This window comes from Manis javanica, chromosome 10 (assembly GCF_040802235.1).
Source record: "Manis javanica isolate MJ-LG chromosome 10, MJ_LKY, whole genome shotgun sequence".
In the NCBI taxonomy this organism is placed as follows: domain Eukaryota; kingdom Metazoa; phylum Chordata; class Mammalia; order Pholidota; family Manidae; genus Manis; species Manis javanica.
The window spans coordinates 44,604,040-44,663,175 of record NC_133165.1 but is presented as its reverse complement, the minus strand read 5'-3'; the positions used below and the strand labels follow the sequence as shown (position 1 = coordinate 44,663,175).

Below are 59,136 nucleotides of genomic sequence, written 5' to 3'. Positions count from 1 at the left end.
CACACACTCCAACCCTCCAGGATTCTTGCTTCACAATTTACACACCCTCAGTCTTCCACGATGGTCTCTTCAAGAAAGCTGGAGCATTGGTACTAGATTCCACAACAGCAACAGGGGATAGCAATAAAATGCAGATAATAACAAAAATTATGATACAGGTAACAAAAATTATAATAATCTTCAAGCCTGAGGAGGTTATTCCAACTGTATTCAAACCAGTTCTACTCAGATGAGCTCATGATTCACACTTTCTACAGAAGAAATCAAACTTGTGCAGTGATCCTTGTGTGAGAAAGCTGGAATCTTTAACAACAAAAATTATAATAATAATAGTGATCCTCAAGCCCATCCCAGTCATCCCAGCTGTATTCAAACCAGTCTCAGTTCACAAGTCACACTTTCCATGTGTCTTGCCAATGGGTTTCAGCCCTGGACAAGTTCACTATGGATTCAATGAGACTGAAAAAATGACAGTGGAATGTTCTTGGGATAAAAGCATTTATACCCAACTTTATTCCCATGGTGGCAGGTCAATCACTAGAATCCCGCCCACTCAGAGCAAGTCTGCATGCAGCAAGTGGTCTCTGCCTTTGGGCCTCTCTGCCCCCGCAGCTATCTCAGTCTCTGTCCTCAGCGCTGCCACCACTCCAGGCTCTGCTGTCCTGCAGCCTTGTAGCCCTGCAGCCAGGCAGCAGCTGTGCAACCATGCCACCGTGTCACCCAGAACACTGGGTGGAGCTCTTTATATAGAGTCATGTGTAGTGAGCAATCCAACTAGGGCCAGATAAGAATCCTGACCATAGCAGACTTCACTTTCTCCATATCACATGAGGCTAGTAGTGGTACTGATAGGGAGTTCCATGAACCCCAGTGGGTAGTGTTTTTTTGCTAGGGTGTGTGCCCAATCCACAAAATGTTAGAGATTAACCCTGAAGGGTGATAAGACACATGTTTTAATGACTTCAACAGGCAAATCTTGTCCATTAGGTAGGATGCATGCAAGACAGTGGTCCTGTGATAGTACTGTGGCAGGAAGGGGTTCCTGTCCAGGTCTAGTATATCATACCTTTATCCCTCTCCCTACGTGGTTTACTGAGGGGTCTATATACAGTGCTAATGGAGGCACATGCACTGGTCATAATGATAAAACAAAACTTCCTGGGAAGATGCTCCTATCTTCTGGCCATTTGGGGTATACTACCATGATATTTGGGGGCCACTCTGTTGTTACCTCTGGAATACACAGAAGGCCAGCTTCCAGGCCTTGTCCCAAGAGGGCCAGCCATCACTGGTCCATGTGTTAAAATGTCTAAGGCCACATACACTGAACAGAATCTCCAGGGTTTGTTGCAGTTGGTGCAAGATATTATTCTGGTGGCCAAACCTCAACTTCAATGATTCTTTCTTAGTTTGTACTTGCAGTTGTATAGGGGAGGCAGCAATATGTATTAGTGTCTATGGGGCTCAATGCCCCCTTCTGAGGCTTCTCATTCAAACACTGTAGCACTGTCCATAAGTGGAATGACCATGCCTGTAGATTACTGGTGTTTGATGTTAGGTCAGATTTTAACAAACCATTGTACCCGTCTGTCATGCCTGCTGCAGTAGGATTATATGGTACATGAAACTTCCATTTGATTCCTAATTGTTGCACCCATTCTTGTAGTGGATGTCCAGTAAAGTGGGTGCCTTGATCACTCTCAATTACATGCAGTGGGCCATAGGCTGCAAAAAGATGCTCCAGGCCTCTTTTGGTTGTCCAGTGGTCTGCACAACAAACAGGAAAAACAATCAGAAGTACAGTAGCTGTGTCCACACAAGTTATGGCATATTGGTACCCTTCTGACATGGGCAGAGGCTCAATATAGTCTATCTGCCACCTGACAAGGGCTATTGGCCCCTTAGTTATTGTTCCATGTTGTTGTGGAACTCAGTGTAAGTCCCTTTTAGAGTATACATGCACTCCTGCTGAGTTCTGCTGACTTCTTCAAAGTTCGAAGGTAGGCCCCACTGACAGGCTACAGCCTACATTGTCTTTTGCCCTGCATGCAAGAAATGCTGATGTAACCACTGGGCTACTTCAGAGGCAGGCTTTCCTTCTAGCCAACATACCTGGGCCAATGTGTCTGCTTCATCATTTCCTGGGGAGGCCAGCAGCAAGTAGCCTGTCACATGAATACTGTAACTGTTTTAGTCTGACCACAGGCCCATACATCTTGCCACAACTCTTGCCCCCAAAGGGGTTGGTGACCAACCAACCAGTTGGCATGGTACCATGTCAGTAGCCACAGGGTCAAGCCCTGATAGATGGCCCAGCTGTCAGTGCACACAACTATAGGAGAGGACTTCTGGCTGATCACAAGCCACACTGCACACAGCTCTGCCCACTGACTGATCTTCCCCTCACCATCTTCCATCCATATTGTCTCAGTCTTGGGATCGAAAGCTACGGCTCTCCATTTCAGGGACTGCTCATGGGTCGAGCCATCTGTGTACTATGCATCTTCGGGTATAGGGGCTCTTCCTTCCTGATAAGGGCTCTCTGCTATTAATGGCTCTAAAGCAAATTCTTCCTGCCTTTCACTGGTTTATGTCGCTAGCCCCAATAAGCGTTGGAGTTCTTCATTCAAGGGGCTATTAGAGAGGGCACTATGCTGCTGTAGGTAAGCACCCCACTTGGCCAGTGTAGGTGTCTGTACAACATCACTCCGTGGCTTTTGGGTCCAGTCTCATACCCACCCTATGATGGAATAGGTGGTTATTACCTTTACTGGAGCCGTTTTGGTTATGGGTTCTGTAGCCAACAAGATGTGGTAGACAGCAGCCCATTGTTTCTCTGTTAAGTTGTACCATACCTCTGCTCTTTCCTGAGTTGTGACCAGAATCCAATAGGTTGGTGAGTTCGTTCAAGCCACTGCCAGAGACCGTAGCCATAACCGTCTTCAGTCACATGAACATCCAGCTCACAGGGTCTTGATGAGCCTATCACCTCGACTGCCTGTTTTGTGGCAGTAAAAGCAGATGCAGATGCACATGTCTCATACCAGTCCCACCTGATGCCCTTTCGTACCAAATGGTATAATGGGTTCAGAATTTGTGTCAAGTACATGATAAACCCTCTCCAGTAGCCTAAAAGACTCCAAAACTCCTGTAACAATGCCACAGTTGTAGGGGTAGGAAAAAGCCTTGACTTTATCTATTGCTGTTTCTGGGATAACTTTAGTCTTTCCCGACCAGACAACCACCAAGAATCTGACTGACAACCAGGTCCCTGAACCTTGGTACTGTTCACTGCCCATCCTTTCTCCTGTAGACATTGCAGCAATATAGATCTGATTATATGGTACATGAAAACCTTCTAGATCTGAAAGAGAATGAGACGTGAGCATGATATCATCAATATAATGGTACAGCTGCACCATTGGCAGTTTCTTCCTTGCTTCCAAGTCCCTGGGCTACAAGTCCATGACAGATGGTGGGGCTGTGGAGGTATCCCTGTGGGAGGATGGTGAAAGTCCATTGCCGTCCTTCCCACATGAAGGCAAACTGTTCCTGACTTTCCTGCTCTATGTCAATGGAAAGGAAGGCATTAGCAAGATCCACAACATAATGGTATGTTCCTAGTTTGTGACTGAGGGTATTCATCAGGTCTGCAATAGAGGGGATGGCAGCATGCGCAGTGGGAATGACGACTTTATTCGTTTTCTATAATCCATGGTCATATGCCAGGAGCCATCAGGAATTTTTACTGGCCATACTGGGGAATTGAAAGGAGTATGGGTGGGCTTTATAATACCCACCTTCTCCACTTGATGGAGGGTTTCTCCAATTTCTGTATGCCCTCCAGGCAATTTATATTGTTTGGTATTAGTCAACTGCTGAGGCACAGAGAAAGGTATGGACAGGTGCTTAGCATATCCCCTCAGAACTTCTGTCACCATATGTATCCTCACTCTGAATTCACCTGCAGTGCTCTGCAACAGTAGGGCCTGCAGGATATCTATCCACAAAATATATTTGGGGATGGGAAAGATATGCACAGTATACTCCTTTGCAGGTAGACACCCTATTCCCAGTGGGATTCGGGCTGCTTCACTCTGATAACCTTACCCCTATAACTATCTGTAACAGTGGGAATCCCAAGAAACTGCACAGGGTTACCATAAATCAGTGAACATTCAGCTCCTGTGTCTACCAGAGCCAGCACACATTGTACGTTCACTGGGACCAATGAATTGATATTTCAACATGTGATCTCCAATACTCCCTGGTCCCTCAGGGCGGGTACCTTGACCCTCCCCTCAGAAAAACCGTGTCCCCCTATTATCTTCCTGTGTGGGTTCAGGTGAGGTTGTCTCACTCTCCAGCAGGAAGTCTTGCAAACACACAGGCTGGACTTGTGGCTCTGTCTCCTGCCTCTGCTTCTTGGTCCTTAGTGTTTGTAACTGCTTTTCTGGTTTCAGTTGTTGCCATAGCTCCAGTAAGATTCTATTTGGCTTCCCACCAAATTTCTCTCTGTCTGCTCCTGCCTCTATTAAAGACATATCTGGGTCCTTATAATCTTCACAGGGACTTTTATATTCTCACTCTGAGTAGAAGACCTTATTTCCTTCCATGCTGTCATTGCTTCAGCCCCTTCCAAGTCTGCTCCATATGGGTAACCTCACTTATGGCCTTCCCTAAGTGAAGGGCAAGAATGGCCACTAAGGGCCCAAAGAGGGATGTGGGAGCTGTTTGAAACACCACATTTCTCATCCCTGCAGTAAAAGACTCCTCATCTGGGCCATAATTCTCTGGCCTATAAATGGTATTTTTCATGCCTCACTCCCATAACACCCATTGAAGCTCAGCATAGGTCTGCCATCTAGCAAGGGAGGATGGTAAATCACCCTGGCTGGGCCATACAGTGTGAAGCATGGCCGTAAACCAATCAAGAAGAGTGATTTTTCTGGGGTCTGACATGCATTTTGTAATTGCTGCCTCAAGGCAGGAAGAACTTTCAGGGAAGCCAACTTTCCCGTTTCTGATCCAGACAGAACGATTCCATCCCCCCCTACATCCCAAAGATGCAGGAGCCAAGCTATATTAACTCTGAGGGCTTCTGCCAAAACCAGGAGTCCAAATCTACCAGCTCAGCCTGTACAGGTGAAGCATAGAGTGCTACACAATCACACCCAAAGGCAGAGCCCTGGTACCTGACAGTGTAAAGAAGGAGCTTCTACAAAGAATAAGAACATTCCTTGCTCAGTATGCCAGCCTTCAAGATCAAATTAGATTGTGTTGTTTTGTGACTTTTTTTCTGAAAGTAAAACTTGCCATAAATTAGGATTCAATTTCCCAAAACAAAATCCTTTTTTGTATGATGGTATACAATTTTCAGTAATGATATATACATTGTACTGATTTTTTCCCCTGAATGTGTTATTTTAATAAATATCTCACGAACAAAAAAAAAAATGCACTAAAGCCATACTTCTTTCCACCTCTGAATGCTTGTTGATATACAGATGTACCAAAGCAAGGCAAGATATTCTGGAAATGTTAGAATTTTACCCGCAAGGTGAGACCCATTTTGTGGTACAATTCCTGCTCCAGAGCTCCCCCTGGGACTGGGCTGAAGCTAAATTCCAGTCTTATCATTTAGCTTCTCTCCCAGCCCTATTTTTCTTCCTTATCCCCTTCTTCTAAGAGCTTCCTTTAAGAAGTCACTAGCACCCAAATTCCCACCTCAGACTCTGCTTCTAGGAAACCAGACTGAAGGCAGTGTTCATTCTAAAGAACTCTCTGGCCCTTCATAACTCTTATCACTATCTGAAAAAAGTGTTAGACTTTGTTTCTTTGCCCTGGCTACAATACCTAGGACTGAGTGCTCAATAGATACTTGGCTAGTGAATGAATGACTGACACTACCTTGCAGTGGAGCAAGGAAACTTTTCCCCTGTGGGTAAAAAATTGTAACATTTCCAAAATATCTAGTCTGGCTTTAGTACATCTGCATATCAATAGGCTTTCAGAGGTGGAAAGAAGTAGGGCTTTAGTGCATTAGCATCATTCCTCGGGACTGGAGAGAAGTTCATCTCCTATCAATGGGTAATTACCTGGGCAAGGAGGGCTTATCTGTACCTGAGAGGTGAGGGGGAGGGCAGGTTTTGCTGCTTTTGGAGCAGGAGAGAGAGATGGGCCGGACTGCAGTTTTGTAAGCAATAAATGTATTTTAAACTTTATTTCTCCTTTTGACTGATTACAGTTTTTAGAGGTATTTTGCCCCAGGATTTCCTCTCCCTGGACTTACATCTGGTGCAGTGAGCAGGGTTCCTCTGAACCTGAAATCTGTTATAATCGGTGCAACTGTAAGACCTAACGGCCTTATTCCAGTCTGCGCTTCCCCCAGTGAGGAGATGAAGGCCACAGCAGATGGATGCAACAAGCAAGACGTTTATTATTATTCCAGCTAGCTGGGGTCCAAGTGTCTGCCCAGCACAGCGGGTTTCAACAAGGACCCTGAGCACTCAAAGCCAAGGGTTTATATAGCATTTTCAAAACACTTAACTCATAGTAATTTTCCACAGCTGCACATTATTCTTGCAAGACATACATCCTGGGGTTAGGCAAGAGCAAGATAAGACCACTCCTCAATTGTCAGGGAGGTTCTGCACGGTAAGCTTGGTATGTAAGATTAGCTGACCAAGGTTAGCTGACTAAAGGCCACAGCTGCCCACCACCTGGTGTTCATGATTAACTTGTTTTTCAAGGCCTTACCCAGTTTCAGTTTTTCTTTCTAAGTCACATACTCAGAAAATGGCTTCTAGGCCCTTAAGATGGCTATGCTTATGCTAACTTATTTCTATTCTTACATTCCCCTCTTCTTCTTGTATCTATTTCAATCATGAAACTAGGGGTCATCTGTTTGGTTAAACTCTGATAGTTCTGTCTCAACACTATGATTTGCACGGTGCTAATGCGTTCTTTGATAAAGGTAACACATGGAGTGACTCTGGTTTGGCAGGCCTACTACCCCTTAGAATAAGCTGGGGCGGTGCTGATTACTTCTGTCCGGTTGCAGAGGGAGGTGTAAGTTTTAGGAACTTTCTCAATGCAGGTTCTTTGCCTACTTACAGAGGATAAATTGAGTCTTGGTCTTTGTCTCATTCTCTCTTCTACAGATAGAGACTTTAGCTGCTGCTAGGGAAAAGGGGCGATGACCGCTCTGACTGCTTCGTGCTGAGAAGGGGGGGCAGTAAAGGGTGCAGCTAGGTCTCTATCACTGGTCAGTTGAGAGGGCCTCAGAAGGCTGGCACTTCTATTCTGGGTTTCATTTCTATTACTATTTGCAGTTTTGTGGCTTCTAGGCAAGATAAAACAAATTCTGTTATTAGGTTATGTAGCAACATCTGGAGTTGGATTTTCTATTCTGGAAGGAGGCTGCGTTATTGAAACAATACTTTTTTCTAAAATCACCTTCATTTTTATTAGAAGTAACTAGGTTAATTATTTTCTTAACAGCTGGCTTGATTATTTGCACAAGAGCAGCAAGAAGAGCAATTGATTACACAGGCTCTTTTAAATATGCTTTGCTGGAACTTTTTGTAAGGAATTTCAGATTGAACTTTTAAAGGCCTCTTGAGGCTAGACAGCCAAGCCAGACTTGCCATCAGGCTTTGCCTGCAGTACCTGTAGATTTGGATGAATTCTTCTCTTCTCAAGGTCTCTGTACCTGCCAGGAAGTAGCTTTCTTTACTCACCTGGTAAGGCTGCTGGGAACTCTGTAAGCAAGGTACTAGGCCAGTTCTTCTAAGGGGCTTTGTTGGCTTTATAAAGTCAATCTTAGTTCTTTAAAGTTGTTCACATCTGAGTCCATGCACATGTCTCTCAGGTATGACATTCCAGTCAAAGCCCTGGCAGTATAACCGGTGTTCTTAATTAGTCTTCTCACAAGGAAAGCAGATTCTTATTGAACTCGTGCAAATAAACATACTGCCATGGAATACAAAAATAGTCACTGAAAGTTTTTAAACTCTGGAGGGATCAGGTAGAGAGAAGGATGTTTCAATTCTGCTCATAAAGACAGTCATTTACTAAACTGTCAGCTTAAGAGAACAAGCTTTAAACACTTTATCAGCAACATTTGAAACAAAAAGACACAAAATTATTCTCTTTAGTTTATGTAAACTTATGTAACTAATACCTGTTCTGCTCAAATCTAGTTCTTTACTAGTTTAGGAATAATAAAAGTGACTATAAATGACAAAAGACTTACAAATGACAATGGTTAAAGATCTGATGAGAGCTTATTGTAAGATAGTCGACATAAGGAAATTCTGATATTTCTGTAATACAAAACATTCAGTAACAAAGTTTAGCATCATTCTCTTTGACAGTGCTTTCTTGGTAAATATAATATATATATATCAGATAAATAAGCCAAATTAGTCTAATACTTTCTCTAATCAGAAAAAATTCTTCTGACATGTTCTAGGGGCCTTCTGGAAAATACCAGAGTTAACTAGAGGTAAAAGCACTTTTTTGCATTTAATTCTTTTAGAACTGTCTATCATTACACATTTATTGTCTATATACCCAGCACAGTAAACGAGATACTTTAAAAAGGTGGGGCAGCAGGGGAGACTGGTGCTGTCAGTTTTTAAAGACAATATATAGAAAGTCAAAATAATTCTAGGTTGCTAAGCATTCTTGAGAGAATGGTAGCAAATGGTAGATTCCTCTGCTTTCATCTTCAGGAGGGAAAAAAAGCTACGATAAGAATTCACGTTTAGCTGAAAGAACTGTCTAAACTCAAGGCAGAGTATAATATCACTAGGGATACAAAAGACCTGTTAGAGATACATACAAAGAATGAATATGGCTATAGTCAAATTCAACTTAAAAGTTTAAGCAGAATCTCAAATTTAAATGTCTCTTTCCTTCACACAGATATTCAGATCTGACCAGAAATATGCTTTGAGATGACAGAGATCAGGCATTTTACTTCTTCATTTAGGGATTGAGAAATGATGACCTTTGGCTTTCTAACCAGCCATTTCATTCATGGAGTCAATAGTGGGTTGTGGTGACATGGAAATGTATGCTGGGTATTTGGATGGTTTAAAGATTATATACAATCAATAGCTTACAAACAGTGAAAATAATAAGAACATAACTCAGCATAAGTGTTTAAGACCAGATACAAAAAAGCAGAGAAAGTGCTTAAGTCTACAGGTCTTCCCTGAAAGCTTCAAGAATGTTTCACTCTTTAATAGTAGATAGAGCTTTTAATAGAATTTGCATAGCAGCTTATAAGATCATTTGCATTAAAAAATATGGAGAGTCCTCCATGAAAGGAAAGGAGCTACACACAGCAGCAATTCACTGGAGAATTCCGCTTTATTAGGGAAAGGTGCTGGGTTATATAGGAAGGGGCTTAGGGTGATTGTGGTGTTACTTCTGTGGGGCTGGTGGCTATTGGCTAGGTGCTGGGATTGAGAGGGGGGGGCGAGAGGTGATTGGGCTTCAGGTGGCGCCGGCAGGAAGCGAGGACCCCGAAGAGAAGCCGGAAGTTTGCCATCTTACTGGTGGGGGGCCCTTCATTCCCCCCTTTCTCCTCTATGGGGTTGTGGACGTTGCTTTCTCTCTGACTGCTTCCTGCTGAACAGGGGTGGAGAAGGGAGTGAGGGCTTGAGGATTGGGAGGAAAGGATTGATAGAACTCGGCACAGTAAGGATGAGTAGATGTGGACTTCTTCAGGTTGGAAATCAATGAAGGTTCCTGTAACTATAGGTCAAGGACTTGTTGATTCTAATGGTGGTGCCAGGAGGATACGGGTGCCAGAAGCCAGGTGTCTGTCGCCATTGTTTCTAGGAACAGTTTCCAGCGGAGAGAGGGGTCCATCTCAGCGTGTGGTGAGGAGGTCACATGAGGTTGAGGGATCTTCTGTGGCCAGAAGCTGGTAGTTCCTGAGTAAAAGCTGGTTGAAAGCTTGATTAGAGATTTTTCCGACTTGGGATTTGATGAACTTTATTATACTGGGTAAGAAGAGACAGGCGAGAAGAATGATTATTATGGGGCCTGCAATGGGCCAGAGCCATGTGAGGAGGGGGTTTGTTAGTATTGAAGAGAATGGGTTGGAATTGGAAGCAGAGTGGAGACTGGAGGCAAGGTCAGTGAGTTTGGTGAAGTCAGTTTCTACAATGCCGGATTCGTTGATGTAATAGCAGCACTCTTCCTGGCGGAAGACGCAGGTGCCGCCCTTCTTGGCTGTAAGCAGATCTAAGGCCCGCCAGTTTTGAGGGGTGACTTTAGCTAGCGAAGTGACCTGTCTTTGGAGAGAGGCTAGGGAATCGGCAGTGGATGTCAGGGCTCCCTCAAGTTTGGCGTCGAGATCCCTAACTGCCCATACAGAGTAATGACCCAAGGCTTCTCCCAAAAACCCTGCCCCAATGGCTGAGGTGGTCAAAGATATACCGACCATGATGGGAAGGAAAGCAGCCCTTTTTGTGCGCGAGGGCAAGGGAGGTTGGAGCTCAAGGAATTCTGCCATGCTGTAAAGTGTAAGCTGTGGGATTAAGGTGATGAGAATGCAGGGTGTGCTGGAGTTGGGAGGCAGTGAAGTGCGCTGGAAGGGGGTGGAGTCGGGCCTACACAGTGGTGGATGGTGAGATTATCTGCGTATTCTGGTTCCCATAGGGGTATGTCTGCAGGGGGCAGAGGGGTTGTCTTTCTGCATGGAAGGAGTAGTTGGAAATATTAAGGGGCATGGCGGCCAGCAGTGGGCACTGTAGTGATGCGCACAAGAAACAATTGGCTGTGTTAAGGGTGTGGTTGAGAAAGATGGTGGTGTCCTGAATGAGCTGTAATGAAGAGTAGGAGAAATGGGAAGAGGGGCGGGGATAAGAAGACGAAGAGGCGCCATCAAGAGTTTGGATAATGACTTTTTCGGAATGTCTGATATCTGATGCAACTTGAGAGATCTGAGAATGAGAGGAAACATACTTTCGAGAGATATGAAGGGTACCGTGGGGGGTCGAGGACCCCCCATGGTAAACTGAGGCTGTGACTCTGGCAGCCCATCGAGAGTCCCAGGGATCTGGGATTGATAAGGAGAATGAGCTGTTGGGATATTTCATGAAACGGTTGGAGGAGTAATACTGTGGGTACTGGAAGTTACCCATGTAGTGAATGGCACAAGACCAGTAGGGACATCTCCTGTAGGTGTCTGGCCATCGCCTGCAATAGGCTTGTTTTTGGTCATAGAGGAAGCAGAGGTAGGGAGAATAAGGGTAGCTGCTAGTGAACACTTCAGTGGAGGGAGGAAAGTGGAGGTATAAAGGCTCAGAGCAGCTTTTCAGAGGGCAGTCTGGTGTGGCAATGAGGGCAGTAACTTTTGTTTGATGCTGTGTGTAAGTCTCTCTGACTTTGAATCACCATACAAAGGAGGCTGGGGTGGTGGGGAAGACAATAGGAATGAGGAAAAAAAGCGAGAGAGCAGTAAAGGAGGAAAAAGTCATGATTCGGGTATGGATGGCAAAGGGGGTGAACGGGATTTTGGAGGAAAGAGGACAGTAAGAGATCTTTTAGGTGATGTGGGGACAGAATGGTAAGGGGCGCCCTGAATGTCAGTTTATGAGCTTCTTTCTGCAAGAGCTGTCTAGCAGCTAGTGCTCGTAGGCAGGGGGCCCATCCCTGAACTGTGGGGTCTAATTGCTTGGAGAGATAAGCTACTGGGGCAAAGGATGGGCCATAATATTGGCCTAGGACTCCTAGAGCTTTACTGGACCTCTCATGAATGTATAGTGAGAAGGATTTTGACAAATCAGGGAGATGGAGTGCTGGAGCTTCCACAAGGGCTTGACGGAGCTTCATGAAGGAGTGTCGGGGTGAGGATGATAATGGTTCTTCAGGGGGGTCCTTGCTGAGGTCATATAGGGGTCTTGCCAACAGGGAGAAGTTAGGGATCTATGCTCTAAAATACCCAGCCAGGCCTAGAAAGGAAAGGATTTCTGTCTTGGTTTTGGGAACGGGCAGGTCAGAGAGGAGTCATTTTCTGTCTAAGGTAATGGACTTTGTTGAGACAGAAGGAATCTAAGGTAAGTGACAGAAGGGAAAGAGATTTGAGCTTTGACGGGGAATATCCGGTAACCTCTGGAAGCTAGAAGGTTAAGTAGAGAGGCAGTGTCAAGTTGAGACTGTTCCCACAAGGGACTGCAGAGTAGAAGATCATCTACATATTGTAGTAAAGTGGACTCGGGGTGATCATGATGAAACTGTTTGAGGTCTTGAGCTAGGACTTGTCCAAAAATATGGGGACTATCTCGGAAGCCTTGTGGCAAAACTGTCTAAGTAAGTTGTTCAGAATGTCTGGTGCATGGGTCCGTCCAGGTGAAGGCAAAAAAATCTTGGGAGGAGGGGTCCAGAGGGATAGAAAAAAATGCGTCCTTGAGATCTAGGACTGAGAAGTGGGATGCTGAGGCAGGGATCTGTGATAAAAGGGTGTATGGATTTGGAACTAAGGGATGGATAGGGACAATGGCCATGTTGATAAGGCGAAGGTCTTGGACAAGGCGGAAAGATCCGTTGGTTTTTTTAACAGCTAATATGGGGGTATTAAATGGTGAGTGAGTGGGTCTGAGGTAATTTTTGTTCAAGAGATCTTGAATGATGGGTTGGAGGCCTATGAGGGCTGAAGTGGTTAGGGGGTATTGGGCCTGATAGATATACTGAGAGGGGTCACGTAATTTGATAGAGACAGGGGGACATAGGGCCACGGAGGGCTTGTAATGTCCCAAACTTTGGGATTTACAGGGTGTATGAGGGTGGAACTGGAGCTTTCATTGGGTAGAGGGGGTGTCGTTGGCTATGAGGGCTATCAGAAAGGGAGTACTGGGGGCTGTGGGAGTGGATATAGTTATGGAAACGTGGAGGAGGGAAAGGATGTCTCATCCTAGTAAAGGGATGGGACACTGGGGCATAACCAGGAAGGAGTGGGAGAAAGGTATGGGATTGTCTAGGATTGTGCATAAAAGGGGGGGGGGTGTTTAATGGGAAAATCTGTTTACCTCCTACCCCAACTATAGGAGTAATGGCTGGCGTGGTAGGGCCCCGGTATTCTCACAAGACTGAGAAGGTGGCTCCTGTATCTAGGAGGAAGGAGATGGGGCGACCATCTACTGTTAAAGTAACCCTGGGCTCCTGTTTGGTGATGGAAATGGTCGGGCGAGAAGCCCCCGGGCCCCGTCAATCTTCTTCTGTCAGCCCCACTACGGCGGGCTTAGGATGGGGGTTGTTCGTCCAGCCTCCCCTTCAGGTGCTTGGGCAATCAGACCCCCAGTGGCCCTTTTTGTGGCATCTGGAGCATGGGGTGGTAGGAGATCTGGGGGAGGGGCACGCCCTTGACCAATGTCCCTCTTTTCCGCACTTGAAACAAGCTCCTGGGGGGCTTGTTTGTAGAGGGGCGCCCAGGTTGTGGTTTTATCAGCTGGGCCAACATTTGAAAATTGGCCTAATCAGCCATTTGTTTATGACGTTCTTTCTCCTCTTCACGGTTATGGAAGACTTTAAAGGCCACTGTTAGGATCTCTGTCTGTGGGGTAGTGGGGCCCTGTTCTAACTTTTTGAGTTTAGCTTTAATGTCGGGGTAGCTTTGAGCTAGGAAGTATGTCAAAAGGACATGTTTTCCTTCAGGTGTTTCTGGGTCCAGGCTGGTATACTGTAATAGGGCTTGAGTGAGTCTGTCTAAGAACTCGGAGAGGGTTTCATCTCTCTTTTGAATTATGTCTTGGAGCTTTTGAAAATTGACTACTTTATGAGCTGCCTTTTTCAGACCTGCTATTAAGCAGGAGGCAAAAATATCTCGAGAGCAGAGACCCATGGCGGTGTTATAATCTCAGTGTGGGTCTTGTTCGGGGACAGCAGTGGGGCCAGGGGGATAGTTGGGGTCAGTCCTGCGGGTTGCGGTAGCGTGCGTTTGGGCAAAGTCCCAAACTCGTCTACGCTCTTCAGGGAGGAGAGTATTGGCCAGGAGCATGAAAATGTCATGATGTGTGAGGCAGTAAGACTGGAGCGTCCATTGAAACTCCCTGATGTATGTCGTGGGATCAGCGGAAAAGGAAGCTAGGCGTTTCTCTAGTTGGGCTAAATCTCCTAAGGAGAAAGGGATGTGATCGCGCACGATGCCTTTGGATCCTGCTACCTCCCAGAGGGGGGCGATAATTTTGGGAGGCTCTCAGGACTGAGTCTGAGGGGGACTGAGGGTTCTGGCTCAGTCTGTGGGGGAGTGACGTGGTCTAGCCGCGCCTAGTCGAGCAGGTCCTGAAGTGCGGAAGGGGGTCAAAGAAAATAAAGAAAGATAGAATTGGACCCACATGTCACAAGCTAGCAGCCCAGCTGCTTGCCTCTGCAGCTCTAGTTGGGCTTGAACTCATGACTCTGAGGTTAAGAGTCCCAGGCTCTACTAACTGAGCTACAGCAGGGCTCCAGTAATTGCTTATAGAATGTGTAAACAGAATGTTCTTTGTTCTCCATTCCTGCCACATCGGCAAGTGGGGGAAGGGCATAGCTATAAGCAGGGGCGGTGTTTCTACACATCTTCAAGGTCTCTCTACTTTCAGAGTGAGGAGTCTTGGCTCGTCTTCGAGGACAAGATATGTTTTTGTGGACAGATAACTTCCAAGGACTGCACAGGTTGTTCTATAGCTTGTGTTTTCCCATGCTGCATTCAGACATGGGGGAAGGTGCTTTCCCATTCTCCCTACAAACATGTGAGAAGACAAAGGCGGTCCCTAACAGGGGAGAAACAGGTGATGAGGGCAAAGATGGAGGAGGCCCCCGGGGCCTAGTTAAAGGGGGGCTGAAAGGCTCAGGCTTAATCTGCAGGGGACGAAGGTGGAGGAGGTGAGATGGGGGAGGAGATGGTGGGGGAGGAAGGGAGAAGGGCTGTTGTAGGAGAAGAAGGGGAAGGGAGTGAACGCGAGGCTTCTGCCGGGGGCGCCGGCTTGCAGGCTAGGAGAACTTGGGAGGGTGCGGGGGGAGGAGGAGGTGGAAAGCTTCGATAAAGGGAATCTCCTTCCGTTTATTCAGGTGCTGGCAGTAGTTAAAGAGATTGCCAGTGATGTTAGGATTAAGAGATCCCCCTGCGGGCCATTGGTTATTATTGTCTAGGGGGTATGTCGGCCAATCTTGGGAGCAATATTTACGGAGAAGTTTTGGTTTTATATCAGGCATCAGGGAGAGCGTAGCCAGATGCTTAAGCAGGTATTCAAGATGTGAATTTCCAGGGAGGGATGAGGAGGCTCTCATGGCTAAAGCACAGAGGAGGAGACAAACAGGGGAAGATGAATGGAGATCCTCGGACTGGAAGCAGACCGCAAGGAGACAAAGGGCATCCCCGATGATCCTTGGTGGTCTGCGGAAACTCGTATACAAGTTGGAATTTCTTAGGAAGTGTGGGTCGTCACCCAGACTTCCCTAAGAAGGCAGTTTGCCGTAGTCACGAGGTACCTAGTGCTGGGAATTTTCGGCAGACAGAACAGATTTCGGCGGATGGAACAGAAGGAGGACGGGGGGAAAAAGGGAGCGTTCTCATCCGCAAAGGAGTCACCTTGTTTATGGCTATTGGAGGGGGGCCTGAGGGTCTGCCACAGCCGTGAAGGCCTGAGGCGGGGAGAGTTCCCTCCTCATCCCCGAGTGTCAGGGCCTTGCCGGGCGATCACGGTCAATGGCACTGCGATAGCTCGGGGAAGAGTGGCCCACTCTGGGGGGGAAAACTTACCTAAAAGCCAGAGAGGAGTGGTGACTGTGATGAGCCAGCGCTGGAAAAAGAGGACGAGGGCAAGCTGCTGCTGGTGTTGGGGGGAAGACGGGGCCTAGTTGGGGTGTCCCATCTCCCGGGTTTCTGCACCAATGAAAGGAAAGGAGCGACACACAGCAGCAATTCACCGGAGAATTCCACTTTGTTAGGAAAAGGTGCTGGGTTATATAGGAAGGGGCATAGGGTGATTATGGTGTTACTTCTATGGGGCTGGTGGCTGTTGGCTAGGTGCTGGGATTGGGAGGGGGGTGGTGAGAGGTGATTGGGCTTCAAGTGGCACTGGGAACCGGGGACCCCTCCCAAAGAGAAGCCGGAAGTTTGCCATCTTACTGGTGGGGGCCCTTCACTCCATGTTTTTTAAAACATACAAACATATCTACAGCATATAAATTAAACAAGAAGACCTGGTGGTTCTCAAAAAAATCTATTACAACTTTTCTCAAAAGTGGTCACACGTTTGTCCATCTAAACCCTTACAGTGAAACCTGTTTTTCTGGGAGAAACATAATCTTGTCCAGATTCTACAGTTTAATTTTTAAGAATAAATTTTGGTTTGTTAACTAAGTGCATTTAATCAGCTGAAAAAAGCTTTTTTACTATTCTGCTTAGGAGGATAAATTAAGAAAACAAATAATCAGTAACAACTTTAATCATTTGTTGGTTAGAGATTTTTCCACTTATAAAAATATATGGAATAAATAATTCAATTTCTCATGCCATGCAATCGTTTTCAATAACAAAATATTTCAAAGGCAAATAAAGGTTATACAGTTGTTAACAAACTTTAACTTTTAGTCTTTTTAATATTAAGATTTCATTTTTTAAAAATATTCTGGCAACTCACTGAGACTTTAAGCATGAGAAACTGCTTTGATAAAACAATTAGAGAACCTTTTGCAATCTTTCAACATTAAGAGCAGACTTACAGTTAAAGAAAACTGTTTAACTGGAAATGAGATTCTAATTTTATTGTGCACTTGATATCAAGACTCACTTGCTTTAATTTCACTAGGCACGAGTGAAGGGTCCCCACCAGTAAGATGGCAAACTTCCGGCTTCTCTTCGGGGGTCCTCAGTTCCCGCCGGCGCCACCTGAAGCCCAATCACCTCTCACCCCCGCTCCCAATCCCAGCACCTAGCCAACAGCCACCAGCCCCGTAGAAGTGACACCTCAATCAATTCATGCCCCTTCCTATATAACCCAGCACCTTTCCCTAATAAAGCGGAATTGCTGCTATGTGTCGCTCCTTTCCTTTCATTGGTGCCGAAACCCAGGAGACGGGACACCCCAACTGGGCCCCGTCTTCCCCCCGACACCAGCAGCAGCTTGCCCTCGTCCTGTTTTTCTGGCGCTGGCTCATCACACTCACCACTCCTCTCTGGCCTTTAGGTAAGTTTTACCCCCGGAGTGGGCCACTCTTCCCTGAGCTATCGCAGTGCCATTGACCGTGATCGTCCGGCAAGGCCCTGATGCTCGGGGATGAGGAGGGAACTCTCCCCGCCTCAGGCCTTCATGGTTGCGGCAGACCCTCAGGCCCCTCCTCTGACAGCCATAAATCCCCGCCTCAAGCCTTTACGGCTGCAGCGGACCCTCAGGCCACTCCTCCAACAGTCATAAACGCATTCACCGTCCCTTCCATCACTGCTGAAACTTAAGCAAAATTTCCCCGGGGTGGGCCACTCTTCTCCAAGCTATCACAGTGCCATTGACAGTGATCGTCCGGCAAGGCCCTGACACTCGGGGACGAGGAGGGAACTCTCCCCGCCTCAGGCCTTCACGGCTGCGGTGGACCCTCAGGCCCCTCCTCCGACAGCCATAAATCCCCGCCTCAGGCCTTCACGGCTGCGGCAGACCCTCAGGCCCCTCCTCTGACAGCCATAAATCCCTGCCTCAGGCCTTCACGGCTGCGGCAGACTCTCAGGCCCCCACCTCCAACAGCCATAAATGAGGTGACTACTTTGCAGATGAGAACGCTCCCTTTCCCCGCCCCCTCCTCCTTCTGTTCTGTCCACCGAAATCTGTTCTGTCTGCCGAAAACGCCTAGTGCTAGGTACCTCGTGACTCCGGCACTCTGCCTTCTTAGGGAAGTCTGGGTGACGACCCACACTTCCTAAGAAATTCTGACTCGTATACGAGTTTCCACAGACCACCAAGGATCATCGGGGACGCCCTTTGTCTCCTTGCGGTCTGCTTCCAGTCCGAGGATCTCCGTTCATCTTCCCCTGTTTGTCTCCTTCTCTGTCCTTTAGCCATGGGAGCCTCCTCATCCCTCCCTGAAAGTTCACCTCTTGAATGCCTGCTTAAGCATCTGGCTACCCTCTCCCTGATGCCTGATATAAAACCAAAACTTCTCCGTAAATATAGCTCCCAAGATTGGCCGACATACCCCCAGACAATAACAACCAATGGCCCGCAGGGGGAACTCTTGATCCTAACATCACTCGCGATCTTTTTAACTACTGCCAGCGCCTGAAAAAATGGAAGGAGATTCCCTATATCGAAGCTTTCCGCCTCCTCCTCCCCCGCCCCCTCCCAAGTTCTCCTAGCCTGCAAGCCACCGCCCCCCGCAGAAGACTCCCGTTCACTCCCTTCCCTTCTTCTCCTACAACAGCCCTTCTCCCTTCCTCCCCCACCATCTCCTCCCCCATCTCACCTCCTCCGCCTTCATCCCCCACAGATTAAGCCTGAGCCTTTCAGCCCCCCTTTAACTAGGTCCCAAGAGCCTCCTCTGTCTTTGCCCTCATCACCTGTTTCTCCCCTGTTAGGGACCACTTTTATCTTCTCACATGTTTGTAGAGAGAATGGGAAAGCACCCTCCCCCATGTCTGAATGCACCATGGGAAAGCACAAGCTAAAGAACAACCGGTGCAGTCCTTAGAAGTTATCTGTCCACAAAAACATATCTTGCCAAGACTCCTCACTCTGAAAATAGGGAGACCTTGAAGATGTGTAGAAACACCGCCCCTGCTTATAGCTATGCCCATCACCCACTTGCCATGTGGCAGGAATGGAGAACAAAGAATATTCTGTTTATGCATTCCATAAGCAACTAATTAGAGCCCTGCTGTAGCTCAGTTAGTAGAGCCTGGGACTCTTAACCTCAGAGTCATGAGTTCAAGCCCAACTAGAGCAGTACAGGGAAGCAGCTGGGCTGCTAGTTGGCAACATGTGGGTCCGATTCTATCTTTCTTTATTTTCTTTGCCCCCTTCCACACTTCAGGACCTGCTCGACTTGGCGTGGCTAGACCACGTCACTCCCCCACAGACTGAGCCAGAACCCTTCAGTCCCCCTCAGACCCAGTCCCGAGAGCCTCCCAAAATTATTGCCCCCCTCCGGGAGGTAGCAGGATCCGAAGGCATCATGCGCGTTCACATCCCTTTCTCCTTAGGAGATTTAGCCCAACTTGAGAAATGCCTAAGTTCCTTTTCCACTGATCCCACGACATACATCAGGGAGTTTCAATGGACCCTCCAGTCTTACAGCCTCACACATCATGACATTTTCATGCTCCTGGCCAATACTCTCCTCCCTGAAGAGCAGAGACGAGTTTGGGACTTTGCCCAAACGCACACTACCGAAACCCACAAGACTGACCCCACCTATCCCCCTGGCCCCACTGCTGTCCCCGAACAAGACCCACACTGAGATTATAACACCGCCATGGGTCTCCGCTCTCGAGATATTTTTGCCTCCTGCTTAATAGCAGGTCTGAAAAAGGCAGCTTGTAAAGTAGTCAATTTTCAAAAGCTCTAAGACATAATTCAAAAGAGAGATGAAATCCCCTCCGAGTTCTTAGACAGACTCACTCAAGCCCTATTACAGTATACCAGCCTGGACCCAGAAACACCTGAAGGAAGACATGTCCTTATGACATACTTCCTAGCTCAAGGCTACTCCGACATTAAAGCTAAAATCAAAAAGTTAGAACAGGGCCCTGCTACCCCACAGACTGAGATCCTAACAGTGGCCTTTAAAGTCTTCCATAAGCGGGAGGAGGAGAAAGAACGCCGTAAACAAAAGGCTGATCAGGCCAATTTTCAAATGTTGGCCCAGCTGATAAAACCACAACCTGGGCGCCCCTCTACAAACAAGCCCCCCCCCCAGGAGCATGTTTCAAGTGTGGAAAAGAGGGACATTGGTCAAGGGCGTGCCCCTCCCCCAGATCTCCTACCACCCCATGCCCCAGATGCCACTGGGGGTCTGATTGTCCAAGCACCTGAAGGGGAGGCTGGACGAACAACCCCCATCCTAAGCCCGCCGTAGTGGGGCTGGCAGAAGAAGATTGACGGGGCCTGGGGGCTTCTCGCCCGACCATTTCCATCAACAGGAGCCCAGCGTTACTTTAACAGTAGACGTTTGCCCCATCTCCTTCCTCCTAGACACAGGAGCCACCTTCTCAGTCTTGTGAGAATACCGGGGCCCTACCATGCCTGCCATTACTCCTATAGTCAGGGTAAGAGGTAAACAGATTTTCCCATTAAACCCCCCCACCTTTTATGCACAATCCTAGACAGTCGCATACCTTTCTCCCACTCCTTCCTAGTTTTGCCCCAGTGTCCCATCCCTTTACTAAGACGAGACAACCTTTCCCTCCTCCACGTTTCCATAACTATATCCAATCCCACAGCCCCCAGTACTCCCTTTCTGATGGCCCTCATAGCTGACAACCCCCTCTACCCAATGAAAGCTCTGGTTCTGCCCTCATACACCCTGTAAATCCCAAAGTTTGGGACATTACAAGCCCTCCGTGGCTCTATGTCCTCCTGCCTCTATCAAATTATGTGACCCCTCTCAGTATATCTGTCAGGCCCAATACCCACTAACCACTTCAGCCCTCATAGGCCTCCAACCCATCATTCAAGATCTCTTAAACATAAATTACCTCAGACCCACTCACTCCCCATTTAATACCCCCATATTAGCTGTTAAAAAAACCAACGGATCTTTCCGCGTTGTCCAAGCCTCATCAACATAGCCGTTGTCCTTATCCATCCCTTAGTTCCAAATCCATACAGCCTTTTATCGCAAATCCCTGCCTCAGCATCCCACTTCTCAGTCCTAGATCTCAAGGACCCATTTTTCTATCCCTCTAGACCCCTGCTCCCAAGATTTTTTCATCTTCACCTAGACGGACCCATACACAAGACATTCTGAACAACTCACTTGGACAGTTTTGCCACAAAGCTTCCGAGATAGTCCCCATATTTTTAGATAGGTCCTAGCTCAGGACCTCAAACAGTTTCATCATGATCACTCCAGGTCCACCTTATTACAATACATACACAATCTTCTACTCTGCAGTCCCTCGTGAGAACAGTCTCAACTTGACACCGCCTCCCTACTTAACCTTCTAGCTTCCAGAAGTTACCGAGTATCCCCTGTCAAAGCTCAAATCTCTTCCCCTTCTGTCACTTACCTCAGATTCCTTCTATCTCAACAAAGAAAGTCCATTACCTTAGACAGAAAATAGGTCCTCTCTGACCTCCCCATTCCCAAAACCAAGACAGAAATCCTTTCCTTTCTAGGCCTGGCTAGATATTTTAGAGCGTAGATCCCTAACTTCTCCCTGCTCCCTGTTGGCAAGACCCCTATAAGACCTCAGCAAGAGCCCTCCTAAAAAACCATTATCCTCCTCACCCCGACACTCCTTCATTAAGCTCTGTCAAGCCCTTGTAGAAGCCCCAGCTCTCCATCTTCCTGATTTGTTGAAGCCCTTCTCATTATACATTCATGAGAGGTCCAGTCAAGCTCTAGGAGTCCTAAGCCAATATTATGGCCCATCCTTTGCCCCAGTAGCTTATCTCTCCAAGCAATTGGACCCCACAGTTCGGGGATGGGCCCCCTGCCTAAGAGCATTAGCCGCTAGACAGCTCTTGCAGAAAGAAGCTCATAAACTGACATTCAGGGCACCCCTTACCATTCTGTCCCCACATCACCTAAAAGATCTCTTAACCTACAAAAGTTTACAGACTCTCTCTCCCCCCAGACTCCTGACCTTACTGTCCTCTTTCCTCCGAAATCCCATTCACCCCCTTTGCCATCCATACCCGAATCATGACTTTTTCCTCCTTTACTGTTCTCTCGCTTTTTTTCCTCATTCCTATTGTCTTCCCCACCACCCCAGCCTCCTTTGTATGGTGATTCAGAGAGACTTACACACAGCATCAAACAAAAGTTACTGCCCTCATTGCCACACCAGACTGCCCTCTGAAAAGCTGCTCTGAGCCTTTATACCTCCACTTTCCTCCCTCCACCAAAGTGTTCACTAGCAGTGTACATCTGCATACCAATAGGCATTCAGAGATGGAAAGAAGTATAGCTTCAGTGCATTTGCATCATTCCTCAGGGGTGGAGAGAAGTTCATCTCCATATCAATGGGTAATTACCTGGGCAAGGGAAGGCTTAGCTGCACCTGAGAAGTGAGGGGGAGGGCCGGTTTTGCAGCTTCTGGAGCAGGAGAGAGAGATGGGCCGAACTGCAGTTTTGTAAGCAATAAATGTATTTTAAACTTTATTTCTCCCTTTGACTGATTTCAGTTTTTAGAGGTATTTTGCCCCGGGATTTCATCTCCTGAGACTTACACCCCCTCTGCATTTTCAGAAGTGTATTAATCTTCTTCTGGTTTTTAAAGGAGCTGGCAATTCTAAATCTTGTATAAACTTGAAAAGGGGAAGTAGATGTATGTGTGTGGGGTGTCATTTTTGGAAACACAGGAGAACCTGGTCAGAAAGTCTATGGTAGCTTTCAGTTTTTTTCTCCATATTGCTTAAACACAGGCTACCTAACTCCAGCTCACTGTGTGATTAGGAAGTGCAACTTTGGAGAATGAAGAGGTCATACTTATCCTGGGACAGCAGTTGTAAACCCGAGCCTGCAGTCACACCCTACCACTCATCAATTGCAGGTTTCAGGAAGTAGTAAAGCCTGCTTTACTACTCAGTGGGAGGAAGGGAAGTTTCTGTTTCCTCACCCCAACCCAGCAACAGCCCAGCCAATGAAACACTGTCAGAACTGAACCAATTAGAAGCCACAAAATGTAGAACTCTCAGTTTCCTCCAATGGACTGTTTGCTGAGAACAGGTTTCCCAATTTGGCCCTTTCCTCTCTTAAAGAGCCATCCTCTCCTTTGGACAGGCCTATGGCTTTGCTGTAGCTTACATGTCCTGAATTGCAATTCTCCACTGAATAAATCCATTTTTGCTAGTAAACTTGCTAGACTTTTATTTTTAAGGTTAACAGAAACAATTCCCTGTTTTATCCTAATTTTCCTCACTGAGTCAGCTTGCCTTGTAGAAAAGTTGCTTCTGTCTTGTTCTGAGGCATCCTGATTTATGCAAATATTGAGCAGGCTTCAAGCCTCAGGGTGATCTGGGCTGAGCATTTAGTCCATTAACTTAAAATCTGTGCAGATCCCCCTTCCACCCACCCACCCACCTACCTGTCTGTTTATTCACCCACCCGCCCATCCTTCCATCTACCCACACACCCACCCCCTCACTTGTTCATACCCACTCATCTACATGTCGATCACCCTTCCATCCATATACCTAACAGACAGGTGTGACCCTGGTTGTGTTACTCTAGGGCTAATGCTCATCCTTGCAGAGGCAAGGAGAAATGAATATCTGCTCTCAAAGAACTCTGATAGAGAGGGTGTCATCTTTTATTCCTCACTAAGGAAGACTGATTGTTAATTCTCCACCTTGTCCTCAGCTAACAACCAGCAGCAAGTGCTATTTTCCAGGCACCTAAGTTAGACAGTGACTGAAATGGGAACTACTGGATTTTTCTGTACAAAAAGACCCATTCCTTGTGGTTGGGCATATGGGGTGTAAATGAACTGAGAAACCTGAGGGTTTCTGCTTACCAGATTTCTGTTCTCTTCTTCCCATGGAAAAGATACAACCTAGAAGACAGATCCAAAATTATCCAGTTTCACTTATCTTACTTATATCAGACCTGAAATAAAGCACCTCTGTCTTGGTTTATTCATGCCTCAGTCTTGCCCCAATATGTGGTAGATGCAGTCCCTTGTTCCCTACCACCCTGCTGGAGTTTCTTCAGTCAGCACCTTTAGGCTTGGGGACAGAGCAGAAATGCCAGCAGCACGTAGACTGGCTGCCCTCTAAGCTTCCCCAGACCATCCCTGTGCCCTGACCTCTTGCCATGGGCTCAGCCTGGGCTCTGAATATCCTAGAGGTATCATATACACAAGGCTAACTGTGACTGACTCATTCTCCCATGGAGCTAAGGAGATGAGTAACTTTGGTGTCCACTCCTTCCTTGCTTATATCATCCCCCTTAGCTGTCATCCTTTTTCTGGAAATGTCACAGTCATGACTCACTGAAGTGGGGCTGTGAGTTTAAGACACCCTTAGGTGCTAGCTGGAGCCTCCCCACCCTCATATGTAAAATGGGTGGATTGAATTAAGGACACATCCTGTTCTATACCGTCATGATCCAGTTATCTTTGTCAAAGGTGAGGTGCTTTATCTGGGCTTTTCTCTGAAGTATCATGGAAGTATGTTGAGCAGCTTGAGAGAAAACAACATGGACTCTTACTCATCCAGTATTTTTGCCTTGTCCACCCTCACCCACCAAGGGTGGGACCCAAGCTCGAGGAAAAGGTGCAACAGAAAGGCCAGGATTCAAAGCACCTTCTAAGGCTGGGGACCTCTGTGTAAGACCAGCCCTGATACTCCCAGACTTCTGGTGAGCCATTTCTGGTTGGTCTTTTATCCAGTCTAGAATCTAGACCACTTCTCCATTCTCTTTATTGGGTTTTTCTGTCACCATTTCCTTCTTGGAATTTAACCACCCCCTATGCCACATCCCCCTAAATTTTCTTCATCTCCAAGGATTTGAGAGCCTGTCTCCAGCCATATTGTGTCTGAGGTCCCTTCAGGGCTGCTTGCCTGATACTGCTGCCCATGTTCCTCACCACTGGTTCCTCTTACTACCCTGGTTCACCCACTCAAGGGTTACCCACAGACTTGGCTGCCAGATACAGGGGCTTTCTTGTTTCTTAACTCACTTGATGTCTGGCAGCCTGTGACACTGTTACACCTCTTCTCTCCAGACTGCCCTTCCATGATGCCCTTCTCTCTCCTGGGCTTCATTCTCCCTTTTTGAGGACTCATTCCTTCTCAATCTTCATGGGCTTCTGCTCTGACGCCAACACTGGCATTTCCTTGGGACCCACCCAGGACCTGTCTTTCTCTCCCTCCTTACACTCTCACCAGGATCTCATCTAGCACTTTTCCTGATGGTTCCAAAACTCATCTCCAACCCAGACTTTTCTCCCACACATCCAACTGCCTCCAGGACATCCCCTCTTGGAAGGCCCTCAGGCTCCCCAGACCTGACACAATAATCATCATAGTATAGTAATGCCAATAGTATAGCCAATAATAGAAGCTCTTATTCTTCTAAGCAGTTCACATTGATTAACCCAACCTTCCTGGCAACCATAGGATGTGTGTACTTTTATTATCACCCCAATTTTGCAGATGAGGAAACTGAGGCCTAGAGAGGTTGAAAGAACCCAAGCTTTTAAATACTACATTTTGGTTTTCCCAAAACCAAAGTTGGCCTAGCCCATCACCCCACCTCTCCTCTAGGACTCTCTAGCTCAGGGACCTTCACCACTGTCCTTCCCTTGGTGACCAGGCAGTCTTCAGTCCATCGCCATGGCCACTAGCTCACCTCACAGGCCCCATTCTTCTTCCCAACCGATTTGTCTCCAGTTAGTTTTCAAGGAAATCATGACCCATACTGCCCTTCTTTCTAGCTTTCCAAAATGTAAATTTGGAGATCTTAGCCTTTGCAATTTGCTTCAGTTTTTCCCTCTGCCCTCAGGATAAAATCAGCATGCCTTGTGAGGGCTTTCTAACCCTGGGGGCTGCTTCTTCTTTCTCTTCTCCCCCATGGCACTGACCTCATCTCTTGCTACTTCCCACCTTCCACTTTCAGGTTCCCATCACTGACTTCCCCAGAGGCCCACCTATATCATGCCCTTTTGGTCACCCCTTTTGAAATATGCTCACCTATAATCAGTTGGCCTCCAAGACTCAGCTCAAGTGCTACCTCCTTCAGGAAGCCTTCCCGGAAATCCACACCCTTCCAGCCTGTGGTCAATGTGCTTCCCCTCTTATAGCAACATCTTGCTGTTTACACATTTTCTTTCTCCACTGACCCCAGGGCTGGGGCCTTGTGGTTTGCATTTTCTTCCTCTGCTAACAGAAGGTGTGCACGATTAGCCTCAAATTAGACTTGTTGAATAAATGAGGCATATGTGAGTAAACATCTACTCTGTACTCCTCTTAAGGCCCAGATGCATGACTTCTGGCCCAGAAGTTTCCAGATCTGAAGTGGAGGGTTCCCATCAAGGTCTCCTATAGAACCCTGGCCCCACCCTGGCTCCTTCCCCTTCTCCAGGCTAACTGAAGTTTCAAGGTCAAGGGGAACCTTTTGCCAGTACAAGTAGGTAAACTGGGAGGGCAGGGGATTTGCATTCACCCAAGCCTACATTGGTGAGTCAAGAGAAGAAAGCTAAGTCATTTCTGGGCCTGGAGTGTGTGGGCCACCTCAGCCCCCTTTCTCTGCTTATTTTAGTTGTATTCTCCGCCCTCTACCTCTGAGTCATGCTGACAACTTCCCTCCTTGCCTCCAGCCTCCTGACCACCGCTCAGTTTACTTGCTCCCTCAGCACCTTGGTCCAGCTGTTCCCCCGGTAGCTCAGGAGCTTGGAGGCCCACGTCTGACCTTCCAGTCATGACTGAGACTAGGACATCCTTCCTCCTGTTGATGGGTAAGTCAGGGGCACCAGTGAAGAGGGATGAGGGTTTTGGGTTCCAGGTAGGGAGAGAGCTGAGAATGCATATGTTTTGGACTCAGATGTTAGGGGAAGGATCTAGAGTTACATAGGGTTTGGGATCTGGATTTTGTGGGAGAGGATATTGGGGACCCAATTTTAGGGGAGTTCAAGAGATGCTGGAAGAGAGGCCAGTTGCCTGGACAATCCCTAAATTTCTCAAGTAGGTAGAACAAGTCATCTTGTGCTCTCTGCATGGGGTCCCCTTGACCCCAAGTTTTCCTGGATTCTCCCTAGAGGTGGGGAAGGAGGTTATTTAGAGCTTGGGTGTTGCTTTGCAGAAATGGAGAACTGAAACTTGCCAGCAGATCAGTGGGTGAAGAGCTGTCTTTGGACCACCTGAAGGAGGGAAGAGGGCTGAGGGAGGCCTGAGCCTGGGGGTCTGGAATACCAGGAGCCACTGGGGCATTGGGCCTAGAGGAGAGAGTAGAGACTGGGGCTGGGGAGATGGAGCAGGAGGAAGACCCTTTTCCAAAGTTTCTCTTCTCACCCTCCTCCCCAGCCTTGGCTTCCTCCCTCTGCTTCAACTTGGACACTGACCAGCCAACAACCTTCTTCATAGACAGTGCTGGGTTTGGATCCAGTGTCGTTCAGTATGCCAGCTCCTGGTAAGGGCCTGGTGCTGGCTGGCCTTCGGCTTTCAAGAGCTCCTCTCCTGTGCAGGGTCCTGTCCCTCCCTCGACCCCTCCCTTCATTCAGAAACCCTCCTGTCTGTCTAGTGTGGCAATTCTTCCAAGGCTATAAGTTGGACTGAAAGCAGGTACTACCTTGCCATCTCGATAATCACAGCTAACATTTATCAAGCACTTGCCAAGCACTGAGCACCCTGTATGTGAGCACTGATTTAGTCCTCACAAGGACCTTATGACATAGAAAACAACAACCCAGCAAGTATTTATTGAGTTCCTACTACTATATGTCTCAGGAGCCAGGCATACACCAGAGAATAAATGGACAAAAATCCCTCCTGTGTGGAATTTAAATTACTAATCTCCACCTTCCAGATGAGGAAACTGAGGCACAGGGAGGTGAAGCAAAATTGCCAAGTGGCAGTATGGCTCCATGTCCACAATCTTAACTGAAGTATTCTTTGACCCCTGCAGGGTGGTTGTTGGAGCCCCCCAGGAGATAAAGGCTGTCAACCAAACAGGCGGCCTCTACCAGTGTGACTACAGCACAGCCATGTGTGAGCCCATCCACCTGCAGGGTAAGTCACTGTCCCGCCCTGGGACCCAGGGCCAGCTTTCCATGCTCTGGGGCCCTGGTGGGGTACAGGAGACCCACTTCCTAGCTTTGGCTCTGTCTGCAGACTGTCACCCTCAGACAGGCTTCTGAGCCCCTCAAGTCATCCCTGCCTGTCACACACCTGCACCCCAACAGCTCCATCAAGACCTGAAAGCCCCCTTTATGCGTCCTTGTTTTCCAAGGTTGAGGGACCCCTGTGTAGACCTCATACAGCCTCCTGTCCTGAGGGTAACCATTCTCATATCTACTCCTCAGTTCCCCCAGAGGCTGTGAACATGTCCCTGGGCCTGTCCCTGGCAGTCTCCACTAACACTTCTCAGCTGCTTGTGAGTTGCCCTGGGTCACAGCAGTGTCCTGAGGGAAGGAGTGGGGACCTGGGGCTGCTGGGGTCTTGTGGAGAGTGGACATCCTGGGATAAGAAGGTGGAACAGAAGAAGGAGTAGTCCCTTCCACAAGGTTCCTCTTTCCCTAGGCCTGCGGCCCCACTGTGCACCATGCATGCAGGGAGAACATGTACTTGACTGGGTTTTGTTTCCTGCTGGCCTCCCACTTACAGCAGGCCCAGAGGCTCCCAGCTGCCCTGCAGGGTGAGTGCTTGGGGCTACTGGGTCCTTGAAGGAACCCACCCACATCTTATTGGGAGTCCAGTAGGGCCATAGACACTGTTGTCAGAAGTGGATAAAAAAAAGGTATCTGGAAAAAAAATGTACTGGATGGTATAGTGGTTCCAAACATGGGCTGGGGAGTCACTGCCTGCTTTCATACCCTGCCCCTTCACCATCCTACTGCAGGATCTTACCCTCTCTGAGCTTCAGTTTCTTTGTCAGGTGGGGATAATGACACACCCAACACTTACAGTAACACAGGGTTTAGCCTAGCGCCTGGCACATGGTGAGGGCTCAGTTAATGCCAGCTGCAATTTTTGTAGAAAGAAGGTAATTTATGTTCACCAAATGTATCCTGGGGTATAACCAATTGATTTGTGCAGCAGGCTGAGAAAGGGTGATAGGGGTGCAGACAGTTTGAGCAGTGTGCATGCCTGTGTGTGTATGTTTGTGTATATGTATATGCATGTGTATGTATGTGTGTGTATGCTATGTGTGTGTGCACCTTGAAGCACAGGGCCTTGCTTCCCTGGTGCTGATGGGGATGGGAGATGAGGAAGAACAGTGAGCTTTTCAGACCCAGCCCCCAGCAGGCTGAGGCCTCCTCCTGGTTTCACATTCACACTCAAGCCCTTGAGGAGACTGACACTGAATAAGGTGCCCTTCCAGCACCTCCCAGTTTCTATCAGAATGCCTAGGATATCCACTCCCTCTGGTGGCAGTTCTCTGGGGCAGAAAGTGGAAGCTGAGAGATAGGAATAGCATGGTGTCTCATCTCGGAGAGCTAGGAGAGCTTCCTCTCCTGAAGACAGATTCTGCATTCACTCAGGAGGGACTGGGGAACTGTATTTAAGCCAACAGAATAAGGCCTATTGCGTGGCTGTTGCCAGTGGTGAAATACTTAACAAAATTACAGTTTGGCACTGACTGACCCTGGCCAGGGGTTGGAGCAGGATCCTTTCTTTGCTGGATTAGAGGGATGTTGGGGGAAGAGATGGGGTAATGGTTAGTGGGAGGGGCGCAGTGGAGGGTAGAACAAGGGACCCCAGCTTCTTACCATCTGGATTGGAGGGATTTTCACTTTTTTATCAGCCAGGCTGGCAGAGCAGATGTGAGCAGCTGAATCACAGATGTAGCCTCGTTAGAGACTTTAGGAGATTGAAGGGCCTTGCTTCAGGCAGGGAAGCCCCTGGGGGGTGGCTGAGTTCTTGTGCCCAGAAGCCTGTCATCTCCTTTCCCAGAGTGCCCGAGGCAGGAGCAGGACATTGCGTTCCTCATTGATGGATCAGGCAGCATCTCCTTCACTGATTTTGCCAAGATGTTGAATTTCGTGAAGGCTGTGATGAGCCAGTTCCAGAGGCCCAGCACGCAGGTATGCCCTCAGGCAGGGGGGAGGTGAGTGTGCGGGGCCCCCTGGGGCAGCTGTGCACGTGCGTGGGCACTTCTAGCGAAGCAGCCTGGCCACAGCACTGCACCCTCCACCCTGCTTCTCTCAGTTCTCCCTGATGCAGTTCTCCGATAAATTCCGGGTGCACTTCACTTTCAAAGACTTCATGCGCAGCTCTGACCCTCTAGGCCTATTGGATTCTGTACTTCAGCTGAGAGGGTACACTCACACAGCCACAGCCATCCGAAGGGTCATGTGAGTCCTGACTTCTCCCAGGCCCTTCCCCAAAGCATCTGGTTTTCCTCTGGACTTCATTTGTTCCCATGACAATGGGACAGGTGGGGACTGAAATGCAGCCTGCAGTCTCCTCACCAAGTTGGGGGCCTCTGGGTGGCCTTTTTCACAAAGGCATCAGGGGCTAGCTCAGTTCTGTTCCCAGGCCTCTGGACCCTCCTCTTCCCTGACAGAAACCAACTGTTCACTGCTCCCAGTGGGGCCCGGAAGGATATCTCCAAGATCCTCATCATCATCACTGACGGGCAGAAACAAGGTGACCACCTCAAATATGAGGAGGTCATTCCTGAGGCCGAGGCAGCAGGGATCATCCGCTATGCAGTCGGGGTACGATATGGGGATGCCCTCCCTTTGCTTCCTCTTAAGGGAACTTCCCTTTCAAGGACAGAAACCACAGCTCTGTCAGCTTTTTACTGCATTCAGGATGAAAACTCTGTTTCAGCCTGGGGGAACTGATCCTTCTCACTAAACTCCTTGGTGTTGTCTGAGCCTCATTTTCCTCCCCTGTACACTGGGTGCAGTAACACTGACTTGTAGGGTCAGTAGTATTATGATTATTATATTGTATATGGTATATTATATACATAATATAATTGCATATGTATATTATAGAATATTATAATTATTATAAAATACTGACCTTGGAGGCTATCAGCATCCAACACATGGAAGGCATAATAGATTTATGATTATTTTCACTGAGTTGGTCTTTGTTGGGGACAGGTGGGATTGGCTTTTCAAAATACTCGTTCCTGGAAAGAATTAAATGATATTGCATCGAAGCCCTCCCATGAACATATATTTAAAGTGGAGAATTTTGATGCTTTGAGAGACATTCAAAACCAATTGAAAGAGAAGATCTTTGCCATTGAGGGTAAGTCAGAGATGGAACTACGTGCTCCAGAAACCCATACCCATAAATGCTTTTCTGTCTTGAACCTGGTCTCCAACATCACGGGCACCAAACCCTCCATTTGGGTATTAGTCTCCAATATTAGATCCTTTTAATGCTGAGGTGTCCTTCTTGGACCAGGAAAAGCCTGTCTTTCCCCCTGGAAACCAGGTGTCCTGCCTTCCCCCAGGTACACGGACAATAAGCAGTAGTTCCTTTGAACTGGAGATGTCCCAGGAGGGCTTTAGCGCTTTGATCACGCCTGTGAGTGGAGCCCCTTTCAGGACACTAATGTAGGATGAGGGAGAGGAGGGAGGAGGGAAGGTAAGGGTGGGTGTCAGATGGGTAAGTGGAGTTGGTGGCGTTGCTGTGGAATAGCCTGTCTTCTTGCCCCAGTGTGCTGAGCCCTGGAATCCTTTCCCCCTAGGATGGACCAGTTCTGGGGGCTGTGGGGAGCTTTAGCTGGTCTGGAGGTGCCTTCTTGTACCCCCCAAATATGAGGCCTACCTTCATCAACATGTCTCAGGAAAATGTGGACATGAGGGACTCTTATCTGGGTGAGAAAAGACTGTGGCTAGGAGGACAGGTGGGAGGTGGGCTGCCTGGGAAGGGCAGGGACCCTGGGACTGGGAGGGGAGCCTTTGTGCTGAGGCCCGGCCCCCTCAGGTTACTCCACAGAGTTGGTCCTTTGGAAGGGTGTGCAGAGCCTGGTCCTAGGCGCCCCCCGCCACCAGCACACCGGGAAGGTTGTCATCTTCACCCAGGTGTCCGGGCAATGGAGGCCGAAGGCTGAAGTTACAGGGACCCAGGTTGGGTGTGGAGGAAGCCAGTGTGGAACGTGAGGGTGGCAGGGGCTCCAGGGGTGGACAGGGAGGAGAAGAGGGGGATTTGGGGCCCATGTGGAGAGGTCTGAGTGGTGGAGAGAGGCAGGCCCTGGCTCAGAAGGGGCAGGCAGGATGGCTTCAGGCTCTGCCTTCAGGTTGGCTCCTACTTCGGGGCCTCCCTCTGCTCTGTGGACGTGGATGGAGATGGCAGCTCTGACCTGGTCCTCATCGGGGCTCCTCATTACTACCAGCCGACCCAAGGGGGTGAGGTGTCTGTGTGCCCCTTGCCCCAGGGGGTGAGTGGCTGATGGGGCCTGGACTGGGTATTGGGTGGGGGTTGGGTGTGGGGTGGGGGTTGGCCAGGTTAGGGCCTGACACTGGTTTTGTTCTGCAGAGGGCTAGGTGGCAGTGTGAGGCTGTTCTCCATGGGGTGCAGGGCCAGCCCTGGGGCCGCTTTGGGGCAGCCCTGACAGTGCTGGGGGATGTGAATGGGGACAAGCTGACGGACGTGGCCATCGGAGCCCCGGGAGAGCAGGAGAACAGGGGTGCTGTCTACATATTTCATGGAACCACAGAATTGGGCATCAGCCCCTCCCACAGCCAGGTGAGGCCAGGTCACAGATCTTGTTATTACAACAGTCTCCTCCTTGCTTCTCCCTGTCTCTCACACTGCCACGTGGAAAGTTCTTTTTTACTTTATCTTACCTCTGCCCAGCACTGGGCCCTTTGTAAGCAGCAAACAAAACCTGTGGAATTTGAGAAACAGAAACATTAACTGATATGTTCCCATCTTTGTACAGGAGCTTTTGAGTTGGTTTCCCACCCAGGGCCTTTAACTCCCCAGCAGCTTTACAAGGTACTTAGGCCAGGCACTAGCAAGTCCATTTTAGAGATGAAATCAGGGGCATGGAGAACGTAAGTAACTTGACTTGTCCAAAGTTTAGAGTGAATCAGGAATGGTGATGAGGGAGGTTCCATCTCCTGACTTCTAACTCAGTGCTCAGTATCTCTTGGCGGCTCCTGTTGCCAATCAGTTTAGGCCTGGCTGCCTCAGTCTGCCTGTCCACATACCCCTTTGTGTTCCTGGTTGCTACATGACTTTATTCTCTCCCACCATCAGTACTCCTGCCAAATGCCCATCTAGGCAGGAGCCCTCCACCCACTAAGACAGTGCTACTTGAGAAGGGAGGGCTACTCCCCTGGCAAAGTCAAGGAACACTCCAATTAAAAAATGTGCAAAGGACCTGAATAGACATTTCTCCAAAGATGATATACAAAGGACCAATATGCCCATGAGGAGGTGTTCAACATCATTAGTCATCAGCAATTCAAGACCACAAGGAGATACCACTTCACAACTGCTAGGATGGCTAGAATAAAATAGATAATAACAAATGTTAATGAGGGTATGAAGAACTGAGAACCTTTAAACATTACTGGTGGGAAGGAAAAATGGTAAAGCTACTTTGGTGCAGTCTGGCAGTTACTCAAAAGGTTAAACATTGAGTTATTGTGGAATCCAGCAGTTCTATCCAAGAGAATTGAAAACATATGTCCACACAGAAAGTTATAAGTGAGTGTTCATAGTGACATTCATAATAACCAAAAGGTGGAAACAATCCAAATCTCCACCAGTTGATGAATAGATGAGTAAAATGTGGCATACCTATACAGTGGGATATTATTTGGCCATGAAAAGAATGATGTACAAACACAAGCTACAACAAGGATGAACAATGAAAACAGGTGAAAGAAAACCAGTCAAGAAAAACCACATATTGTATGATTCTATTTATATGAAATGTCCAGAATAATAAATCCATAGACACAGAAAGTAGATTAGTGGTTATCAAGGGCTAGGAGGTGCAGGAAAATGAACATGGGGTGACTACTATGGGGTAGGGAGTTTCTTTTTGGGGTGTTGGAAATGTTCTAAAATTGATTTGATGATGGCTGCATAATTCCATGAACAGCCTAAAAGTCATTGAGTTGTACACTTTAAAAGGATATATTGTATAGTATGTGAAGTGTGTCTCAAAAGTTGTTAGGAAAACAATGTCAAAAAAGATCCCTGTAGTTCTGTCACTTCTCAGGTATGTCATCTTGGTCATTAGTCACTTATCTGTGCTTGTTTTTTTCCATCTGTAAAATGGTGATAATAATAGAGTCAATGTCATCGAGCTGCTGCTGTGAGGATTAAATGAGTTAGCACATCTAGAGTATGTATAGAATACACATACACATTTGTGCCTGGCACATAACAGGTGTTATATTATCATAATCGATTATTGTTAATACAGTTTAACAACTGAAGGAGTTCTAAAGAACTCAAAACTTTAAGAAGAGTGTGAAAAGCTTTGTTGAGAATAACAAGAGCCTACTTGTCATGAAACTGTATTCAGTGCACAAACTTAACTCCCCTTGCTGCAGCAGCTTAGAGGCCTGTCTGTGTAGACCCTGAACTGCAAGCATCACTTGAGATAATACCTCTAAGGCTTGACTCCAAGAGGGGACCTTTCCAGATGCAGTGGCCCATCATGATTGTCCTTCCTCTCTCTATGATGTGTCCTAGCCACATACTTGCCTGAGAAGGGCTTGCCTCCTTCCCCATGGGCCCACACAGCAACTTGAGGATATGGTGGCATCAGTTTCCCTGGGTGTGGGGCCCCTTGACTGTGCTTGTACTATCTCTACCCACCTCTTCCTTCCTAGACTTCCTTAGTAATTGGTAAATTACCCTTTCAATTTATTATTCCATCTCTTAATGTCTACCAGTCTTAGCAGTGCCCAGAGATTTAAAGGGGATGTTCTCCAAGGGATTGGTCATTATAGAAGCAATGGAAAAAAAAGAGAAAGGAGGTAAGGGCTGGAGCACAGAATCTGTGTGGATACAGTCACTTCTCATCCCCATGTGGTCTTTCCTTGCTCTCTGAAGAGACAGGGTGGCCACAGGGAAAAAACACAAGGCCTTGGGCGTGGGGTCAGAGGATCTGATTTCAGTACTTAAAGGTTAAGTGGTTCTGGCACAGTGGGAGGTGGGGCTGCATGTGCTCTGAAATCCCTACCTGCCCTAATGCTCATCAGAATCAGTGATTGACTGGTAGCTATCCACTGGGCCCCATGTGAAAGATGAGGAAATTGAAGTACAGTAAGAGTGAATCCTGGCCCAAGACCTTATGAGTTACAGGCAGAGGAGCCAGAATTGGAATCTGAGGCTAATTAGATGAATGAATGACAGGTCACCATGCCAGTCCTTTAATCTCCATTTCACTTTTATCTTAGGAATCTTTCCTTTCTCTAGTCAAAATTTCCCCACTCTACCTCCTCATTTTAGGGACATTTTGGCAAGAGATTTTCCACTACTGACTCTTACTGTGTCCCACATTCCTACCTCTCTGTTCCTCTTGTTGCTGATTTCCAACTTGTTTCCCTTACCCCCCAACCTAACCTGCCCTTCCCTCTCTGGCCAGAGGATTGCAGGTTCCCAGCTCTCTTCCAAGCTCCAGTATTTTGGGCAGTCACTGAGTGGGGGTCAGGACCTCACAATGGATGGACTGGTGGACCTGGCTGTAGGGGCCCAGGGGCACATGCTTCTACTCAGGTGAGAACAGTCTTCCTCAGACACTCTCCAGGTAGTCTTAAGTCTGCCTGGGACACTTCCCTTCCTCCCCCATCCCAGGTTGTCCCCTTAGAACTAAGGGCTTGTCCTCAACTCAGTGTTTTGCCTACAGGACGAGACCTGTGCTCAGGGTGTGGATGAACATCCGCATCATACCTGCAGAAATTGCCAGGTCTGTGTTTGAGTGTCAAGAGCAGAAACCCTCTGTCCGGACACTGGGTGATGCCAATGTCTGCCTTCACATTTATGAAAGTCCCAAGAACAAGCTGGGTGAGTCCCTTCCTCTCTGACCTAACATACCCTGACCCCTAGAGTTCCTCAGCCCAGGACTTCTGTCTCATGCCTTGCCCCTTGCCTACCTGAGGAGTTCCTGACTCTCTTAGCCCTCCCCATCCCCTACATTCCCCTACAGGTGACCTCCAAAGCTCTGTGACCTTTGACCTGACCCTTGACCCTGGCCGCCTGAGTCCCCGTGCCACCTTTGAGGAGACAAAGACCCGGAATCTGACTCGTGTCCGAATCCTTGGGCTGAGACAGTACTGTGAGACCGTGAAGTTGCTCTTCCAGGTAAAGGGGCCTCAGAGTCCTAGGGATGGAGCCATTCTGAGGCTGGGCAAGGAAGAAGTGGGGTGTGCTCTAGTGTTTGCCTTAGCACAGCACCTAGCATGTAGGTAGTGTTTTACATTTGTTAGCCAGATGAGTGAGTGAGTGAATAAATGAACGCGTGGATTGGCTACAATTGCCAGAGACTGCACAACTGGATTTCAGGAAGGAGAGTATGGCTGTTTCAGAGCTAAGGGGTGAGAGGTCTTCTTTTAGGAGCCACTCCTCTGATACAGGCCCTAAATAGGGTGAATGAGCAGTGTGGGAGGCTGGGGAGAGGGAGTTCAAGGCAGAAGACAGACAAAGCAGAGGCTCTGCGTGGCAGAATCGTAGCAATGAGCATGTATCCAGCACAGCTAGGCATCGGTATTACCCCATTTTACAGATGAGGAGAAGGGACAAAGCTAGTGGCTATGGAGGTACATTCCTTAGTCACCTGTTCTCTTCAATGTCTGTCCTCTAGGCCTGTGTGGAGGACTCAGTGACTCCCATCACCTTGCGTCTCAACTTCTCCCTGGTGGGCATGCCTATTCCTTCCTCCAGAAACCTCCGGCCTATGCTGGCTGTGGATGCTCAGAGATACTTCACGGCCTCTGTGAGTCCTGGAGTCGGTGTCTTCCAGAAGGGATGGAGGGTAAGGACTCCCTATCTTGGGGAAACCCTGTTTTGCCTTTCCTTTCAGCTTCCCTTTGAGAAGAACTGCGGGATGGACCATGTCTGCCAGGACGACCTCGCCATCTCCTTCGGTGTCTCAGGGTGAGCTACCACCTCCGTAGACCTGCTCTGCTCTCCCTGCCTCCTCCTGGAACCTGGAGGTTGTTCTCTGGCTCTCCCTAACATTTCCATCCTGTTCTCAGAAGCCAGACATCCTGTCCCCCATCTCTGCCCGACCACCCCTCTCTGTGCTTCATTCCCAGACCATTGCTAGCCCTGGTCACAGAATCATCTCCTATCCTCTAATCCAACTCCTAGCTTGAAGACCCTAGTGGTGGGGAGTAATCTGGAGCTGGACATGAATGTGACAGTGCGTAATGATGGTGAGGACTCCTATGGAACCACAGTCACCTTCTTCTACCCACCGGGGTTGTCTTACCGACGTGTGGCAGGGAGCCAGGTATTATTCCTTTGGGGTAAGGAAGCGTCTGACAGCTGTAGATCTGTAGATACTCCTGTGCTGGGTTTAAAGCTCAGACCATTACTGCTTAGCAGCTTCTTGTATGCCAAGAGGTCTGGGCCTGATCATGGTTGGATGGATGTGTTAGTGTTGTCTGGGACTTGCCTTGGCTAATGCTGTGTTCAAATTTGGGTATCACATTTCAAGGACACTGACTATCAGGAATGAGTTCCCACAGGACTGCTAATGTGGAGAGACAGGGGACTCTGCTTTCAATTTCTTAGTGTTCCACATCATATCAATATCTTTCAAAAGAAAATACACCTCCCTTCAAAAATATTTTAAAACACTGTTCTGTAGAAGAAGGAGTTCACTTTATTGGTGGCTCTGGATCAGGGCTTGGCATAGTTTTTCTTTTTTTTAAATTCCTCTCTTTCCTTTTTTAGTGAATTATAGTTGATATACAATGCTATATTGGTTTCAGTTTATAATAAACTGGTTCAACAGTTACCCATATTATTAAATCCTTACCCAACTAACACAGTTATATGTGTCAACATTACAGAACCATTGGGGGTATAGTCTCTATGCTGAACTTCTATCCCTGGGACCAACTTATATTATGATTGAGAAACTTTTTGGCCCTTTATCTGCCCCACCCACCTACCTACTCCAACCCCTCTCCCATGGTAACCATGAGTCACTTCTGGGTGTCTATGAGTCTGTTTTGTTTTTAGATTCCACATATAAGTGAAATCATATGGTATCTGTCTGTCTCCACCTGGCTTATGTCACTCAGCATAATACCCTCTAGATGCATCCATGTTGTTGTACCAACACTGTAGGAGGCTTCCCTTTTCTCCACATCTTCACCAACTTTTTATTTCTTCTCTTTCTGATAGTGGCCGTTCTAACTGGTGTGAGGTAATATATCATTGTAGTTCTGATTTGCATCTCCCTGGTAATTAGTGATGTGGAGCATCTTTTCATTTGCATGTTGGTCACCTGTATTTCTTTGGAAAAATGTCATTTTAGGTCCTCTGTCCATTTTTAAATTAGCCTACTCATTTTCTGGTGTTGATTCTTATGAGTTCTTTATATATTTTGGATTTTAATCCCTTATTGGATAAATCATTTACAAATATATTCTCCCACAGTGTAGGGTGTCTTTTTGTTCTGTTCATGGTGTTCTTTGCTGTACAGAAGATTTTAGTTTAATGTAGTCCCACTTTTTCATTTTTCATTTTGTTTCCCTTGCCTGTGGACAGGTGTCCAGAAACAATTGCTCACGCTTATGTTCAAGAGATTTTTGCTTACGTTGTCTTCTAAAAGTTTAATAGTTTTGAGTGCAAGTACCTCAACATAATAAAGGCCATATATGACAAACCCACAGCCAACATCATACTTAACAATGAGAAGCTGAAAGTTTTTCACCTAAGATTGGGAACAAGACAGGGATGCCCTCACTCCCCACTTTTATTCAACGTAGTTCTGAAGGTCCTAGCCATGGCAATCAGACAAAAGAAAGAAATAAAAGGCATCCGGATTGGTAAGGAAGAAGTCAAACTGTCACTATTTGCGGATGACATGATGACATGATACTGTACATAAAAAACCCTAAAGACTTCACTCCAAAACTACTAGAACTAATATGTGAATTCAGCAAACTTGCAGGATACAAAATTAATAAACAGAAATCAGTTGCTTTCCTATACACTAATGATGAACTAGCAGAAACAGAAATCAGGAAAACAATTCCATTCACGATTGCATCAGAAAGAATAAAATACCTAGGAATAAACCTAATCCAGGAAGTGAAAGACTTATACCCTGAAAACTACAAGACACTATTAAGATAAATTAAAGAGGACACTAACAAAGGGAAATTCATCCCATGCTCTTGGTTAGGAAGAATTAGTATTGTCAAAATAGCCACCCTGCCTAAAGCAGTCTGCAGATTCAGTGCAATGCCTATCAAAATACCAACAACATTCTTCAATGAACTGGAAGAAATAGTTCTAAAATTCATATGGAATCACCAAAGACCCCAAATAGCCAAAGCAATCCTGAGAAGGAAGAATAAAGCAGGGGGCATCTCGCTTCTCAACTTCAAGCTGTACTACAAAGCCACAGTAATCAAGACAATTGGGTAATGGCACAAGAACAGACCCACAGACAAGTGGAACAGAATAGAGACTACAAATATTAACCCAAGCATATGTGGTCAGTTAATATACAATAAAGGAGCCATGGATATACAATGGGGAAATGACAGCCTCTTCAACAGCTGGTATTGGCAAAACTGGACAGCAACATGGAAGAGAATGAAACTGGGTCATTGTTTTACCCCATACACAAAAGTAAATTAGAAATGGATCAAACACCTGAATGTAAGTCATGAAACCATAAAACTCTTAGAAAAAAACATAGGCAAAAATCTCTTGGACATAAGCATGAGTAACTTCTTCATGAACATATCTTCCTGGGCAAGGGAAACAAAAGTAAAAATGAACAAGCAGGACTATATCAAGCTGAAAAGCTCTGTACAGCAAGGGAAACAAAAGTAAAAATGAACAAGCAAGACTATATCAAGCTGAAAAGCTCTGTACAGCAAAGGACACCATCAATAGAGCAAAAAGGCTTCCTACAGTATGGGAGAATATATTCATAAATGACAGATCTGATAAAGGGTTTACATCCAAAATATATAAAGAGCTCACACACCTCAACAAACAAAAAGCAAATAATCCAATTAAAAAATGGGCACAGGATCTGAACAGACACTTCTCTAAAGAAGAAATTCAGACGGCCAACAGACACCTGAAAAGATGCTCCACATTGCTAATCATCAGAGAAATGCAAATTAAAACCACAATGAGATATCATCTCACACCAGTAAGGGTCACTGTTACCCAAAAGACAAACAACAACAAATGTTGGCGAGGTTGTGGAGAAAGGGGAACCCTCCTACACTGCTGGTGGTAATGTAAATTAGTTCAACCATTGTGGAAAGCAGTACGGAGGTTCCTCAAGAAACTCAAAATAGAAATACCATTTGAGCCAGGAATTCCACTCCTAGGAATTTACCCTAAGAATGAAGCAGCCCAGTTTGAAAAAGACATATGCACCCCTATGTTTATCACAGCACTGTTTACAATAGCCAAGAAATGGAAGCAACCTGAGTGTCCATCAGTAGATGAGAAGATAAAGAAGAGGTGGTACATATACACAGTGGAATATTACTCAGCCATAAGAAGAAAACAAATCCTACCATTTGTAACAACATGGATGGAGCTAGAGGGTATTATGCTCAGTGAAATAAGCCAGCTGGAGAAAGACAAGTATCAAATAATTTCACTCATCTGTGAATTATAAGAACAAAGCAAAAGCTGAAGGAACAAAACAGCAATAGACTCACAGAACCCAAGAATGGACTAACAGTTACCAAAGGGAAAGGGACTGGGGAGGATGGGTGGGAAGGGAGGGATATGGGGGGAAAGGGGGCATTACAATTAACACACATAATATAGTGGGGGCATGGGGAAGGCAGTATAACACAGTGAAGACAAGTAGTGATTCTACAGCATCTTACTACACTGATAGAGACTGTAATGGGGTGTGTGGTGGGGACTTGATAATGGGGGAGTCTAGTAACCATAATGTTGTTCATGTAATTGTACATTAATGATACCAAAATAAAAAAGAAGTTTAATCATTTCATGTCTTATATTTAGGTCTTTAATCCATTCCAAGTTCACTTTTATGTAGAGTTAGACAGTATAATCCAACTTCATTCTCTTGCATGTAGCTGTCCAATTTTCTCAATACCGTTTATTGAAGAGATTGACTTTTAACTAATTGTATATTCATTGCTCCCTTATAGCATATTAATTGGCCATATATGCCTAGCCTTATTTCTGACTATTCTGTTCCAATGATCTATGGGTCTGTTTTTATGCCAACACCATACTGTTTTGGTTATTATAGCTATCTAGTATATATAACATAAAGTCAGGGAGTGTAATATGCCCAGCTTTGCTCTTTCTCAAGATTGCTTTGGCTATTTGAGGACTTTGTTGTTCCATATGAATTTTAGGATCATTTGCTCTAGTTCAGTGAAAAATGCTTTTGGTATTTTGAAAGGGATTGCATTGAATCCATAAGTTGTTTTTGGTCATATGACAATTTAAACAATATTAATCCTTCCACTTATGACCATGAAATAGCTTTCCATTATTTGTGTCATCCTCAATTTCTTTTACCAATGTCTTATAGTTTTCAGAGTACAGGTATTTCACCTCCATGGTTTTGTTTATTCCTAGGTATATTATTCTTTCTTGATGAAATTGTAAATAGAATTGTTTAGTGATTCTCCTTTTAGCTATTCATTGTTAGTATATAGGAATGCAACAGATTTCTGTATATTGATTTGTATCCTGGCTTTTTACTGAATCCAGTCATTAGTTCTAATAGTTTTTGGTGGAGCCTTTAGGGTTTTCTGTGTATATAACATTATGCCATCTGAAAACAGTGACAGTTTTACTTCTTCCTTGCCAGTTTGGATGCCATTTATCTCTTCATCTTGCTGATTGCCATGGCTAGGACTTCCAGTACTATGTTGAATAAAAGTGAAGTGAATGGGCATCATTGTCTTTTTCCTGGTCTTAGAGGAAAAGCTTTCAGCTTTTTGCCATTGAGAATGATGTTAGCTCTAGGTTTGTCATATATGGCCTTTATTATGCTGAGGTACATTCCCTCTATACCCATTTTGTTGAGAGTTTTTATCGTAAGTGGATGTTGAATTTTGTCAAGTGCCTTTTCAGCAGCTATTGAGATGATCATGTGGTTTTTATCCTTCCTTTGGTTAATGTGGTGTGTCACATTGATTGACTAATGAGTATTATTGCCATCCTTCCGTCCCTGGAATAAATCCCATGTGGTTGTGATGGATGGTCCTTTTGATGTATTTTTGAATTCAGTTGCTAATTCTTGAGGATTTTTGCATTTATATTCATCAGGTATATTGGTCCATAATTTTCTTTTTTGTAGTGTGTTTGGTTTTGGTATCAGAGTGATGCTCGCCTCACAGAATGAGTTTGGAAGTATTCCCTCTTCTTCTACATTTTGGAATACTTCAACTACATTTTGGAATAGCTCCTCTTAAATGTTTGGTAAAATTAGCTATGAAGCCATCCAGTTCCGGCTTTTGTTTGTTGGAGTTTTTGATTACCAATTCGATTTTGTTACTGGTAATTGGTCTGTTCAGGTTTTCTGTTTCTTCCTGGGTCAGTGTTGGAAGCTTGTACTTTTCTAGGAATTTTTCCATTTCTTCTAGGTTGCCCAATTTATTGGCATATAATTTTTCATTGAATTCTCTAATAATTCTTTGTATTTCTGTGGTGTCAGGCCTGATTATTCCTTTTTTGTTTCTGATTTTGTTTATTGTGCCCTCTAGCTTTTTATTTGCTTAGATGAGTCTGCCTGGGGGTCTGATGTTTTGTTTATCTTCTCAAAGAACCAGCTCTTGGTTTTGTTATTTTTTTTATTGTTTTTCTCTCTATTTAATTACTTCTGCTATGATCTTATTATGTCTCTCCTTCTATTAACCTTGGGTTTCATTTGTTCTTCTTTTTGTAGTTTCTTTAGTTGTGAGTTTAGGCTGTTTATTTGAGATTGTTCTTGTTTCTTGAGTTAGGCCTGTACTGATGTGTTCTCAGTGGTTCCCTCTTAGAACTTCCTTTGTGGCATCCTACAAAATTTGAACTGTTGTGTTTTTGTTTTAATTTGTCTCCACATATTGTTTGGTTTCTACTTTGATTTGTTCATTGATTCATTGATTATTTAGAAGCATGTTGTTTAGCTTCCATGTGTTTGGGGTTCCTTTGTTATCTTCATGTGCTTTATTTCTGGTTTCATTCCATTGCGGTGTAAGAAGTTGCTTAATACAATTTCAGTCTTTTTGAAATTATGGGGCTCTCTTTGTGGCCTAGGATGTGACCTATTCTGGCAAACATTCCCTGTGCACTTGAGAAAAATGTGTATCCTGCTGCTTTTGGGTGGAACATTCTGTATATATCTGTTAAGTCCATCTGGTCTAATGTGTCATTCAGTGCCTCTGGTTCCTTATTTTCTGTCTAGATGATCTGTCCATTGGTGTAAGTGGTGTATTAAGCTTTCCTAAATATGATTGAGCTGCTGCCTATTTCTCCCTTAGTTCTGTTACTATCTGTTTTACATATCTAGGTGCTCCCAAGTTGGGTGCATAGATATTTATAATTGTTATATTATCCTCTTGTTGGACTGATTCCTTTATCATTATGTCATGTCCTCCTTTGTCTCTTGTTACTTTCTTTGTTTTGAAGTCTGTTTTGTCTGCTATAAGTACTGCTACTCCTGCTTATTTCTCCCTATTATTTGCATGAAGTATCTTTTTCTATCCATTCATTTTCAGTCTGTGTCTGTCGTTGGGTCTGAAATGAGTCTCTTCTAGGCAGCATATAGATGGATCTCCTTGATCAGTTCTGCTACCCTGTGTCTTTTGATTGGTACATTCAATCCATTTACATGTAAGGTAGTTATTGATAGATGTATACTTATTGCCAATTTATTTTCAGTTTTCTGGTTGTTTTTGTAGTTCTTCTCTATTCCTTTCTTCCTCTCTTATACTCTTGTGCTTTGATGGTTCTCTTTAGTATTGTGATTGGATTGCTTTTTCTTAATTTTTGTGTATCTATTATAGCTTTAGGTTTGTGGTTACTATAAGGTTCATGAATAGTTTCCTGGATATAGAGTAGTCTATATTATCTTGATGGTCACTCTATTTCAAACACAATCTGAAAGTATGTTTTTTCTTCTTCTTCTTCTTTCTCCACACTTTATGTATTAGATGTCATAATCTGAATTTTTTTGTGTATCCCTTGACTGATTTGGTGTATAGTTGTTTTACTATTTTTGTTTAATTTCATACTTGCTTGGTATGTAATTGGTCTACTACCTTTACTGTGTGTTTACTTTCACTGGTGAAATCTATTTAGGCTTAAGAACAGTTCCATCTGCAGAAGTTCCGTTAACATATCCTGTAAGGCTGGCTTAGTGGTGGTGAATTCCTTTAACTTTCATTTATCTGGGAAACTTTTAATCTCACCTTTAATTCTGAAATGATATCCTTGTTGAGGAGAGGATTCCTGGTTGAAAATCCTTTTGTTTCAATACATTAAGTATTTCATGCCACTCCCTTCTGGTCTGTAAAGTTTCTGCTGAGAAGTCTGCTGAGACCTCGATGGAGTTTCCCTTAAAAGTAATTTTTTTACCTCTTTCGAGCTGCTTTCAACACCCTCTCTTTATCCTTAATCTTTGTCATTTTAATTGTTAGGCCTTCGTGTTGTCTTCCTTGGGTTCCTTTTGTTAGGGGCTTTCTGTACTTCCAGGATCTGGGTGTCTATGTCCCTCCCCAGGTTGGGGAAGTTTTCAGCAACTATTTCTTCAAAGGGACTTTCTACTCCTTTGTCTCTCTCTTCTCCTTCTGGGACCCTATTATGCAAAATATTTTTTCATTTGGAGCTGTTATATAGCTCTCTTAACATCCTCTTGTTTCTAGAGATTCTTTTTTCTCTCTGTTCCTCGGCTGCATTGTTTTCCTATTTTCTGATTTCCATCTCTTTGTCTCCTCTACTTACAGCAATCTATTAATCATTCCCTCCATTGTATTTTTCATTTCAGTTAACTGTATTATTCAGTTCTGAGTGGCCCTTTTTCAACTCTACTGTCTCTTGTTGAAGTCCTCCCTGAGATCATCAACACTTTTCTGAAGATCAGTGAGCATATTTATGACTGTTACTTTGAAATCTTTATCAAGAAGATTGGTGATCTCTGTTTCATTTAGCCCTCTTTCTGGTGTCTTACCCTGTACTTTTGTTTGGAACATGTTCCTCTGCCTCCTTTGTCTGTGTTTCTGTGTTTCTTTGTATTAGATACATCTGTTATGCTCCTGAATTAGAGAGCAATGGCTTTATGAAGAAGGTGTCCCGTGGGGCCCAGAAGCTCGATTCTTTACTCACCAGTGCCTGGTTCTCCTTTGAGGTGGAGCTCTACTTGCTGTTGGTGGGCTATGGGTGGAGCTGCCTTTCTGCTGTCAGCAGTGGCTGATCTCTGTCAGCAGAGGCCCTTTGTGAGCCAAGCAGTGGCACTAGTGCTAGGATCATTGTGGGTGGGGCCTGCCCTTTACCTGCCCTGTAGCTATGGAGGTGCTGCTGGGCTGTCTGGGTAGGATGGGCAGGTGTGCAGTAGAGCATGGCATGGGGCTGGACCACCAGCAAGGAGGACTGAGCATTTGGAGTTGGCTCCCTCTGCCTGAAAAGGCAGCAAAGTCTGACTGCTGCTTCACCAAGGGTGCTGGATGGACTGGTGGGTGTGCAGGGAAGCATCTCAGGACTGAGCCACCAGCAAGGAGGATGGAGCATCTGGGGCTTCCACAAGCACCTGACCAGTTGGGGTGAGGGAGGGCTGGGGAAGCTTGGTCCACCTGCCCTTTCTCCTCCAGAGAGAGCTCTATCTAATGCTCGTCTCTCTGGCATCCTTCCCACTGCTGATAAATCTTTCAAACTGCCACCTCTGTGGTGGGTCTCAGTGGGATCACCTGAGCATGCCTGTCCTCCACAAGCAGCTGGAGTCTCAGCCTCTCAGAGTGCTGTGACTTTCCCTGGCATCCAGTCCCATTAACCACCAAAGCCTAGTGCAATGTGGACTCGTGTTCCCAGAGCAGATCTCCAGGGCCAGGTGTGGAGAGTTCCTGAGCACTTATCCGCTTCCCACTCTGTTCCTCTCCCTCCTACTCATCAGCTGATATGGGGAAAGGGCTTGGGTCCCGATCGATCACAGCTCTGACACTTCACCCTTCTCTGTGAGGTCTTCTCTTCTCCCCCAGGTGTAGATGGCCTGTTTAGCCATCTTCAGGTCATCTTCAGGGTTAGTTGTATTTGCTTTAGGTGCTTCCTTGGTGTGTGGAGGGGAGGGGTTTCTGTCTTGCCGTCTTTTCCGCCATCCCTGGCATAGTTTTTCTTATAAAGGGCAGGAGAGTAAATATTTCAGTTTTGTGGGCCATACAGTGTCTGTCACATCTGCTCAACTCTGCTTTCACGAAGTGAAAGCAGCCATTGACTATATGTATACAAATGAGCATGGCTGTGTTCCAATGCAACTTTATTTATAAAAATTGGTGGTGGGCTCTCATTTGGACATCCTTGTTGTAGAAGACAAAACTAGGAGCACAGGGAGTCAAAGAGAAACATATTTTTAACAAAAATTTTATTATGAAAAATGTTAAACATTTGCAAAAATAAAGTAGTTCAATAAAGTTCCCCAATATTTATCACCCATGTTTAACAATTATCAACATTTCACCACATTCATTTCATCTGTTTTTTTTTCCTTTAGCTGAAGTATTTTAAATGTGTAACTTAATGTTATTGTGTTCCTCCCTGTTTTACTCTATAGTTCTAGACGGTGAGGGCTTCTTTTATGACTGCAGTGTTATTATTTCTCACACCCAAAGAAATGTATGAATTCTTGGTATTTAAACCGTAATCAAATTTCCTTACTTGCTTCAAAAATATCTTTTTATACTTGGTTTATTTGAACCAGTATCTAAACTAGGTCCACACATGGCATTTGGATGGTTGGTCTCCTGTGTCTGTTAGGTTATTACTGTTCCAAATGGGAGCAGAAGGAATGGGCTAGGAATGGCAAGCTCCAGCTGCATGAGGGGTGAGTGCCCTGTCACTGAAAGTACTGCTAGACACCTTAACCAAATCAAATGCAATATGTAGACCTTTGTTGGATATTGATTTTTAAAAAATGAGGTGTAAAATTACATTTTAGGAGACAATCTAGGAATATTGAACATGACTTGGATATTAGCTAATATTAAAGAGTTAATGTTAATTTTGTTGGGTGTAATTTCTTGAGTCTTTTGGTTATGTTAAAAAGTGCCCTTATCTCTGGGTAGTATACACTGAAGTATTTTGGAATGAAATGATATGATGTTCAGAATGAGCTTAAGTTATTGAGAAAAAAAAGTCGAGAATAGCTGAATGAAACAACAGTAGAAAAATGTCAGTAATTTAAGCTGAGTTATGGGTACACGGTTGTTGATTTATCTAGTCTGTCTACTTTTGAGTATGTTTGAAAATTTGCATAATAATTTCCATAATATAAAGCCTTTTAAAAAGAGTAATAAATAAAAAAGGGGGAAATTCTTATGAATCTTGTTTCCATATTAGGAAGAATTTGACTAGATAATATCTAAGGATTTCAAAAAAACATAACCTTAAGGTAGATTGCAGAAAACTGTCACTATTTGATGGAATCTCTTTGGAACACTAATAATTTCCTACCTGCCTTTTTTTTTTTTTTACCTACCTTTGCCTAGAATCAGCTGCAGGCTCGCTCCCCACGTCTGACCTGTGACGGTGCCCCAGCCAGAGACCAGGGCACACTGAGCACCTGCTGTAGCATCAACTACCTCATTTTCCACCAGGGTGATCAGGTCAGCCTTGCTTCTGCCCACCCCCTATGCCCTGTCCCCAACCTGACTCACTCCTCAGTGATCTCTCTGATCCCTTCCTCTTTCTCAGATCATCTTTACAGCCACCTTTGATGTCTCTTCAAAGGCTAATCTGGGAGACCGGCTGCATCTGATGGCCAATGTGAGCAGGTGAGCTGGACCAGACTGGGGGCAACATCTCTATGCCCCCAGCCTCCTCCAACTGGGCTCTTCCTCTTTCCCCAGTGAGAATAACACTCCCAGGACCAGCAAGACTACCTTCCAACTAGAGCTCCCGGTGAAGTATGCTGTCTACACTGTGATCAGCAGGTGCTACACCACAACCTCAAAAGGGTTTCACTCCTTGTAGCAGCTGAACAACTGGGCAATTTAGGTTTTATCACCTATCTTTCAATTGGTAGATGATATTGTTAGCAGCACTTACTAATCCATCATTGAATGTTTATTTTGGGCTAGCTGAGGTAACAATTGTGATATTATTACCATTACATCATACATTTAATAAAGGTTACAGTTCTCAGAAGGCTTTCTCAAAAGCACCAAGATTCTCCTGGGTTCCCTAAGAAATACTGAGATATGTCTGTCTTAATGGTCTTACAGCCTTACTGGGGAGGGAGGTTACCCCAATCCAAGGCAGAATCTCATCAAGGGCCTTTCTGTGGTTCTGTACCCTGAGGCTATGTGAATTTCTGAAAGTGACTAGGGCCTTCTGTCAAGCTAAAATGTATAAGCTCATCAGCTAAATGTATAAAGTCCAACAGTGATTCTCAAAGGGCCTTTAGCCTTTGGGTGAGACAGCTGTTCTTTGTAAGGAACAGATTTACACCTTACTCTTAGAACCACTACCTCTACAGGGCTTGTAGAACCACTTCTCCTTTTCCTAGTCCCCTTTGGGAAGGATAAGTCCTGTAGTATAGGGACCTGTTTGCTGCAGAGGCTGGGTGTCAGAAATACTGGAAAAAAGGAAAAGGCCTTAAAATGCTGCTATGGAGGAACAGAGGAGGTGTTTGAAATTCAGTTAAGTCAAGTGTTTGAGTAGATATTTTCTTTCAACAAATATCTTCCTAGCATTTGTTTTGTTCCAGACACCTAACTGTGGATGCTTTCCATAAATTCACTTGATACTCAAAGGTTAATTGAGCCTCTATTATGTCTAATCAAAACCCTTGTGTCTGCTGGGTATGTGAACTCGTGATGTATGGCGGGCCTGTGAGGCTTAGCTTGGGTACATTCCCCTGCCAGTTTCACCTACTTGCTTCATTGGATGTCTTCTTCATGCCCAGAGTTTCACACTCTCCTTCATACCTGCCCCTTGGGTGCTCCCAGCAGGCTGGTCAGGTACATGCTCTAAGCTCTCTTGCCGGAGTGTTCACTGGTGTCACTCCTCCTTACAGAGAACCAATGGCCAGGGCATACCATATCTACGCATTTGTGGTCCCCCACGGAGCTGTGCTAATCAAATGTGACTCTTTGGGTGGGGGTACTCAGAGCAGACCCCAGGATGAGGTTGGGCATTTTGGTGGAGCCTCTTGCAGAGGAGGGATAAGACTTCAGAGTAGAAGTGGTGTTCTAGAATTTGGATTGTGCAGGCAAAGGACAGGTACACATGGAGTGGAGCAGGGAGGGGAAGGCTGGCCACTGGGTGTCCAGGTATAGGCCTAGGCAGGCCTCAGGAGGCCTTGTTACACTGAGACCCAGTGAAGAGTCTGCTGTTGGACCCTCCTTCACTTCAAAGCCCTAGGCCCAGAAAAACCAAGGACATAGAAGGGAATGGCACAAGGAAAGGCCTGTGAGAAGTCAGACAGCAGCCGTGTCCAGTAGACATTCAGCAACAGCCTGAGTCTCCCCAAACCTTTGCCTGTCCTATGTGCCCATCCAGCATCCTCCGTGCCCATGAAGGCTTGAAAGGAAAACTGAGGCACAGAGAGGGACAGGCCCTGGCCCCTGCTCACCCAAAGAGTCAGCGGCAGAGCTCTCAGTCTCCAGTCCAGCATTCTTGGAAGTTTCCTCTGTGGGCAGCTTCTATAAATACCTTACATCCAGCTTGATGCCCAGCCCTGCTCTCTAAATCCTCTTATTACCCCAAGTTAGCTACATATCTCATTCCAGGCCACCCCGAGTCCCCACTGACCACTTATTCTGTCATGCTTCCAGCCAGAGCCTTCTCAAGAGGCCCCTGTGGAATTTCAAATCTACCCATGCCTCTTTTCTCCCCAGCCATGAACAATCCACCAGGTACCTCAACTTCTCAGACTCAGAGGGAGAAGAAAGCAGCATGGCCCAGCATAGATACCAGGCAAATGATGGGGACTCAAGAGCATGGGCTGGGGATGGCAGGGCCCAGGAACCAGAGATTGGGATGAGGGATGTGGGGTTTTGTGTGGTCTTTGCTTTCACTGCCCTGTGTACAGGTGAACAACCTGGGACAGAGGGTCCTGCCTGTCAGCATCTACTTCTCAGTGCCTGTGGAGCTGAACCAGGTGGCTGTGTGGAAGGAGATAGAGGTCTTTCACCCCCAGGTATGCAAGTACAGTGTAATGCCCTTTACGTGGATTCCCTGGGTCTCTCTTGAATCTTTGATGGTTCCCCTGAGATGCTTGCTCTCTGTTTTTTCCTAGAACCCATCAATTCAGTGCTCTTCAGGGAAAATATCACCCACAGAGACCAACTTCCTGACTCACTTTCAGAAGAATCCTGTGCTGGTGAGAAGGGCTCTGGCCTCTCTCCCACTTTAAGGCACATATTAGAGGAATTTAGTTCAGGAATCCGTTTTAACATTCTGATGGTCATCTGCTGAACAGTCCTCTTGAATTCAGATGTGTCTTCTCCCCTCATATCAGACTGTTCAATTCTGTCTTCTACCTTCAAACCCGTCTTTCTCTGGCCTGATGCTACTACTTCTCTGTCCCTAGGACTGCTCTATTGCTGACTGCCTGAGGTTCCGCTGTGACATCCCCTCCTTTGGTATCCAGGAGGAAATTGACTTCATCCTGAAGGGCAATCTCAGCTTCAGCTGGGTCAGCCAGGTGTGTAGACCTAACAGCTGAGTCCCTCCCCTGGATTCAGATCATACCTGATGTGTCTGAGCCCATCCTCAAGCCAGGATATTTCTTGAATTCTGAGCCTTTCCCAGAGCTGGTTCCCCAGCTCTCACCCTTTCTTTTGCAGACATTGAAGAAGAAGATATTGGTCATGAGTGAAGCTGAAATCACATTCAACAAATCTGAGTTTTCCCAGCTTCCAGGACAGGAGACATTTTTGAGAACCAAGGTAGTGACTGTGTAGTAGGCAGTGGCCAGGCTGGCCACAGGGTTCCTGGTACTAAAACTGTGATGCTGGGTGGGGGGCTTGTAAGTCTTGAGGGAGGAGGAATGTAGGTCTCTGGGTAGGACAGTTGTCCCTAAAAGCCTGTGAGTATCTTCTGTATCTCTCATCCCTTCAAATAAGGCCTGTAGTTAAAGGTTGGGCATTTGGGAAGATACAACAAGAGGCCAGATGCTTTCTGATGGGGTCATCTCCACTCTAGATGGAGATAGTGCTGGAGAAGTATGAGGTCTACAACCCTGTTCCTGTTATTGTGGGCAGCTCTGTGGGAGGACTGCTGTTGCTGGCTCTCATCACAGCCATCCTGTACAAGGTGAGTGTTCTCATCCTGCTCTTGGCATCACCAGCATTGATCCTACTTTTTCTACAGTGTAAGAAAGAGGTCACCTTGGAGACAGGTAAACATTCTTGCTAAGTCACTGCATGTGAGAGATCCCCTCTCACCTATGACATCACTACTCCCCAACTGTCTCCCATGTTTGTGCCTTCCTATCTTATTCTCAAACCTCTTCTACTCTGTCCTCCTTTCTTTTCCACTTTTTTCTGCCTTTCTACATTTTCCTTGAAATTATAACATATAGCAAATTATAACATAAAAGCAGAGCCCTGGATTGGATGCTGACACCACCAGTGATTTTTTTTCTGTGATTGTAGGCAAGTGCTTGGTCCACACTGGGTTTTGGTTTCTCATTATACCCATCCCACAGAATTATGGTAAAATCTAAATGACATATTGTGGATAAGTTCCTAAGATAGTGCTTGAACATAGTAGGGGTTCCAGAAATGGTGATCCTTGCCCCTCGTCCAGTCATCTCTTTTCCTGTCTTCTGCAGGACTTCCTGATTTTTTTCTCCTTCCTGCCCTACAGGTTGGTTTCTTCAAACGTCAGTACAAGGAAATGATGGAGGAAGCAAATGGACAGACTGTCCCAGAAAATGGGACATCAGACCCCCAAGTTTCCCAATAAGAACTACCTTTTGTTCTTCTTTGGACCTTCTTTCTTCTGAGAAGTTTCCTGACCCTCCTGACCTTTTTCCTGAGATCCTGACATACATATTCCACATGATGGGGCTAGGATCAGGCTGCGTTCTCCCTTTGAGGAAATACAGCGTGTTTGTACGAAGAACCTTGCCTGGGAAAGGCCATTTGTCATGTTAAGGCTCCATCTGGAAACCCCATGACAGGATTCCTGCCATGCCTTCTGGTTGCCTTCACTTGGAATTTCTACCTAGAAATACATGGGCAAAAGCCTCAAGCTCCAATTTCCCTTCCTTTACTAGCCACCAATGATCTTTCTAAAACACAGTATTCATCCAGCTTGTTACAGAATAACATCTGAACTCTCCAACTTGATGTCTGGAATCCAGTTCCACTTCCAAAGGTGGGCCTCAATGCACATGTCATGAGTTGCTCTATGCCTCCCTATCATCCTCATTTCTAGTAAAATACTGTCAATATCAGCTCTTAACTTTATATTGAGGATTTTAGTCCAAATATCCCAAAGAGAATTGGGAATATCTTACACTGGAATTGTAAACTTAGCTTACTACCATTGATTAGCATTGCTGGCTGGGAAAGAGGAGTGGAACTCCAGTGCCAGTTGGACTCAACAAGCTCCAGGGTCTTTCAGAGACCAAGAGGCTCAGGCCACTTTCTTTTTTAAAGATACAACTTTCAGTTTATTTAGGCTATGTTTAAATGACAAGATACAATATAGTTTTCTAAAAACACTTGTTCTTATTTTAAAATGTATTTCTACATATATATGTATGTGTGTGCATGCATATATGTATGTGTTTATCTAATACTGATATCATTTTAACGTCCATTATTTGCTTGTTGTTGATAGAAGTTGCTTCATTGTGTTTTCAAACCCAAGAGTTTCTTAGAGACTGTCACAGATCCTAGAATTTCTGCTTTGTGTCTTTTTTTTGGTATCATTAATATACAATTACATGAGCAACATTGTGGTTATTAGAACCCCTCCTTCACCAAGTCCCCCCAACATACCCTATTACACTCACTGTCCATCAGTGTAGTAAGATGCTACAGAGTCACTACTTGTCTTCTCTGTGCTATACTGCCTTCCTCCACTTTTATTTTTGAGATTCCAAATACAGTGAATGGAAAAATGCCTTACATGGTTATACTGTGTATTTTAAAAGTTTGCATTAACAAATTAGTACAAAAAGATGTATATACCTTTACTGGGAAATATGTCAAAAATCTAAAATTAAAGCCTTTTGTGGACATGAGTCTTGGAAATGGCACCTCTGGTGTCCCCTAACCATCGTGGATCTTGACCAGGCCCGAGGCCAGGACAAGGTGGTTAAACAGAATGGAGGTTATGAACATCCCTATAGTGGGGATAAAATGACCTCTTAACATATTAAAATTTTATTCTCAAGGCTTTCACTAATAAGAAGCTGATGGGGCTATATGGGGACAAGAAGAAGGACAGCCCTCAATAGCTGCTTGCCAAGCTGGGTAAACCAATACACAGATTTTCTTAGAAATCTTGGGAGGTGTTGAAGGGGCCATTATTTGCATATAGTTAGTGATTGGAGAGCAGTTTGAAGTCCCATATCAGGGTTCTGCTGCCTCCATACGCACCCAGTAAGGTCATTATTATTTTGCCATCCATCTCAGCATAAAGCGGAAAGTGGTACCTGGCATTGAGCTGAGAGTCAACACATAGCAGGCCATTCCCTTCCCTTTAGTGATCTCACTGCTGTTGCCACCTCCAAAGTGCTCAAGCCATGTGGATGATTTAATTAAGAAGAAGGGGGAGGCAGTTGATCATGTGATCTGACGGGAAACTGGAAATTGACTCTTCATCTTTGCCCCTAATTATCTCCCCTATCCACCACCACAAAGTCCAAAATTCCTTTGAATTTTGAAGCTTTGGTCTCCAGAAAGACCAATGATTGTTCAATAGACTCAAGGAAGGCTTCAGATTAGACTTTGTAAGAATCTGCTTTAGAACATTGTTTCTCAAAATGTGTTTCACGAACCACTGGTGGTCTCCTAAGTGCTAAGTTTTAGTGAAAAAGAAAAATAGCAAGAAACTATTTTAAACCTGTATATCTCACACATTTTAAACTTGTGACTTTCACAGAATCCTGCTGTATCTTTAGTTATTGTGTTCTTTAAGGTTGTCCATGAACTCCAGAGACTGCAGTGGGCGCCTGTCTAACATGCAGGCAACAGGTGCTGTTTTCATATAATTTCCCTTTGTGTGTTATTGGTTATATTATATTTGCATTTCTGGGTTTGCTATTTTGTTGTATTATATTCCTAAATTTAAAAAATAGATGAATGGTTCAAAAAAAATTGAAAAATTATGAAAGTTGTGATTAAAATAATAAAATAATTGTTGCAATTTAGAATAATGTCATCTAAATCAATATTGAATATGGTTATAGTGTGCATTTAGGATAGAGTTGTAAAGGCTGGGATAAGTGATTGTGAGTCAAAAAAACTAAGATATATTGAAAAATCTAAGATATATAGAAAATATGATGCCATCAGAAAATTGGATTTTTTGGGTTCAGCTATTTGTTCCTAGGCTGTTGTCCATAAAGAAACTTTGTCAAATAATGGCACAGAGCTGTCAAACCTTTTGTGCAACTTTCAAACAAAGTATAATAATGTTTCAGACATCTTAGAAAAACTGCAACATATTATTTTCCCATCTAAAATTAATTTTATCATTAAATATAGAGAAGACAGCAAAATGACTCTCCACTTTTGCACATCTTTAACATTATTCATAAAAAAATTTTTGTTAAAAATCTGTTTCTCTTTGACTCCCTGTGGTCCTAGTTCTGTATTCTAGAACAATGATGTCCAAATTATAGCCCACCACCAATTTTTTAAATCATTAATCTAAAATTACAAAAAGAACATTATGTTTACTAGACTCTCACCATCACCAAGACCTCCTCACAAACCCCATTACAGTCACTGTCCATAAGCATAGTAAGATGCTGTGAACTCACTACTTGTCTTCTCTGTGTTGCACAGCCCTCCCTGTGTCCCCCATGCACTATACATGCTAATCGTAATGCCCTTTTTCTTTTTCCCTGCCCTTATGCCTCCCTTCCCATCCATCCTCCCCAGTCCCTTTCCCTTTGGTAACTGTTAGTCCATTCTTGGGTTCTGTGAGTCTGCTGCTGTTTTGTTCTTTCAGTTTTTGCTTTGTTCTTTTACTCCACATATGAGTGAAATCATTTGGTACTCTGCCTGGCTTATTTCACTGAGCATAATACCTTCTAGCTCCATCCATGTTGTTGTGAATGGCAGGATCTGTTTTTTTCTTATGGCTGAGTAATATTCCATTGTGTATATGTACTACCTCTTCTTTATCCATTCATCTACTGATGGACATTTAGGTTGCTTCCATTTCTTGGCTATTGTAAATAGTGCTGCAATAAACATATGTCTTTTTCAAACTGGGCTGCTGCATTCTTAGGGTAAATTCCTAGGAGTGGAATTCCTGGCTCAAATGGTATTTCTATTTTGAGCTTTCTGAGGAACCTTCATACTGCTTTCCACAATAGTTGAACTAATTTACATTCCCACCAGCAGTGTAGGAGGGTTCCCCTTTCTCCACAACCTCGCCAACATTTGTTGTTGTTTGTCTTTTGGGTAGCAGTGATCCTTACTGGTGTGAGGTAATATCTCATTGTGGTTTTAATTTGCATTTCTCTGATGATTAGCAATGTGGAGCATCTTTTCAGGTGTCTGTTGGCCATCTGAATTTCTTCTTTGGAGAAGTGTCTGTTCAGATCCTGTGCCCATTCTTTAATTGGATTATTTGCTTTTTGTTTGTTGAGGTGTGTGAGCTCTTTATATATTTTGTATGTCAACCCTTTATCAGATCTGTCATTTATGAATATATTCTCCCATACTGTAGGATGCCTTTTTGTTCTATTAGTGGTGTCCTTTGCTGTACAGAAGCTTTTCAGCTTGATATAGTCCCACTTGTTCATTTTTGCTTCTGTTTCCCTTGCCTGGGGAGATATGTTCATGAAGAAGTTGCTCATGTTTATGTCCAAGAGATTTTGCCTATGTTTTTTTCTAAGAGTTTTATGGTTTCATGACTTACATTCAGGTGTTTGATCCATTTCAAATTTACTTTTGTGTATGGGATTAGACAATAATCCAGTTTCCTTCTCTTCCATGTAGCTGTCCAGTTTTGCCAACAGCAACTGTTGAAGAGGTTATCATTTCCCCATTGTATGTCCATGACTCCTTTATCGTATATTAAATGACCATATATGTTTGGGTTAATATTTGGAGTCTATTCTGTTCCACTGGTCTGTGGCTCTGTTCTTGTGCCAGTACCAAATTGCCTTGATTACTGTGTGGCTTTGTAGTACAGCTTGAAGTAGGGAAGCAATATCAACACTTTATTCTTCCTTCTCAGGGTTGCTTTGGCTATTTGGGGTCTTTGGTGGTTCCATATGAATTTTAGAAATATTTGTTCAGTTCATTGAAGAATGCTGTTGGTATTTTGATAGGGATTGCATTGAATCTGCAGATTGCTTTAGGCAGGATGGCCATTTTGACAACATTAATTCTTTCTAGCCAAGAGCATGGGATGAGTTTCCATTTGCTAGTGTCCTCTTTAATTTCCCTTAAGATTGTTTCATAGTTTTCAGGGTATAGGTCTTTCACTTCCTTGGTTAGGTTTATTCCTAGGTATTATATTTTTTTTGATGCAATTGTGAATGGAATTGTTTTCCTGATTTCTCTTTCTGCTAGTTCATCATCAGTGTATAGGCAAGCAGCAGACTTCTGTGTATTAATTTTGTATCCTGCAACTTTGCTGAATTCACATATTAGTTCTAGTAGTTTTGGAGTGAACTCTTTAGGGTTTTTTATGTACAATATCATGTCATCTGCAAAGAGTGAGAGTTTGACTTCTTCTTTACCAATCTGGATTCCTTGCATTTCTTTGTTTTGTCTGATTGCCGTGGCTAGGACCTCCAGTACTATGTTAACAGTGGGGGAGAGTGGGCATCCCTGTCTTGTTCCTGATCTTAGAGAAAAAGCCTTCAGCTTCTCGCTGTTCAATATGATGTTAGCTGTGGGTTTATCATATATGGCCTTTATTATGTTGAGGTATTTGCCCTCTCTACCCATTTTGTTGAGAGTTTTTATTATGAATGGATGCTGAATTTTTTTGAATGCTTTCTCAGCGTCTATGGAAATGATCATGTGCTTCTTGTCCTTCTTTTGTTGATGTGGTGGATGATGTGGAAGGATTTTTGAAAGTTGTAACATCCTTGCATCCCTGAGATGAATCCCACTTGGTCATGGTACATGATCATCTTGATGTACTTTTGAATTTGGTTTGCTAATATTTTGTTGAGTATTTTTGCATTGATGTTCATCAGCCCACCACCAATTTTTATAAATAAAGTTGCATTGGAACACAGCCATGCTCATTTGTATACATATAGTCAATGGCTGCTTTCACTTCGTGAACGCAGAGTTGAGCAGATGTGACAGACACTGTATGGCCCACAAAACTGAAATATTTACTCTCCTGCCCTTTATAAGAAAAACTATGCCAGGGATGGCGGAAAAGACGGCAAGACAGAAACCCCTCCCCTCCACACACCAAGGAAGCACCTAAAGCAAATACAACTAACCCTGAAGATGACCTGAAGATGGCTAAACAGGCCATCTACACCTGGGGGAGAAGAGAAGACCTCACAGAGAAGGGTGAAGTGTCAGAGCTGTGATCGATCGGGACCCAAGCCCTTTCCCCATATCAGCTGATGAGTAGGAGGGAGAGGAACAGAGTGGGAAGCGGATAAGTGCTCAGGAACTCTCCACACCTGGCCCTGGAGATCTGCTCTGGGAACACGAGTCCACATTGCACTAGGCTTTGGTGGTTAATGGGACTGGATGCCAGGGAAAGTCACAGCACTCTGAGAGGCTGAGACTCCAGCTGCTTGTGGAGGACAGGCATGCTCAGGTGATCCCACTGAGACCCACCACAGAGGTGGCAGTTTGAAAGATTTATCAGCAGTGGGAAGGATGCCAGAGAGACGAGCATTAGATAGAGCTCTCTCTGGAGGAGAAAGGGCAGGTGGACCAAGCTTCCCCAGCCCTCCCTCACCCCAACTGGTCAGGTGCTTGTGGAAGCCCCAGATGCTCCATCCTCCTTGCTGGTGGCTCAGTCCTGAGATGCTTCCCTGCACACCCACCAGTCCATCCAGCACCCTTGGTGAAGCAGCAGTCAGACTTTGCTGCCTTTTCAGGCAGAGGGAGCCAACTCCAAATGCTCAGTCCTCCTTGCTGGTGGTCCAGCCCCATGCCATGCTCTACTGCACACCTGCCCATCCTACCCAGACAGCCCAGCAGCACCTCCATAGCTACAGGGCAGGTAAAGGGCAGGCCCCACCCACAATGATCCTAGCACTAGTGCCACTGCTTGGCTCACAAAGGGCCTCTGCTGACAGAGATCAGCCACTGCTGACAGCAGAAAGGCAGCTCCACCCATAGCCCACCAACAGCAAGTAGAGCTCCACCTCAAAGGAGAACCAGGCACTGGTGAGTAAAGAATCGAGCTTCTGGGCCCCACGGGACACCTTCTTCATAAAGCCATTGCTCTCTAATTCAGGAGCATAACAGATGTATCTAATACAAAGAAACACAGAAACACAGACAAAGGAGGCAGAGGAACATGTTCCAAACAAAAGTACAGGGTAAGACACCAGAAAGAGGGCTAAATGAAACAGAGATCACCAATCTTCTTGATAAAGATTTCAAAGTAACAGTCATAAATATGCTCACTGATCTTCAGAAAAGTGTTGATGATCTCAGGGAGGACTTCAACAAGAGACAGTAGAGTTGAAAAAGGGCCACTCAGAACTGAATAATACAGTTAACTGAAATGAAAAATACAATGGAGGGAATGATTAATAGATTGCTGTAAGTAGAGGAGACAAAGAGATGGAAATCAGAAAATAGGAAAA

The 59,136-nt window shown here is 45.3% G+C and overlaps 1 protein-coding gene and 1 long non-coding RNA gene across 5 annotated transcripts; one reads left to right on the top strand and one right to left on the bottom strand.

Moving 5' to 3' along the window:
• Positions 1-8,681: 8,681 nt before the first annotated feature.
• Positions 8,682-26,047, bottom strand: LOC140844064 (uncharacterized). The gene is made up of 3 exons (XR_012122224.1): positions 25,848-26,047; positions 23,669-23,707; positions 8,682-9,961 (listed from the first exon to the last, which is right to left on the bottom strand). It is a non-coding gene; the product is annotated as an uncharacterized lncRNA (long non-coding RNA).
• A 101-nt stretch (positions 26,048-26,148) lies between these two features.
• LOC108403647 (integrin alpha-X) lies at positions 26,149-54,742 on the top strand. Of its 4 annotated transcripts, none has more exons than XM_037019535.2 (31): positions 26,149-26,283; positions 26,510-26,611; positions 27,177-27,282; positions 27,778-27,881; positions 28,175-28,245; positions 28,392-28,506; positions 29,766-29,896; positions 30,021-30,166; positions 30,379-30,532; positions 30,929-31,079; positions 31,288-31,361; positions 31,525-31,654; positions 31,764-31,906; positions 32,077-32,217; positions 32,316-32,525; positions 35,392-35,522; positions 35,653-35,810; positions 35,953-36,107; positions 36,607-36,738; positions 36,826-36,899; positions 37,116-37,257; positions 47,684-47,800; positions 47,889-47,968; positions 48,044-48,127; positions 50,036-50,114; positions 50,230-50,337; positions 50,437-50,520; positions 50,731-50,844; positions 50,987-51,088; positions 51,345-51,455; positions 52,011-54,742. In XM_037019535.2, the coding sequence occupies exons 2-31, from the start codon at positions 26,575-26,577 to the stop codon at positions 52,107-52,109; spliced, it is 3,483 nt and encodes a 1,160-aa protein (XP_036875430.1). In that variant the 5' UTR covers positions 26,149-26,283; positions 26,510-26,574; the 3' UTR covers positions 52,110-54,742. The 4 variants fall into 4 exon arrangements, with proteins under 4 accessions (XP_036875430.1, XP_036875429.1, XP_036875431.1 ...); XM_037019534.2 differs by having other exon boundaries at positions 26,166-26,283; positions 26,474-26,611; XM_037019536.2 differs by lacking the exons at positions 26,149-26,283; positions 27,177-27,282 and having other exon boundaries at positions 26,488-26,611.
• Positions 54,743-59,136: the final 4,394 nt, after the last annotated feature.

Coding starts and splice junctions, on each gene's coding strand:
- LOC108403647 (XM_037019535.2), top strand. CDS start 26,575: ATGACTGAGACTAGGACATCCTTCCTCCTGTTGATGG. Junction 28,246..28,391: donor CTAACACTTCTCAGCTGCTT/GTGAGTTGCCCT, acceptor CTCTTTCCCTAG/GCCTGCGGCCCCACTGTGCA. Junction 50,338..50,436: donor TAGAGGTCTTTCACCCCCAG/GTATGCAAGTAC, acceptor GTTTTTTCCTAG/AACCCATCAATTCAGTGCTC.